Here is a 64,789-nt window from a genome sequence, read left to right on the forward strand (position 1 = left end):
ACTTGCGAGTTCATGTGGCCATCCCGGGTTACTTCGTGTACCACCCCCACCCCCCCCGGGTCATACAGCTCCGGGTTGTTTTAATTATTACACAGTCCCCGGGACGTAATAGATATGAATATATTATACATCATATTTTTTATATGATATATTATTTCAGTCCTGAATGCTCTGGCATATGGACATTATTATCATTATAATCCTATAATAGTGTGCGAATTGTTCTTATATATTATTGCATTTAATTGCATTTACAGGCCACTCAGTGTCTGGTTGCCGGTCTACAGGATCCGTGCAACCATGATGTTTGCTGGAACCATGCCCCGGTGCGCAGTATTGCTTACCGGTTCCGTAGTCTGGCATCACGAAAACTGCTTTGCCTGCTACGACTTGTACAACAGGTTACCTGTTCGGTAAGTTACCGCACTGCTTGTTCTATGCATATTGTGATGGAATTATATTACATTACTTTTGTTAGTGTAAATAAATAAATAAAAATAATAAATAAATAAATAAAATAAATAAATAAATAAATAAATAAATAAATAAATTAAAAACAATTAAAATTACATTAATAATTTTTTTTAAATAAAAAAAAAATCGTCGCTCAGCCAGAAATAAAACATTTTGAAATGTCTCAATATGTCGAAATACACAAATGTTTCAATATATTCCAATGAATATTTCAGATTACAAACTTGCTAACAAAGAACAAGATGGTGCTGCCTCCTCTCTTCATGAAGGGGCGATATCCCCCCTCCCCAAGAGATGGTGCCCACCATCTTACATAAAATCAAGGATGACAAAGCAGGAAAAGGCCTGGACCAAGTAAATGGAAGCAGAAAAATGCCCATTTGGGGAGGGGAATCCTTCCAAAGATGGAAGCCCTGACTTCCTTGAGTTCCCTTCTTCTGTAGAAAGTTCTTCCCCCCACGCTCAACAGGCCAGAAATGACATCTACTGTAAGTTGTAAGGGAGTTTGTCCTAGAGAAAACCAGTTAGCATGAATTCGGGACATATACATGGACGCTCATGGAACTTTTTAGGCTGGTTAGAGGAATCCATGATAAATCCACAAAACACACACAGGCACCCAAAAGCACAGTAGAAGCAGAGAAAGGAATCTTGACTTGGGAGAAGGCGAGCAAAAGCAAACATCTGCTCTCCAGGATGGTTGAAGAAAGACTAAATATGTCACAAGGTTCAAGTGTGGTCTCTGACTCACTTCAATCTCAGCTACATATCAGATGCCAGATGCCACAGATCTCTTGCATATACAAATTTTTATATTTCTAACCGGTTTCCCGATGGCACCGGAAGATTTATCCTAATGTTAAGACTGAAGGTTTTTTCAGTTGTATGAACAATTAAATGTTACAAAATTATGAACTAGCTAAGCTTGTAATGGACATGAATTAATTCATTGACACCAATGAGCCACATTTTCCTTGACATTGTCCACATTCTGATGAGATTACTATACTTGCACAGTTCATCTAGAGAGCGCCCAACTGAATAAGTTTAATACAGATTTAGGGGACACTGGCAGACTCCCTAATTAGCCAAATTCAACATTCTTAAGACTCATTATTAATTTTTTCTAAATAATTATCATTACACATCTGTTACTTTTCATCTTACCTGTGTCAGTCTGAAGGGAACTGTTTCAGGAGTTGGGAGAATCTTTCCAAAGTCAAAAGCTATTCCTAAATCAATGTGGATAAGTTCAGCACTGGATTTATCAAGTAAAAGATATTTTCAACATGTCGATCACCAAGACCTAAAATGTATCCGACCATTGTGAATTTGTTGCAACTGAGCGAAGTATATGCTAGACGGCGGCTTATACCATTCATGAGGTTGAAGGGTAGTTCTCAAAGAAAAAGTTTCTGAAGACTGCATGGAAATTATTCAAAATATCCTGAAAAGAAAACAGAAAAGTTAATCAAATTCAGAAACAATAACATTAAGAGTGCATAGAAATTTATAGCACAGTAGAGCCCGGGACCTCGATATTAATTCATTCCAGAAGAAGCGACGAGGTGCGATTTTGTCGAGATCTGAATTAATTTTTCCCATAAGAAATAACTGAAAATGGATTAATCCGTTCTTGACCACCAGTTATTACCCTAACATGACAAATTTTTAATAAATTTGTATTTTTCATAACTTACAACCCTGAGGTCTTAACATTAGGATAGATACTCAGCACTAGCTCGAAACCGGTAGTTTAAAATAATTGTGTGCGCAAGGGACTAATGGCATCTGTGCTTGGTCACGAGACATGTGGAGCCACCCACATACCCCTCTTTAACTCGTGACCCCGTAGTTATTCTTCCAACCCCAGGTTAGTTCATAGAGGGGTGGTTAGAGGTGGGCCTTTGTATGTTACGACCTCAGGTTATTAAGTTATGAAAAATAAAAGTTTGTTAAAAATATGTCATTTGTTCATATACGAAACAAACCTTCGGTCTTAACATTATTATACACTTACTTTTGGTGGGAGGTAAGTACTATTAACCAACTGGGAGTTTGACAGAATCTAAGACATATATGAATATCATAGAGTCAGACTTCTGGGTTCTACACAATGTCATAGTTCATTGCGTCCGAGGAAGATAAGAAGATCTGTTCTTCTAACAAACCAATTCATCCACTCATGTAGGTTTGTTATCATTCCTCTCCCCCTTGCCAGAGAGAGGAATGTCCTGCTACTGATAGGTATCTTACTGATACTAACCCTAACAGTATGGCTACTTCATTCACCTGTATCTTGTCCGTTCCAGCTTATGATGATACTCTCTTCTTATTGCCCGAAGTAAAGGAGGCAGAAATTTGAAAAGGAAAGAGGCCAGTTATCTCCTGCTTTTCACATTCATACCATCATCTTAGACAAGATACCAACTGACCCCCAAGGGTACTGAATGAGTTACACTATTTGTTGAGCAGCCACCAAAGGACACAAGGAAATTGTGTCCAAGGACCTCTGGGCAACCTTATTTTTATACAGGAAATTGAAAGTGGTTTTTCATAACAATGAACCAAATCTCAAATTTTAATGAACAGACAGACACCTTAACATTTGAGCTTCGATACAGTCACAGACCAACCGTCACGATCATTTTAACAGATATGTTCTTACAGTAATCCCTCGCTACTTCGCGCCTCAAGTTTCGCGCCCTCATTGCATCGCAGATTTTTCAAAAATATTCATCAAAAATTCAAAGTTGAGAAAAAATGGCGCAGGTGCTAGCAGAAGGCAGAGAGAGTACATTAGAACATCAGGTATCAACACCTCTCTGATTCGCTGGACATCTTGGCTCCTGAATCTCACAAGCTGATTGGCCGAGCCGCCGAGACGCGTTACCCAGCATCCCACCCTGCCAAGCGCTCAGCGAAGGAAGACCGCATTCATTGTTCTCTCTCGCTCGTGTCGCTACTTTTGCCGCATGAAAGTTTTAGCTGTTATTTGTGCTTTTTTTTGTGCAAAATAGTGCTTGTGACACCATTGAAAATGGCTCCTAAACGTCCTACACCCTCTACATCCTCGACGTTATATAGCAAACCAACTGTCCTTCTTGAGTTGGTTCTCCTGATAAGCCTAATGCTGACCGCACACCTGCATCATCTCTACCCACGTATTTGGAACGAAAACAAGACGGCGATGCACACATCTCCCCGCAGGGAAAGGAGCACAATTAGTCATAATTACTTCCCAAAGCACATCCTGATACATCCAAGCTTTGGATTTACAGGCAATCCATATGAATATGTGATAATCCAAAGCACAGGCAACAAATTAACTGTACCTTAAAAGTTTCTGCACCCATGACTTACTACACGATGAGTACCTTGACGTCGACATCGTCTAAGAAAATATCAGGGCGTTTATCTGCTTCTTGTGATATCTAGGAAGTCTCGAAGCATGAGAAGGCTTCATGTTCACATGCCCGGGAATTCCAAACAACAAATTGAAAACAACAGGGGGCAAATTAAACCGGCTTTAAAAGGACGGAGGCAAAGCACGTCCTCTCTTAAAGGCGGTAAGAAAATAACTAACGGGGCCACGAGTTAAAGAGGGGTGTGTGGGTGGCTCCACATGTCTCATGACCAAGAACAGATGCCAATACATAGTCCCTTGTATACACAATTATTTTAAACTTTACCAGTTTCCAGCGGGCACTGAGTATTTATCCTAATGTTAAGACCGGAGGTTTGTTTCATACATGAACAACTTGCCTTTTTATACAAAACATTACCCATAAATACACATAAATTACAATTAAATAAGTTCATTGTTAAACAACATACCATTCAACGCACTTTTTTCATTTTTAAATATATACTTAAGTAAAATAACTGCCCCACGTACGCCCAATTCGGCCATAATACGATGGTTGACTGAGCGCCATAGGCTAGGCTAGGTACGTAGTATGTACTGTAAGGGGTAGGCGTAATTATTGTTGCTAACAATTAAACATTGAAAATAAAGTCTGATTCTTACAGGTTAAATTAAATAAAATTATTAAAAAATAAGCCAACCAAAATTGTCTGTTATCATAAACTTCAGAAAAATTCCCTAATAGCTTGTGGCTGTAAGCAGCCATAAACAAACATAAATAAACCATCATACAGTCTACTAGAATACTGTATACAAAATAACTTTCAAAAAAATTTTTCAGTACGTGTTGATATTAAATTTTTTCTCATAAAATATCCTTGTATAATAGGGGCACTTTTCATAGGCTCTTTGTGCTTTATAATGGGACATTATTGGCAGAGTAAAACCCATTAGAAGTCGATCCTCATAAATGTATTCCTTGGAAAGAATCCCAATATTAAGGATAACTGGGGAGCTATCGATATCGCAAAACCCTTTACGTAATTTGATTATAAAATACTACCAAGAAAATATTGCCCCTTAGTAAACATGGGTCAAAGTCCAGCACGACTGGGACCTATGAATTATATGAGCCTCATCTGGGAATTACGAATAATGAGCAGACTGCATAATGTTTTGGCAGGCAAAAGGACTGTCTAAAACTGACAAAAAAATACATGTTGACTTTTTTTTATGCACTAAATTTACAAATAAAGTAGCTGCAATTTTTTAGCCCAGCTTTCTTTTGTAAATTAAGTTCCATTCGGCATTTAAAGACAGTGATAATGTTGGTAAAATGAAATCAGAATGCAAATGGCAGATCACTCTGTTCGTATTATAATTTGATAATATGGTAATACATGCAATATGATTAGATACAGTAAAATATGGGTTTTTATTAAAATGAACATTATTCTCAATACACAAATATTTTTTACTTTTGCTAATGGATATGTGTCAATGTAACAACCTAACCCAGGCAACAGAGTCTCTCTCTCTCTCTCTCTCTCTCTCATTCCTGGTTTTTTAAATTACGGATGAAGCATTGTAAACCTGTAATACAGACATAAGCAACAATATTGAGAAAGGCTGATTGCCGACATCATTTGTTGTCACTATAAAAAGAAGAAGAAAAAAAAAGCGCAGGCAAAATTGATGTTCAAAACTAGCGAAATCACACTTAATGTTTTACAATCAAGTATTGTGCCACTTTTAAACCAAACTTTGTTAATTTACAAGAGAGTATTTAAATTACATATCTTCTACCAGCCAAGTGTAATGGCGATGAAGATATCGATAGCTCAATCAGCCAAAATTTTGAAAATGTAAACAACATCGAATGCAAATGGCATACGATGACAATGCTTATATTCTGTAAAATATGTTTAACTTTTTCAAACTATCATTTTCTCCAGAAAATTTTCATGTTAGTCTTATAGACCTTTTCGATTTTTAGAATTACGGATAGAGATACTACTCTTGTAACAAAGTGAGAATTCACTCATCCTTACGTCTAATTATGGTAATCATCCACAGTAATTGCTGTAATTAGTTGTTTTGTTTACAGTATCAAAAGTTGTATCACTAGTGATTCACTTGAAAAACCTACGGATTTTACCATTATTAGGTTACAAATGTTTTGTTTACAGTGTTGGTAGTTTGTCGATAGTTGCGACTGTAGCTAACGATTGATACAACTATCGACACTTCAATGGTTAGCCTATCTTGAAAATCCCACAGAATTTTAAGGTTGTTACAGAATGCCTCTTACATTATAATTTTTAATAATCTTAAGTTCAATTGTAGTTCTTACCGTTTTCCTCACCAAATGCACATGGGAACAACACCTATTAGCGGAGACGAACCGAACCACTTTTATTTACAAAAATCATAAGATTCCTTGGGTAGGTTTCTGGATTTTTGGTTGATCTCAGATGCAACATTTACTCAAAATTTTCCGTTGAAATCTGATTATTTTGAGTTCTAATACGATCGAGGTCCGGGTCTCTACTGTATTTACAAGATTAAGTAAGTATTTCTTTAATATTGATCTTTAACCCTGCAATTTATAATAAAAAATTGAAAGGTTCAAATGATATTAACTACCATATTTCACACATTTGTATCTTAAAATTTGAAGCCATAATGTTTCTGAAGTGAAAATATATGCCTTTTATTAGCTGGTCGAAGGATGCCTAAACAAAATGAAAGTAATTTCCTTTGACCCACTATTCAAGGAAAACCTTCTGGGACAGTAAGGAATTCTTAAGCTGAGCCTCAATGGCACCTGTGGGCTTGTTCCATATGAATAAGGTTCATCTTCAGAATAATACTAATAAAAGAAATTTGGAGGTCCCCATGATTTAATAGGGGATCTTGGACATTGTTGACAAGAGGTGAATACAGGATTATGAATACAGTAGTACCTCAGCCTTCGAACTTACTCCATTCCAGAAGGCTGTCCGAAATACGATTTGTTGGAAATATGAAACAAATATTCTCACAAGAAATAAAGAGAATCAGGATATGTAATTTGTTCTAGCCAATCAAAAAAGTCCCCTTTTTCAAATTTTTTTCTATTATTAATGTGTTCAAAAGTTAAATTAAGAGTGTAAAGTAGTAAAACAGTACATCATATGAGTATCACATGAAGTAAAATTTTTGAAAAAAATTTTTGTGTACAATTTACAAACTGTTTGGTGAAAATAGCGCATGGCACGCTGGGGGTGGAGGGAGGAGAGACTGGAATTCTTTGAGGAAACCGAAATGGTTGCAGTAGCCAAAGGCTGATACAAAATCAATTTTATACACATTTTACAAGAATAACCCAAGAAATCGACTGGGTGTCCAACTGTGTCAGAGAGAGGATAGAGAGAGAGAGAGAGAAAGAGAGGAGAGAGAGAGAGAAGAGAGAGAGAGAGACGCGAGAGAGAGAGAGGAGAGAGTGAAGAGAGAGAGAGAGAAAGAGAGATGAGAGGAGAGAGAGAGAGAGAATGATTGTTGACGCATTTACACTTGGATCTTAAGGACAAGAAAGAGATTAATTATGCCACAATACATCAGCTTACTGTTGGCAAACAAAAGCATTTAAAATAAATATGAGGATATTGCAAACACAAAAGTAAAGAATGCAAGAAAATTAAAGACAGATTAAATAACTTTTCACAGACATGCACAAGCTGAACGCAGTGCCAGTGTGTTTCTTATGGATCTGAGTTAATTTTACAGTTATAAAAAATCATAAAAACCAATTGAAACTAGATAGGTATTTTTTACCGTAACAAAAAGTGATTTGGGCAAACTGAGTATAAGGGAAAAGAAAGGGAAAAAGGGAATAATCATACCCAATCCAGCTGGTAAGTCAGTCTTCCCCTCTCCTTTCTCTATAGTCTCACTCAGTGCACCGAACACTGGTTCAAGTAAGACTTTTTTTTTTTTTTTTTTTTTTTTTTTTTTTTTTACTGCATTGCATTTTATTGTTTTCATGATTTATCAGTATGTTAAATTTATTGTGAAATAACATTTTATTTTTCATGTGAATGGTTCTGCTTTTACGTACATATTATAGTACACATTTTATTCTCTTCTTCTCTCCTCAACAATATGACGAAGCATGAAAACTTAAAATCATTCAAATCAGTCAATCATTATTCCTTAAAAATATAAACACTTCCTCCTTCTATCTCAAGTTAGCTGTGCATAACCGCAATGACTAATGATTTTGTTAATTGCTTATGCTAAACTTTTTTGTGAAAAGCTTTGTTCTTTCATTTACTATTTTGTTGACTATGGTGAAACTATAACGTCTCACTCAGCGCATCCAACACTGGATCAATTAATTCTTTTATTTATTGTTTCTTTATTGCATCTGATTGTTTTCATACTTTATCATCACGTTAAATTTATTGTGAAATTCCCTTTTTTTATGTAAACTGTTACTGCTTTTACATAGTACATGTAGTAATATTCTAACTCTCTCTCCTTCTCTCTTCAACATATCAAAGCGCCTCGTTCAATCTCAAGTCAGCTGCACATGACGTCACCGCAGTGAACATATGATTTTGTAGCCTTTTATGCTAAATTTTATAGTCGAATATGGTCATCATTAAACTATATATTGTAAATGAAAAAACATGTTAATACAGTTTTTCTTGTAGGTCGCAGTAGGCCGTCGAATGCCAGTATAAACAAGATAATCGGTCAGTTCAGAGAATGAGCACTTGTTTGACAAATGATAACAGATTTTTCTCAAAAATTTCATTCGAAAAATGGAATGTTCGACATAAGAAAATTTTGACGAACGAGGTACCACTGTATTATAATATTCTGAGGATGCTGGTTAATATTACATACAACCAAGAAATCATACTGTAACCCAAAATTACCAGAGGGTCTAAAACATGCTGTGCCAAAATATCAAGAAGATGCAGCTGATATATAAAAAGGGCTTGAAATGGTTAGTACATTATGTTTCAGTCTTTATTCAACAGGGTCCAAACACTGTATGAGTGGTCTACATGATGTCACATCTCTGATGGCAGGAGGGTTTGGGGCTCTCATCGGAGAATTTGACAATTTCACATCTAGAATCCTCTCTGCTTAAATTGAGATTTGGCCATAAATTATGGGTTTGTATCAATAACAGATGCATGCCTCATGACCCACTATGAGCATGCACTGTAAGATCAATCCTACCAAAGTAACATGATTAATGTACGTATTTGTACACATTTATTTTTTTTTTTTTTTACAATGAAATTTTGAAAAAAAGTATGCTTCTAGGTTATAATTCCCAATCCACTCCAATATCTTAGCTCAAGCTAGTCCATTACTTTTGTCTATGATACTCAACAGATGTGCAGTGAAGCATAACAATGTTAATGGTAAACCTTTTCTGGTAAAAAGTAAAAAGGTAAGCTTTCATACTATTTATTACTGAATGGAAGGAGATTTGGGAAAAGCATTTCTGATATCTTGCTAAGTAACATTATAAATTTTCTCAAGATGCTTCAACCTAAAATATCTCTTTTGTCACTATACTTTAAAATGAAAACCCGGAAAAAGCTATCCTAAGCTACACGTACCTGGAACACATTATACCTCACCTTCAAGTGACTCAGTCTTTGGCAGTCTTGCATGTGTCATCAGTTGTCTGCATTTTTGAGCATTGTAATCATCTGGGTAGTATAATTTGTGGGCACCAGATTTCTTATCACAGCCTATAAGATATTCTCCAAATGCCTGTAAAAGATATTCTTCATTATCTATCTTAATAAAAACTGAAACATTCTTCATTATCCACAAAAATTAACAAAATACATAATTGCAGTCTTCACTATATGATAGAAGAATAACATAAACAGCTACATCTGCAATACTGCTATAATTCTAGAGCTATAAAAATGACAGCACTTAATTCTCAAGTTGAAGCTGATGAAAACACTATATGCTATTAAACTTGCTTATGAACATAAGAAAAGTATACAGATTTAGAATAAGAATAGACTAAAAACAGGTCTAAAAACAAATACAGCTAAAAACTGACCCCAAAAATGTGAAATGTGGCAGAAGAAGCTTTGAAAAGAGTGCCCTGCCTTGAAATCAGTAGCTTTGGGTAATAACTGCCTGCACGCCCAAACCCATTGAAAAGCCCACCACCAGGTTCCAACTTCTGACACAGAGCTAATGACCCAGACTTAGAGGGATGTGATAGTCCCGGAACAAAGATGAACGAGATAGTCCCTGATTTTCTAATTCTTCATTTCAGCGCCAACAACAACTACTTGTGTTTTCCTTTAAAAGGGATATAACAGTCCTGGGTTGAAGATGAAGAAGAAATTATTCTTCTCCTCTTGGCATGAGGATAAGCCACAAAGTCCCTTATCCTCCAACATTTGACTGGAGCATGTACCGACGCCAACGAAGCCGGCAATGAGGCCAAACCCGAAGAGATAAAAGAACAAGAAGGCAATAACTTGCGTCTTTTCTTCTTGTATGTCTTATCAATTTCTCTTCTAACGCTTGCAAATTCTCCATAAGCGCACGTGCCACTAAATCAGGAAGTGTAGTGTTATTTGTCAATATCGAAGATGCGTGGGTGGAAGAAGGCTGTAATGAAATGTCAGTCGCCATGTTGGATTGTGACATCACAGAGGGTGAAGGCTGTGACGACATTGCGCTCCATGGAAAAGAGAAGAAAACCCCTCCCAATTAAGAAGAGTCAAAACTCTGCGATGTTCCCTCTTCCTATAAAACACCCTACACTGCGACTTAAGCCAGGCATGACATTCCAGGCAGGGGTTAGTCACTGTACAAAAATTTGCTCTGCATCTCCTGCAAGTCATATGTGGATCCATAGCCGATGATGCCGTGAAGATTCAGAGGAAGCCATAATAACAAATACACACACCAAATACACTGAAAGACAGAACACGGGCACAAACAATCGGCTTGGAAGGAGAGCAAAGTGTAAACGTCTACTCCCCAAGGAGGTTAAGGAAAGACTGAAGCGTCACAAGGACCAATGCACAGTCTCTGACCAGCTTTCACCTCGTACATACAGGCATTGCCAGATCTCACAGATTCCTTGCTTAACATTCTTTGATTGTTTTAACTGGTTACTAGCTGGCACTTGGAAAACACCCTAATGTTAAGATCGAAGGTTTGTTTTGCATATGAACAAATGCTAGGGTGATGCTGTAGCCATGCAGGAACTGCAGACTCAGTGAGACCCAAACTGCTGTGGATTTCATATCATGTGTCGCTACAGATGTCATGGCATTCGACCCCCATAAAATGGAGACCAGGGGGAGAAGGGACAGCCATAGAGGGATTCCAAGTCTCAGCCATGAATTTTGAAACCTACAGACCTCAAACCCCTGGTGCGTTTTACGTCATAATCTAAACCATGGAGCTCTCCAGCTCTTTTGAGGAAGCCAAAGCCAGAAGGAAAACTGTTCTCAAAGTCACTGCCCTGACTGACGAACGACTTAGGGGTTTGAATGGAGCTCAAGTGAGACTACTCAGAACCAGCATTAAGGGCCCACCTAGTAGGTTTGATTCCCTAACAGAACAAGACTGCTCAAAGCTCCTGAACAACAGAGATCTCCAAGGATGAAGTGATGTTCACGTCTTTCAGATGTAGAACTAATCCCAAGGCAGCCATGTAGCCATTGATCAAAGACACAGAAAGACATTTCTCTATTCTTAGAAGGATCAGAAATTTCACTATCTTCTAAACAGAAGTTCTAAGTGGAGAGAAACCCCATCTACAACACCAATCACAGTAGATGGCCCCCTTGCCTTGATACACAGATGACAAAGATCACCTGAGGTAGCCAGACATTTGAGCTGCTGCTCTGAGAGAAAAACCTCGTTTGCGAAAAGATAGGGATCCAACCAAATGGTGGTACCTGTCCACATGAGGTTGGCAGAAAATAATGAGCCTGAAACAAAGGAACAAGATGGCACTGCCTCCTCCATGCCAGAAGGGTCTTCCCCTGAAAGAGAGGGAGCAGCATGAAATAAAATATCACCTTGAGCACTCCTGATGCATAGCTTCCAGATATGAATCAATGGAAGAAAAGGAAAGACACAAGGCACCAATGGATAACAAAGCAGAGGGAATAAGCCTGGAAGAAGGGGAAGGAGGGAATCCTTCATAAGATGGATGTACCAACTTTCTATGATGCTCATTCTTCCTGTAGAAGTTCTTCCACTGATCAAAAGACCAGCAGTAACACTCCAGGCATGGATTGGATATATGTATTACAAAAATAGAATGACACCTGCTGTAAGTTGTGTGGGGGTCAGTCAAGGTGGAAGCTAGGAACAAGAACATGGGAACCCTGGAAGGCTGGGAAACATGTAATGACGCTCACAGGATTTTTTAGCCCCGATGGAGGAATCAATAATGAACCACAAAACACACACACACCCCCAACAACACAAAAAGCAGGAAAGGAATCACTGACAGTGAAATAACCAGCTTGGGAGGAGGAGAGCAAAAGCAAACACCAGCTCTCTAAGGTGGTAAAAGAAAGATTAAATGCGTCATGGGGTTCGAGCACAGTCGCTGACCAACTTCCACCTCATCTACGCTTTAGATGCCAGATGCCAAAGATTCCTTGCATGTACAATTTTTTATTGCTTTTAACCGGTTTCCAGCTGGTACCAGTAGATTTATCCTCAACTTAAGACTGAAGATTTGTTCTGCATATGAACAAATACAAAATTCTTCAGATAGGAATGGCAGTTTCCCATGATTGTGGAAACTATGGGAGTATGATAAATGCAGGGGATTTTCCAACTTAAAGAGGAGGCTGCTTGAGAAGATTTATCAAGTTGCCTCAGTAGGTTTCTGCCCACTTTTGTCTTATAAAAGCTATCTGATCAATGACAGGTTCTAGTCTATAATTAGCCTCATCTGGAAGGCATGGAGTTCTAACTGTCCTAGAATGTAACAGAAAATCTAAACTTTTCAAGCTCATGGGTCTGGAGGAGTAGTAAAATGCTGTGAGCCTAATATTAATCTGCTCATGGATTATGCAAAAGGTACATCATCACCAATATAAGGCTTGGCATATTTGATGAGAGCAACTACTATTCTGGTGGAAGCATTTCTTTTGGCTGAGGCTCTCTGTGACAACAGCATCTTCCTGAAGGAACCTTAGGACCAGTCTTTCCATGTTGGTCTCTGCTCAAAATTGAATTTTTATTCTTCATCTTTTTCTTTGGGTTGGTCTGGGGCTTCAACTATATTTATATTTTTGGATGGCTTGTTTAAAGTCTGTTTTTAGTCTTCACCTTTCTCCTTATCTTAAGCATGGAGAGATAAACTTGCTAAGTGTTTACTAGATAAGTAATAAAACTTAACAGAAATACTTGACATGTAAAAAAATCCACATCAGAATTAAACTTACTGTACTTGAAACATATAACAAACCTGTGTATTGTTACACCACTGGATAAGACCACTCTTTTGTGAAAGCGGTAACACTTTGTAAGTACGCACAGAAAGAGCTCTCTCTCTGGTATCAGGATTTTTGCATAATAATTCATTTACTATACCAAACACCTGAAACAAAGGCAATATACATTTTATTGTAAACTTAAAAACAAATAAAGCATAGATACTCATTAACTTTCAATTATAATATGTTATCAAGTATTTTATGGAATTTCACTTTGTAAAGCATTACTTTTACCAGCAATATTAATGAGAAGTTATATACTAATGGCTGTAAGTATAAGAATTCTAGAAAATAATGAAAACTGTTCAAGTTTTACAAATGACTCAAATTATTCAGCTAAAATACCAGCTGAAGTATACCCTAACTTGCATATTTTTGCAACAAAATCTTACACCATACAAAATTAAATTTAAATTCAATGAATGGCAACTGACCTGTTGCATGACAGCATCTTGTCGTATGTCATCCCTGCCCTTCAAAAGTTCAAACTGGGACAGCCCATCAGAGGTTTTAACAGTCAGACGTTTAGGAGCATTAACTCCTCCTACAAACATGCACTGATTTTCCCAAGAAGATATAACTGGAGGATCGTAATGACCAGATGGTTGAAGCACAAGAGGGCGAGTAAGAGCGCTAGTATACTGTATGTTTTTAATATTCATCAATGGCTGATTACCAGGAATTCTAACCTGTAATTGACAAAATGCAATCGTTTAACAAATAAAGATAAAAATCTCACAGTTTCTTAACACTGCTTTACGCCTTACTTGCTATAAACATGATACTGAATTCTAAGTACTATTTGGTAAAATCACAAAACATTTTTTTTTTATTTTTTTTTTAAAGTTTACAACATTTTCTGATTACTTAATTTCCATGTAAAATAGATCCAACTACTACGTCGACTTGAAGGAAGAACAATTTCATTGTGAATACTGCTATGATGTTGACACTACAGCCACAACAAAATGTGTGTAGAAGCACGCAGTGGCTGGATGGAGCGTGTTCTTTTCAGGATACTAGTGTAACTGATATTAAAGGGTTGTAATGAATACGTATTTGGAATATTATCCTAATAGCTGGGGAATACAGGCAGTTCCCTGGTTACGACGGGTTCGGCTTATGATATTCAGAGGTTAAGGCATTTTTCAATTATATTCATCAGAAATTATTTCCAGGGTTACAACGCATGTTCCAGGGTTACGACACCTACAACGCTCATCTGGCACAAGAAACATGACACCAAAAATGCAAAATAATCTATATTTGAAGGTTTTTAGGTTGAAAAATGCAATAAGAATGCAGTATACATATTTTTTAATGCACCTAAAGCATTAGAAGTAAGGTTTTCTTAGGATTTTTGATGATGTTCCGGCTTAGGACGATTTTTGGCTTACAACACGTCTCAAGAGCGGAACCCCCGTCGTAACCCGGGGACTGCCAATACCAAAGAAGAAAAGTAAACATCAGTCAGACATACCACGAGACAGAAGGATGCTGTTCCAGAATATCAGAATGTGGAAAAAGGTCTTGCAAAAGAAAAGAATGCATGGAAAGTGATGGAACTAAAAAGAATGATAGAAAATGCAGAACTAAAGATTATACAATCAAAAGAAAGTGAAAAATGGGACTCAGAAGAAAAGACCCTAGAAAATATCAAGCAAACCCCAAACTATTGTACTCATATGCAAAAAAGATGGAAAGAAGAGTAGAAATAGTCCCTTTAAGAAATGAAGGGAGATTAACAAATGAAAAAAAGGAAATATGCAAGATATTAGCGAAAAGATAAAAGAGAGAATATACCCCTAAAATTGATAATGAAGATAATGCGCTACAGAAATAAGAGATGAAAATACAGGCAGCCCCCAGCTTACGACGCTTTTCAGTTATATTCATCAGAAATTATTTCCTGTTTACGTCACATGTTCCAGGGTTACAACACTTAAGGCGCCGACCTGACGGAAGAAACATTACTCCAAAAATGCAAAATAATCAATATTTGAAGTTTTTTTTTTATGAAAAATGCAATAAAAATGCAGTTTACATAGTTTCTAATACACCAAGAGTATTATAAGTAAGGCTTTCAAAGGATTTTTTACGATTTTCCGGCTTACAGCGATTTTTGGCTTACGACGCGTCTCAAGAACGGAACCCCCATCATAAGCTGAGGACTGCCTGTAGTCAGAGAGGGTCCATTCAAGAAAAACTCACCTAATCTAGTTCAAAGAATCTGGTGCAGAACAAATCAAACTTTACCATAATTCTTTTGACATTTTTACACTGCATCCAATTTAAACATTCTCAGAAGTGTGATGGTCTTGTTTTAAAAGTAACCTGTGATGAAACTGGGATAACATCAAAAGCCATTTCCTCGTCATAAGCTGGAAATTCAGATTTCTGACTCTACCTTTCATGATCATCTGAACTAAACTAACTAATGACAATACATGTACATTTAAAGTGGGGCCTCGATAATCGCTGGGGTTGGGGGCCACAACCGCCCTCGATAAGCAAATGTCCGTGTTATGACACCCCTCAAAAAATCCTAGGCTATACCCACCCCAACTGCTTACTTCAATAGTTAAAACACCAAAGATGTCCTACATATAAAAACTCTTATAGGCTAACTGCCTATTTTAATACTAATTTAAACTCCTAATGTACGTACCTTAAACTATCATATGGGTACTCACTATTGATTGGTCCAGGCTATCCTATGTAGGTTGAAGATACACATGTACTTACAGCAACTTAAAATTTTAAAACTATCAATGGCTGCTCCAATTAGTAGTAAAAGGGAATTGTCTTTGAAACGGCTCCCTTGCTTACTTTATGCCTCCTTTGTTTGTGTGTGTGTGCATTTAAGTTATATCTCTATAATGTCAAAATCTTTTATAAATTCTTTCCTATCTTCAATTTCCCCTTCATAAGATCTGCAAACAAAAGTATATTAGCTAATAGATCCTCTTCATTTTCATGATTTGGCTGCTGCACAAAACTACATGTAGGTACATATATCTATTTTGTGAATGAACACATTTATGATAAAGAAACATGATTTACTGTAATGATTACAGCACCCAACTGTAATATTAATGTATAAACAGCAAAATACAGTACGTAATAAAAACCTATTTTTGTCTTCTGTTTACATTGATAATCAGCTGATGGATGTTTATTACCAAAAGAATTATTTTGGAAAACAATTTATTTGCTAAAAAAAAAAAAATTATTAATGGAATTATCATTATTTTTAACTTTGTACATAAAAGTTAATGACACAGTAATTCATATTTCATTGTGAGAGAGAGAGAGAGAGAGAAGAGAGAGAGAGAGAGAGAGAGAGAGAGAGAGAGAGAGAGAGAGAGAGAGAGAGAGAGCAGCTTAGGTCGAGAATAATAATATTGTGTTGTTTACATAAGAAATTTGTATTTTAAATATTTTTATGGTGATAAGAAATGAAACATCGATAGTGATAAAATATTCTCTTGTATAATATTATAATGTGTGTGGTAATCATTGAGTCAACTATAAAAGTTGTATTGAAGCACAGTTTAGTAAATCGCAGAAAGAATAAAAAATAACAATTTGTCGAAATTGGATTTTTCCTAAATATACAAACCTGAGGTCCTTTAACAATAAGGAAGGTACTTAGCGGCAGCTGAACCGGTCGTAAGCTTCGAACAAGGGGGTTTGGTAGTTAACTACTTGTCCGGCAGTTGGCGGTCAGCTCGACTGCGAGGAGAGGAGTCACTTTGTTTTAGGCCCAGGAAACGCAGAGTGAAGGGTGGCATGAGGTATAGAACCTCAAGTTTGTATAGTTAGGAAAAATACAATTTCCGACAAATTGTTATTTGTTCAGATACGTATACAAACCCAGGAAGACTCACTTCTTGGTGGGTGGAATCTGAGTCTTATGAACAGACTGGTGTTCGTCCTACCTTGGATCGCTCCCTGGTCATAAGAGCAGAGGGAGGGATCCTAGCCTCTGCCCAGCTGATTGGGGTGAGCACCGCAGGATCAGTGGTCAGACTTCTGGACCAAATTTATAAGAGGGAGGCAAGCGTACCTCTTATAAATAGCAAAAGGCAAGAACTAGTTCTTACTTCAAAAGCCAAAATGAAGTCATGGGTTTGTCTCTTGTTGGCTTCCACTAACCCCCTTTTTGGAGAGTGGCGGATAAACATTTCTATCCCTACTGAAAGGGATAGGATGGAGCTCAGTTGTGTAGCTTACCTGCATCGGCCTCCTGTTCAGCATAGTGATGACCGCGGCCCTCTGCCCACAGGTAGAGGAGAAGAACGAAGGAGGAAGAGAAGCCAGTCACACTCTCTTTCACTTGTCCATTCATGCAGTCACACAAGGATGCGATGCTGTTCTGTTCACTCGGGTGCTGGGTAGACTACACAACTTGTTGAGCAGCCACTTAGGGTCCCAAGGAAAAAGTGTCCAAGGACCTGTGGGTAATATCCCAAAGGGAGAATGAAGTGAAGGTGGTCTGGTTGGCCCAAACCCCTGCCTTCAGAACCTGCGCCACGGAGAAGTTCTTGCGGAATGCAAGGGTTGGACAAATACCTCTGACTTCGTGGGCTCTCGGACGAAGGGTACGGGTGTCATCACTACCATCCGTGTCGTACGCCCTCCTGATCACCTCACGCAGCCAGAAAGAAAGAGTGTTCTTGGAAACTTCTTTCTTGGTAACCCCGGTGCTAACGAAGAGGTGTCGACACTCAGTCCTGAGGTGCCGAGTTTTCTTCAGATAGCGCCATAGCGCCCTCATAGGACAAAGCAGCATCTCATCCGCATCATTATCGGTGAAATCCTTCAGGGAGGGGATCGTGAAAGACTCCAACCGGTCGTCAGGGACCAAAGGATTCTGAGTCTTCGCTATAAAGTTCGGGACGAAATCGAGCATCACGGATCCCCATCCCCTGGAATGCTTGACGTCGAAGGAAAGACCATGAAGTTCCCCTACTCTCTTTGCCGATGCCAGGGCCAGCAGGAAGAGGGTCTTGAGGGTCAGATCCCTGTCTGACGACTCTCGGAGTGGCTCGAAGGGTCTGCGAGTCAAACTCCTAAGGACAAGAGTCACATCCCACCTCGGGGGCCTGAGTTCCCTGGGTGGGCAAGACCTCCCGAAGCTCTTCATCAGGAGGGAGATCTCGAAAGAAGAGGAGATATCCACACCTCGCAGTTTAAGGACTAGGGCCAGGGTGGCTCTGTATCCTTTAACTGCGGAGACGGAGGAAATCCGCTACCTGCTGAAGAGTGGCTCTAAGAGGAGAGAGACCCCGTCCACGACACCAACCACAGAAGATGGACCACTTCCCCTGGTAGACAGCTGCATAGGACTGTCTCAGGTATCCAGCCATCTCTGTTGCGAAGAGGCACTCCTCTTACGAGGTTCCCGTCGTCCAGCCACCAGGCTAGGTCCTGCCTCACCTCCTCCGTGAGGGACACGGGGAAGAAGGGAGGGTCCCTTGCCTGTGACCAATGCTCCTTTAGTCTCCACTGAAGAGACCGCAGGTGAAGACGCCCGTGAGGGACTAGCTTCTTGAGAGACAACAGGTGACCGATCAGGACCTGCCACTGCTGAGCTGGTTGCTCCTGTAGAGACAGGAACTGTCATGCTGCCTCCCTGAACCTGCTGATCCGCGAATCTGCGGGGAAGACTCATCCTGCTACTGTGTTGATCACCATGCACATGTACTTCATCCTCTGGTTGGGTTCGAGGTCTGACTTCTACTAATTCACTACAATCCCCGATCGCGGCAGAATTCGAGGAGTCGATCTCTGTCCTGCAGCAACTGCGAGCAGGAGCTCGCCAGGACTAACTAATCGTCAAGATACCTCAGAAGACGTATCCCTACCAAGTGGGCCCAAGTCGAAACCAGCGAGAACACTCGCATGAACACCTGTGGGGCGGTTGAGAGACCGAAACAAAGTGCCCTGAATTGGTGCACCGTCCCGTTGAGGATGAAGTGGAGGTACTTCCTGGAGGATTGATGGATGGGTATCTGGAAATACGAGTCCTTCAGATCCACTGAAAGCATGAAGTCGTTCTCCCTGACGGAATCGAGCACTGAACGTGCTGTTTCCACCCACCGTGAACCGAGTCTGGTGAACAAATTGGTTCAAGGGAGAGAGTCTATCACCGGGTGCCAGCCCCCTGAGGACTTCTCCACCAGGAAAAGTCGACTGTAGAAGCCCAGCAACTGATCCCATACGATCTCCACAGCACGTTTGCTCAGCATGGCTTCTACTTCCTGCCGAAGCGTCACGTCCTTGGTCAAGCCAGGAACGTAGGTTTGCAGATGGACTGGGTTGGTGGTGAGGGGTGGCTGAGACTCGAAGGGTAGTAAATATTCCTCCCGAAAGACGTTCACTACCCAGGTCTCCGCACCGTAGCGCTGCCATGTTGCCCAATGGCTCGCCAGGCACCCCCCCACTTCCGGCAGCAGGTGAGGGGGAACGCCGTCCCTAGCGTTTCCCTACTCTCTTCGACTTCTTCTTCCCAGATCCTCCTCGAGAGAAGGACTGGGAGGAAGGCTGGTTGTGATCACTCCTTACAGCAAAAGTCTAAAGCAGAGTCTTTCCTCTTGGCTTCGACGAGGAGATCGTCTAGGCCGCAGAGGAAGCCCTACCTAAACTCTTGGGCTTAGCCGCAGTCTTCCGAGGTTGCCCAGCCACCTTCGAGACTGCCTGGTGGACGAGACGGTCACTGTCATCAGTGCGCCGCTGTTCCATCGCAGCGTCCACCATCTCTCTGGGGAAGAGAGAGGAGGAACTCCGCACTGGTCCGTTGCGAAGACCCAGGGCCGCCTCACACCCAGCCGCCCTGGTCACTTGGGTGAGAACAGTGTCTCTACGCCGGAGAACCAGCTTGGGCCACAGGCTAGCCGTCTCGTGGGCCAGGCAGGAGATGGCCCTACTTCCAGACTGGCACACTCACAAAAGCTGGGTCCCCTTCAGGAGTGATGTTCTCCAAGGAGGCCGCGGCTTTCGACACTGTGAGGGACCACAGGTCAATCCAGGAGACTGCTTGGAATGCTGCCATTGCGGTAGATTCCAAGGCAAGTGCCTCTTGCTGTGAGAACCAGAGATTCTCTGACAGGAGCTGCTGCAGAGACACCCCGGAGTTAGCCTAACTAGCTCCGGGTTAACCTGTTTGGGTGGCAGAGGGTCCTCTGAAGGCACGTAGAAGCGCCTCTGTCGTGGTAGAGGTGGAGGAAGGAGCTTGGAAGACCTACCGGACCGAAGCGAACCCTCCTGTCCGGAGATGAGAGTGTCCACTTGGCTCAATACGCTGTCAGCCAAGGCCGATCACGGTAGACCCACCGTCGTCCTGGGTTCCTTCTTAGGTCCCAGAACGACTCCAAGCCCAATGTGGGCTCGGAAGGTGGAAGCGGCAATCCTTCCCCGAGGTCGTTGTGCTGACGAATCAGTACAATAACCTCCGCGAACGACCTCTGGATCTCAAGAGTGACTGCATCCTGAGTCCGGCGAGAATCAGCGCAATAACCTCCGCTAACGACCTCTGGATCTGAGGAGTGACTGCATCCAAACCCGTCCAGCGAGAATGCCTCCCGAGACCCTCCTCCTTCCACAGGAGGAACCACAACAGACCCCTCCTGGTCTCCTCCGGCCACTTGGGCATATTATCTGGTCGGCCCTAGGACCGTGTCAGGTTCATAGGGCGTCTTGGCAGGATCGCAAGGAGCGCACCCCTCACAATCACTCCTAATCGCCTCACTCTTCCCGGTGAAGCCAGAGGAAGTTGAAGGGATCGGAGACGGAAGACCTGACGCTCCCCCCCCTCCCACCGGCAGAACTGGTGTGCTGAGGGGGCTGCAGGCGATCACCAACCCACGGTGGCGAACGAGCTGCAGGCCTGGTCGAGCGGCTCTTCCGGGGAGAGCGGCTGGACCGAGAACAGAGGTGACGGTCCCGAGCATCAGAAGAGCTGCTGCTGGTCCCCCTCTCGCCCGTTAGGGGTAGGGGTACCGGTAGGAGCGGCGGTCAGGGGACCTGCAGAGTCCGCTGTCGCAATGAGAGCAAGGCCTGTCTTCACGGCACATCACGCTGCTTGGACCAGTCGAGGCTGGTTCAGGCGACCAAGGGGACCGCTTCCTCGCCTCAGCCCGCGAGCGGTCTGGGACCATAACGTCAATCCTGGGTACCAGCGTATCGCCGCGAAAGCGATCACTGGTCTGGTGGGAATCGCCTGAGCGACCCCGCCAGTCTTCCGCTCCCTACCTGAATCCTGGCACCGAGCAGACTCTGTTGCCCGGACCCCGTTCCCGAAGGAACAGGAGGACCAGCGGAAGTCCCCAACCGTCCCACCGGAGTGGGACGGACCCTTATAAGTCTCAGAACGAGCCTTCTTGGGGAGGAGGAGGCAACCTTCATCTTCTTCGGCTGTGGGGCCTTAGAAGTTGAAGGGGAAGTGGCGGCAGACGACGACGACGACACCTTCCTCTTCTTCTTCTTCTTCGTCAGCTTCCTCAGCACCACCATCAGGTCTTCCATCCAGGACAGAGCCGGGGCAGTTGCCGAAGCAACAGGGCCCGACTGGTACCGGAACTGGAGCGGCAGCATACTAAGGAACAGGAGGCAGGGAAGGAACCAGCAGCATCCTCTGCACAGGAGGCAGGTCCAGGGGAGAGCTCTTGAGACACCGGGAGTCCGGGGCTGCAGCAGGAGCGGCAAAACCAAGTGGCAGCGTCACAGCGGGCATCATAAGCTCCGACAGCGGCGCCTGCACAGCAGCTGTCGGGGTCACTGTGGCTACGTGCTGGGTGTACACCAGGTGCGGCGGAGCAGCGTAGCCAGGCATGGACACCGTCGTGGTAGTCGTGGTGGTCGGCCCGTGCGTTACCGGCATGGCCCCTCTTGCCAGGTGACTCAGCAGCCCCTGGACCGTCGGTGCCCCTCGCAGCCCAAGCGAGTACCAGGCCCGTCCGAGATTGTCCCCCGTGGCAAGCAGATCTGAGGAAGGAAAAGTCGGGTGAGTTAGTGGGGGGGTCTCCCCTTGCCCAGGGGGGGACAGTTCCCACCCCGAGCGAACGGAGGACCCCGAGTACAACTGGATGTCGGGGTATCTCGGCCCCCCTCCACGCTCGACTGATCGAGAGAGGAGAAGGAGCGAGAAACCTCCCCCGAAGGGGAAGGAGCCATACGAGGGAGCTGAGATGGAGGAAGAAAAGAAGAAGACGTGTCCGTAAACAAGGGCGCAGCCGGAGAACCCTCTGACGACTCCTTGGCTGGCTTACGCGGCTTCTTCCTTCCCCCATAGCGCTCCCACTGCTCCTCCAACCAAAACACACAAACATCACATCTCGGTGCGAGAGCATTCCCGCCCTCTACACCGAGTACAAAACTCATGAGGATCAACCTCAACAGATGATCGGAAGGCCCCACAATTACGGCCCTCCACACCAGGGCACAATCTGCGGCTGATGGGGGGCGAGGGGTTCTCTCCGGCTCTTGGGATTCCATTTCGAATCACAATCACAATGCTCACTGTATAAAATACAAAAACACACACGTACTTACATATATCCTTGAACAAATACACACAGTAAAAGAGAAAGAATAAAGCCTTCACGCAGTGAAGCAAACAAAGCATATGACAAGAAGCGGGCAGAGAGGCGAGCAACACGTCCATCCACCTACGCGGCCAAAAGCAAAGTGACTCCTCTCCTCGGAGTCGAGCTGACCGCCAACTGCCGGACAAGTAGTTAACTACCGAACCCCCTTATTTGAAGCTTACGACCAGTTCAGCTGCAGCTAAGTACCTTCCTATTATTAAAGGACCGAGGGTTTGTATACGTATCGGAACAAACACGCACGTACTTACGTATATCCTTGCACACACACACAGTAAGAAAGAAAAAAGCCTTCACGCAGTGAAGCAAAGAAAGCATACAACAAGAAGCGGGCAGAGAGGCGAGCAACACGTCATCCACCTACACGGCAGAAAACAAAGTGACTCCTCTCCTCGCAGTCGAGCTGACTGCCAACTGCCGGACAAGTAGTTAACTACCGAACCCCCTTGTTCGAAGCTTACGACCGGTTTAACTGCCGCTAAGTACTTTCCTATTGTTAAAGGACCGAGGGTTTGTATACGTATCTGAACAATATAGCAATATGTATGTACCTACAAATGTTGGGAACTATTTGTTCTTTTATTACGATAATAATAGATCAGTATCATAGTTTATTCTGTAGGTGAAATAAGATTTTTTCGAAAAGTTGCTTTTTTATTTCATTAAGAGATAAGTATACTGAGAGAGAGAGAGAGAGAGAGAGAGAGAGAGAGAGAGAGAGAGAGAGAGAGAGAGAGAGAGAGAGAGAGAGAGAGAGAGAGGTTGTGATTTTCTTGGATTTTAATTTAGCATTTTATCGATATTTTGCTATTTACATTCATATTAGTATTTAAAAATTAGTAAATCATCTTTATCATAAAATGTATTTAGTCATGAAAAGATGAAAATACAGTACAGCAATAAGTGAATCTTGCTCTATGAAAAAAAAAATCGCGATTTAGTCAATTTTCTGGGTTCCACAGAGTAAGTAAAGTATTTTAGGATAGAGTTTACAGCACATACAGGCAGTCCACGGGTTACGACAGGGGTTCCGTTATTGAGACGCGTTGTAACCCGAAAATCGTCATAAGCCGGAACATCACCAAAAAAGCTAAGAAAACCTTACTTTTAATGCTTTGGGTGCATTGAAAACTATGTAAACTGCATTCTTACTGCCTTTTGCATATAAAAAAAACTTCAAATATTGATTATTTTACATTTTTGATGTCATATTTCTTCTGCCAAATGAGCGTTGTAGGCGTCATAACCCTGGAAATAATTTCTGATGAATATAATTGAAAAGCGCTTTAACCTCGGAACGTCGTAAGCCGAACCCGTCATAACTCGGGGACTGCCTGTATATGTAAAAATACATCGGTAGTTTATAGAACACTGTCACCACTATCGCATTGTGTAAAATTAGTATGTACGTACGAACGAGACTGTAGGTTCGGTGACGTCACGGTGATCATACGTATTTATGTGTGAATGAATATACATTTATGATAAAAAAATTAGTTCTATACTGATTACAGTACCATACTGTAATATTAATGTAATCAAATCAAAATAAAGTAATCAATGCAAACTGTAAACTTGTAAAGTGTATATGTACATATTTATCTTTTGAAAAATACTTTCCCCAAGAAATTATTCCTTGAAGAGACTTTTTATATAAACATATTCCAACATTAAATAAGATATAGCATTTTATTATGAAGATATGCCAATAATATAGAAGGTAAAAGTGGTTTCTATTACGTTTACGCTTCGTTGCCGGTCGCAAACAAAAATACGATCATCTATGACAATTATCGCCGTATGACTGCAGTGTTCGGAGCATACGGCGGTGTTCGGAGAAGTTAATTACGTACTACCAAAACAATAATGAAGTTCAAACTTTGAATTAAAAATTAATCTTTTCCTAAATTTTATTACTACCGTACTTATACTATAATTACACTACTACTATTAACATTCTAAAAAGTTACGAATGATAAAGGTCGCTGTGAACGCAATGTAACTCACGTTTACATTTTGTTGCTGGCCACTGAAGTATAAGTTGATGCCAATGATGTGGAATTATTCCATGACTAGGCTATTTATTATGAAGATATGCCAATAATACATAAGGTAATGCAAATCTGTTCATGTATGTTGGTGGCTATCGGACCGCGCCCGAGGCTTAGCCTACCGATAAACATCATGTAGTAACCCGGACAAGTCAGCAATGCTGCGATTCATACCAGCGATATAGACTGAGAAGTGGTCCAAGGAAAACCCCCTGGTTAACTGATCCCGTGACTGCTGATCCACGACTAAGGGAAGCCCCATTGTACTGTCATTTTAAATCAATATCCTACTTGTTCTGTCACGCATCATAAGCATAACTGTGTAAAAGTAACATATAAACATTAGTCACCACTCAGTACTGATGATAACTAGAATACATTAATTCAGCAAAAGCATCATTACCTTGTTGGGGGTTTCATGCCTACTAGACCAAGACCACTATTTTTGTTATAGAGGTGTTGCCATGTGGATATAACCAACATACAGTGACATTCACTTACACAAAATATCAAATTCAAGTCATAACATATATAATGACGACACAATAATATTAAAAAAAAATTACCTTGTCTCCTGCATTATGTTTATCTGCACCATCAGACCAGTTTGCTAAGACAAGATATGCTAATGAAATTTTCTCAAGCTCTGCAACATGACTACCCAGTTCTGTCTTCTTTAATTTATTTATCAGGAGCTTTGCAGCCTGAACTCGACCCTGAAAAGAGAATGAAACATTAAAACCATGGAATTATATAGCTCCCAAAAGGCAGGTACAGCTAGGGTTTGAGGAGACCCTGCAAACATCCTTTAGTAACACCTCCAGTACACCATGATAAGTGCAATTACAGTGCCACCACCTAAAGGGCTAGTGATATGATGCCATGTATAGAAAAATGACAGAGAAACAAATTCTGACAGCATGACAAAATACAAAATGGAGTATTAGTAATGGTCAAAGATGAAATGGCAAATGTGATACAAGTGGGATGAAAATGCAGAAAAATAGTTAGATCTTAGAAAAGATGTACTACATGTTCTCAATTAACTTGACCACAATAAGGTAAGACCCAAAAAAGATGAGCAAGAATATTATGATATCACAAGCATAGACAAAAACTGTCAAAGTAAGGGTAGATAAGCATGAGGAGACCTAAATGCTACATAGGTACTAAGAGAACTGGTTTTAGAGATGTGATGGGAAAATATGTAATTAATATTAAATTGACAAATTTTCAATCGATTTGTATTTTTCATAGCCAACAAACCTAAGGTCGTAACAATAGGACAATCTTCGTATACGAGGTGGAAGCTGGTCAACAACCTGGCATGGAACCTCGTGACCCTTCAGACTTTCTTCCAACCCAGGATATGAGAGGGGTGGCTAGGGGTGGAGCAGTTAACATTAATACCTCAGGTTTGTTAGCTATGAAAATTACAAATTGATTAAAAATATTTCATTTGTTCATAGGCAGAACAAACCTTCAGTCTTAACAATAGGATAGACATACTTGGAGGGAGGCACAAGTACCCTAAAACGGGCTGAGGCTTCAGCCCAACTGACCACCCTTTCTAGAAGATCGAGTTCTAAAGAAGGGGGGTCTGAGTGCGTGAGAAAATAGAGAAGTGAGTATCTAAAAACTAGGCATGCTGGGATTAAACCCAATGAGACATATCCTGATTCATTACATTGGTGGAAGGTAAAGAGAACTCTGTCAATTTAAGCAACAAATCATGTACGTAGGCCACAGGGGTTTGTTACCACTCCTCCCTCCCTTTATCAGAAAGAGGAGTAAGTGGTACTGAGAAGCAGATTTGTTTATTGCATATGAAAAAACCAAATAATTGCCACCAGTATGGCTATCACACTCACCTGTATCAAACCAGTTCCAGCTTATGACGCCTTATTCTTCAACCTGCCCATAGGAAGAAGGTTAGAAAAAAAGAGAAAGGAGGAGACCAGCCATCTCACTCATTCCTCTTCCACATAATCATCTTAGGTAAGATACAAACTGTCCCCTAGGGGTACCAGATGAGCTACACAACTGTTGGGTAGCCACCACCAGACCCAAGGAAAAAGTGTCCAAGGAAATGTGGGCTATGTCCTTCAGGAAAAGGAAGCGAATGTGGTCTGCCAAAGCCAGGACCAAATTTTAAAATCCCATGAACAGACAAGTTCATTCATCTGATGTCTCTGCTCTAGCCTGCACAGACTAACAGAACCATAAGATGAGGAGTATGCCTGCTTAATCACCTCACCTAACTAGAATGAAATGGTGTTCTAGGAAACTTCCATTTTGGACCGGCTGGTGCTAATAAAGTGTACGACATTTAGGTCTCAGTTAACAAGTAATTTTTAGATAGCAGCATAGAGCTCTGACAGGACAAAGCAAAAACTCCTGTGGATCGCTTCCACAAACTCATTCAGGGAGGGACTTGAAAATGATGCAAATCTGCCATCATGAACCAAGGAATTTTAAGTCTTAGCTACAAATTCTGGGACAAATCGAAGGCCACAGACCCCCAACCCACGGTGTGTTTCACGTCATAACTCAGACCACTAAGCTCTCCAACTCTCCTCGAGGAAAACTGTCTTCAGAGTCAAATTCCTGTCTGACGATCAACATAGTTGTTCGAATAGAGCTCGAGTGAGACTACTCAGGACCAGAGTAAGATCCCACATCAGACGTTTGAGTTCTCTTGGTGAACAGGATTGTTTGAAACTCCTAAACAACGAGATTTCCCAGGATGAAGAGATGTCTACTCCCTTCAGGCACAGAACCATCCCCCTAGGCAGCCCGGTAGTCTCTGACAGCTGAGACAGAGACCTTTCTCAGCCCTGAAAAAGATCAGGAAACCTGCTATCCGCTGACTGAAGTTCTGAGTGGAGAGAAACCCCGTCAACAATCCTATCCACAGTAAATGGCACACTTGCCCTGGTAAACCACTGACGAAGACCTCCTGAGATAGCTGAACATCTGGCCTGCTGCTTGGCAAGAAAAGCCTCTCACTCTCAGGAGATACTTGATGGAGTCTCCAGCCGTGAAGCAATAGAGATCCTACCGACTGATGGAACCTTTACACATGAGGCTGGCAAAGAAGGTTGTGTCATTGGGGAATTTGTCTCAGAACTGCTAAGAGAAGATACAGAAGGCCTGGGAACCAATCTTATCCGTGGCCACAGAGGTGACACTAGGTTTATCATGAGAATCCTGGAACTCATATCTCTGTTCAGGACCTGACAGATCAGGCAGAACAGAGGGAAAGCGTACACCTCGAGATTGTACCAAGGATGCTGTAGAACGTCCTCTGCCAAAAGAAGAGGATCCGGGACCACCGAGAAGTAGACCTCTAGCTTCCTGTTGAAGCAACAAGCAGAGGTCTAACATTGGTCTTCTCAAAAGGTGAAACAGGCTGTCTGCTATATCCTGATGCAGAGACCACTTCATACCTAGGACTTGACTCTTGACGACTTAGCTTGTTGGCAACCACAGTCCTCCTGTCTGGAATGTATTTGGCCATGAGCTCCACAGAGTTGTCGATCACCCACTGGTGCATCTCGACTGTCAATGAGTGGAGTTGGTGGCAGAAAGGTGTCACCTTCTCCAACAAACAATTCTGGGACCATGAATAAATGACCCCTAGCTTTTGTCGCAGAGAAGAGGTCTAACATAGGTCTTTCCAAGCAGCCAGAAGTGATAATAGGATACCCCAAGGGGGATGTCCTAAGATAAAATACTCAGCACAGATAAGTTCTAAAAATCCTACTGTCAACTTGTGCATTGTCAAAGTAATTGCACTGTAGACTGGGGAGAAGTCCTTGAGCTTCCTTGGTGAGTGGGTCAGTGGTAAGTGAACTGGAGAGATGTGATTGGGAAGTGAAAAAGCGGTGTACAAGTGTGAGAATACATGAGTTGGGACAAGGAAGTGTTTTAGTGTGAGAACAGGTGCAGTTAAAGGTTAGGTTGGGAGATTTGGAAGTAGTGCATAACTTTGTAATCATGGAAGAAAGTGATATGCCAGCTTGCTTTTTGATAGGGATAGATTTTTTGAGGATGCATGAAGTAAGCGTAGTTAAGAGGAAATGGGATTCTTAGCAACGGGGGTAGCACAATAATTAGGATTCAAGGTGGTAGTGTATTTGTAGTGACCTTTGTAGGGGGGATTTTGCCCACTTGTTTTATGAGCTTGTGATCCTGCCACAAGAAGAGACGTCATATGATGATAGGACAACCCCCCTTGACTAAGGAACCACCATGGTGGCATTCCCGAGCAACATATCACAGAACCAAAATGGATCTTAACTACTTCGGAGATAAGAACACCAGGATATGAGTTACATTACAGATCAGGTTACTCGGATGAAAAGGTCGGTTAAGCTACGAATCAAACCCAACCCAATCCCAAACTCTTGAAGAATGCAAAAATATTCTTGCTGAATCAAGTAGCAAAAGAACATCTGGGAATTTGAAGAATATGCCCCCCCCAAAAACACATAAGCTCAAACCAGCTGGGAGAGGCTAAGAACTACAGCACTTACGCTACAATTAGATGGACAGACATGTTTGAACAATCTAGGCTAGGCCTAGGATCCAACCACATAGGCTAGGTATAGTCAGTAGGGAAAGGTTCGAACTAGCTCACCCACTGTAGGCTAGGCTAGGCTAGATTATCCACTTAAGGCTTGCTACACAAGAATTCAATAACTTGGGCTAAGCTAAGTTGGAAAGCAAGGTTCAAACAACTAGACTATGCTAAGAACCCAACCACTTGCAAGGTTAAGAACTCAACTACTTAGGCTAGGAAGATGGTTAAGGCAGATTTGAACTAGCTAGGCTAGGCTAAGAACTCAACCACTTGCTAGGCTAACGACTCAACTACTAAATTATTCCAAGACTGTGGAAATCACATGGGAATAGGGTACAGACTGATGAAGACCTAGACCAGAACCAAATTCAAGTTACCTTACTTAGTTTAAGGTACTGCATTATGTGACATTTTGCATTATTGTGATAAAATGAGTTCAAATAAATTAAATTTTTAGCTGTATCAAGTATAAAATAAAGATACTCTGAAAACTTATTAGGAGTATACAGATAAAAAACCAACTAAGTATCACTCATTTTGATATAGCCTGCAAAACAGGTCTTTCCAATTTTGGGGTTTTTGGGGATAAATAGAAAATTATACATGATAATTTTACTTTTAGTATACCACTGAAGAAATAAGCCTATAAAAATGAAAGAAAACTAAATGAATTCCCACTTTCTTAAATACATAGCATTACTACCCTTTAAAGGAAGGGATGTCTTTCCTTTGGATATTTTCCTTGCTACAGATCTGAAACATAAGGTCACTATGTCCTGGCTTACTTCTTTGTTTACTGGTTTTATCAACTGAAGGAGTGTGTCTATACAATAACCAATAGGTGTCTAATGCATAAAGATGATGGAAATATAAATGTCAGACAGGGATATTTTGCTTACTTGAGTACAGTATAAGATGTATATCAGTTAAAAATTTATTTACAAGGCTAAATTTATAACAGCAAACTATATTGTTCATGCTTTTATTATTTCTATAGGAGTTTGCACATGGTAAACTTGATAAGCAAGGTTAGTATAATGAACATGGTGCATGCATTTTGCTCCCTTTGTCACCCTTTGGCTCTGCTTGTGCACGGAAGAGAGTATTGTATTCTTAACACCTTATATATTTACCTCTCAGTGGTACTTTAGAACATTACTTCCTGGAGTGCGAGCTAATCATGCATAGATATGCTTTTGCATTTCTTTTTTTTTACATTAGGATTAATTGAAGCAGCAGCAAAATTCACTTGTTTGGGGAGCAGTTGCAAACTTGCTTCACAGGACCAATTATTATAATACAAAAATTCACCAAAACTACTGAAATTTCATATTAAATAATTTAATAATTAACCAAACATCAAAATGTGGAATATTCTGTAAGAACCTGACCTTCATCTACAGAAAAGAAATGTAGAGTGAAAATACTTCACTGAACAAAACAACTTTTCAAAACAATCTAATAACAGGTCTGTATAAAAATAAATCACAATCTAACAGGAAGTTAGGAATAGAGAATAACTACCTCTTCAACCCCCTGGGCTTGCTGTAATTTCTTCCGGCTACTGCTGCTACGGGAGTCTTTCAAAATATCATCATCAGCATGGGCATTTGCCAATGCCATAACAACTGGGAGGCTATGATGTGGGTGTTCCAGACATATACGCTCTATAAATAGAAAACAGGCAGTGTGTTTCCAATGAAAACATTCAAAGATAATCTTTATATTGGTAAATTCATATTGTTTAAAACAGTCACAAAAATAAATATAAATGTTCTTAGAAAAAGAGGTAAAAACATATCAATTACAGAAATAGTTTTTTTTTATAGATAATGTTATTCTTCTAAGACTAGACCAAAGTTTGTCTTCTCTTAACTTTACCTTCATTTCCCCTAATGCTTCTATTATAACATAATTTTCTTTCAAATTTATGGTCACACCCATCTTGCTCACGGTTTTCTCACCTATTAGCCACAGTATATCACCCTGCAGAATTTCTGTCTCAAATAAAACTTCTTGTTTTTCAATATCACTGGTACTGTCATTACTCCTTTGGGCCTATATGATGACTAATCAAAATTAAATACTTTTTTATTAGATTGTCCTGGTATCCTTCATTCTCCTCAAATCTTCCTGACTCAAACCCATGACAATGCGTGCTAGTAACACTTCCCTGCAAACTGTCGATTTACATCCTGTGTCTAAAATTTCATCAACTCTTCCTCTATTTTATTACTTCTACATAAACTTCTTGTGGCCCAGCTTCTGTTTTGTGCTTATTTTCTTCTTGTTCCTTTGTTTTTGTTTTCTTCCTAGTTTGAAAATTTTGAGGACAATCCCTATCTCAATGCCATTCAAATTCGATATTGCATATTATGTTGCTTTACCTTCTCTGTTTATATGATTTTTTCCAAGGTTCCACGCTGGCTGAGTGTATTTCGCGATCGGCTACCAATCCGGTGGTCCGAAGTTCGATTCTCAGCTCAGCCAATGCAGAACCAGAGGAATTTATTTCTGGTGATAGAAATTCAATTCTCGATACAATGTGGTTCGGATCCCACAATAAGCTGTAGGTCCCGTTGCCAGGTAACCAATTGGTTCCTATTCACGTAAAAATATCTAATCCTTCGGGCCAGCCCTAGGAGAGCTGTTAATCAGCTCAGTGGTCTGGTAAAACTAAGATATACTTTTCCACCCCTACCCTGGTTCCATTTTCCCCAATATTTTTGGTTTTCTCTCTCTCCTAGAATTCACATTGCCTTCTGACCCCCACCATTCTTGTTCCTCTTTATTCCCTAATCCTTCAAATATTCTTTTCATTATTTGTGACAGTTTTATATTTTAACTTTCCTTGCACACAAGCTGCTAATACTATTTGTTTTTTTTTATTTTCTGTGAGATTTGCTTGTTCCAATACATGAAAACCCTTAGTTTCTCCTTCAAGCATGTTTTTCCCATTGTTCTGTTACACTCTGATTCTGCCTTTTTAACCTAACTAAAAAAAATCTCATATTTTCACTAGATTCTTCCTATTTTAAAATAGTTTTTCATTTTACTCTAATTCTCCATTAGCATGTCTTTTAGATTAACTTCATCTAGTTTGGATAGGATTATTTTTTAACCTTCTGTACCCTCAAGTTCAACTCTATCTATTCCTTCCGCTACTTCTATGGCTTTCCCTTTTAAGCTCATTCTTATCCCTATCCACGGATATTTTACTTCTTCTCCACACACCACTAGCCAATCATTGACTTGGCTCTCCATCCTTTGTATTCGTCTTGTATCATGCTAAATCTCAGACAATCCCTTCTCCATCTTATCTCCCTTTGTTCCCTACCTGATCCGACCATCTTTAGTCAACCATGCCACTGCTACCAGTTTGAATATTTTCCTAGCCTAATTTTTCCTTTGTAACACAAATAGGCAATCTACCAACCTGTTCACTACCTCAGTCCCAGTATACTCCTGCTTAAGACTTTGAACACCACAACATGACTTACAACCCACAAACTCATGTAAGACAGGGAGCTATCTCCTAGCCTACCAAACACCAGTTTAGCATGTCCTCTAAAGCACACATTGTTATTGTTTACCTTTCCAACCCACAGCACCACCATCTTGTCTTCTGTGATATCACAACACGACTTAAATACATCAAGACATTTTCTAAAATCAAACACATTTCCCACATACTGATCATAGCCCACATTTCACCAATACAGAAAATAAAAATAACACATTCTGACTAAACTGATATATAATCACAACTGAGAAGCAGATTTGTCTATAGTACAGGAACAAGTCAAACAACTGCAACCAGTATGACTGCCGCACTCACCTGTATCAGACCAGTTCCAGCATATGACGTGTCTATTCTTCAACCCAGCAAGGATACCAGCCAACTCACTTACTCTCTTCCACACAATCATTTTACGAAAGATAAAAACTATCCCGCCAGAGGCACTGGATGAGCTATGTTGGGTAGCCACCACTAAACACAAGGAAAAAGTGTCCAAGGTCCTGTGGGCAATGCCCTTCAGGTAAAAAGAAGAGAACATGGTTTGCTGAAGCCAGGAACCAGCATTCCAAATCCTATGAACAGACAAGTTCTTCTTAAATGCCAGAGAGGAACCGATTTCTCTGATGATGTGCTCTAGCCTTTGCATCTGACTGAGAAACTGAACTAGCAGGTGAGGAATATGCCTGATTAATCACCTACACAGCCAGAATGAAATTGTATTCTTGGCCACCTACCTTCTGGACTGACACATGCTAACAAAAGTTTATGACACCTAGGCCTTAGGTGATAAGTCCTTTTTAGATAGCAGTGCAGAGCTCGACAGGACACAGAAATAACTCCTGTGGATCACTGTCTACAAACTCATTCAGTGAGAGAATAGAAAATGAGGGAAATCTTGGCCGCAAATTCTGGGACAAATTAGAAGGACACAGACCCCCAATCCCTGGTGTTTTTCACCCCATAACTCAGACCATTAAGCTCTCCAACTCTTTTCAAGGAAAACTGTCTTCAGAGTCAAATTCCCGTCAGACGATCAAAGTAGTGGCTCGAATAGAGTTTGAGTGAGACTACACAGGACCAGAGTAAGATCCCACATAGGAGGTTTTGAGTTCTCTAGATGAACAGGATTATTCAAAACTCTGAATGAGATTTCCTAGAATGAAAAGACATCCATGCCCTTCAGGCACAGAACAAACCCCAAGGCAGCCTGTATCCTCTGACAGCTGAGACAGAAAGACCTTTCTCATCCTTGAGAAGGATCAGGAAATCCGCTATCTGCTGAACAGAAGTTCCGAGTGGAGAGAAAGCCCATTGACGAGACCAATCCCACTTGCCCTGGTAAACTGCTGACAAAGATCTCCTGAGACAGTTGGACATCTGGCCCGCAGCTTTGCAAGAAAAGCCTCTCACTCACAGGATACACTAGATAAGTCTCCAGCTGTGAAGAAATAGGGACTATCGACTGGTGGAACCTTTCCACGAGGGTGGCAAAGGAGGTTGTGCCATGGGGGGATTTCTCTCGGAATCTGACAGAAGGGACAGGTCTGGGAACCACTCCATTACTCTGTTCAAGACCTGACGGATCAAGCAGAATGAAGGGAAGGCGTACACTTCGAGATAATCCCAAGGATGCTGTAGAGCGTCCTCTGCCAGAGCAAGAGGATCTGGGACCACCGAGAAGTAGACCGCCAGCTTTTTGTTGAAGCAAGAGTTGAGGAGGTCTAACATGGATTTCCCAAAGGTGAAATAGCCTGTCTGCTACATCCAAATGCAGAGACCACTCCGTACCTAGGATTTGACTCCGGCGACTTAGCTTGTCGCCCACTACATTCCTCCTGCCTGGAATGTACCTGGCCGTGAGCTCCACCGAGTTTTGGACTGCCTACGAGAAGAAGAGCAGTAAGGTAATCACAATAGCCATGAGAGCAATGCACTGATAGTCAGTTAAAAGATAACTCACAACATGAAAATGAAATGTAAATGTAGTGTAAACAAAACCCTTTCATACATAAAACACAGCAGAAATGCTACTAAGTCCTGGAGAGAATGGCAACACATTTAACCACTACTGAGGGACACAGACGAGTGAATATTAGCAAAATATCTACAAAAGTCCTTGAGTTGGCTAAGCAAGTGCACTAGAACCATTTCCTTTTAAATGCTTTGCTTCATGCAGGGTATGTGTTCCACACAGTTGAAGACTATTTCCTGATTAACGAGTCTGTAATAACAAATTACTTTTGTGACCTTCACAAAACATCAGTCAAGAACAAAAGAAAAAGAACAAGATTTCAAAAACAGCAACTGGCATTTAACATCACTCACCTAAAATATTAAGAAGAGTTTTCAAAAACAGTTGCTTCTTTTCATCTGCTACACAAGTTAGCCTGGCAACAAGTTGATATAACAGTGGTACAAACTTGTGGCTTTTTATCTTTATTCCATATGTGTTCATCTGTAGTGAATATAAGAAAGAATGAATGATTCCCTTATGTTATCTAACAAGTTTTACAAAATCATTAAATGCAAAGCTGAAATATTACAGAACAAAATTACCCCAAAAAATATATATAAAATTTTTATAAATATGAAACTAACTCAGTATATAGGAGTACTGACTTACAGCTATAAAATTAACTTAACAAAGATAAAAGTATACATAATTTTCTTTGTTGGTTTTCAAAAGAAAATACTTACCAATTTATTAATGTTAGCATTTTCAAGGTTCTCAGTCCAAAGGGCAACAGTACGATACAGGTGTAAGTCATAATCATGAGACACTAGAAGGCACTTCAAATAATTCTGAAGAGCTAGGAAGAGGAACTCTTCTTGCTCCTTTTTTAAGTCAGCCAAGACATTTTTGTCAATATCAACATTTTTCTGGAGAATACTTAGCTTTCTGGAAAGAAAAAATAATAAAATTTTACTTTAACTTTGCATACACTGTATACATTTTTTTTTTTTTAAATGTAAATATTTTATGATTTTACATAGAGCTAAAACTCCCAACAATTGAGCTGGAATGTTCAGGAAAAGTTTGGCTATGACAATCAGATTTTTTTGCCCTGCAACTACTGATGTAGTTAAATGGGCATTCTTGACCCGGCCTGTGCTAACAAATAGTTTGTGGCACCCTGGTCTGAGAAGTCTATTCCTTTTTAGATAAGCAAGCAGTGTCCTGATAGGACATAACATTTCTCCAGGGTCACTGTTAACAAAGTCTCCCAAAGAAGGTATAGAAAAGGAAACAAATCTGTCATCATAAATTGAAGGATTTTGAGTCTTCACAACAAACTGCCGAATCAATTTGATAGCTAAAGATTCCAACCTCTGTGTGTTTTACATCATAAGCAGATCATGCAGCTCGTCTGCCCTTTTTAATGATGCTAATAGCAAGAACACAGCCTTGAGGGTGAAGTTTCTAGCTGTAAGCTGTTGCAACGGTACATAGGATGCTTTAGTAAGACCAGTCGAAACTAAGGTCATATATCAACTAGGTGGTTTGAGCTCTCTAGGGGAACAGGACTGTTCACAACTCTTGATCAACATAGATATTTCCAATGATGTAGATATATCTATGTCTTTCATCTGTAGAAATAGGGCTAGAGCATCTCTATAGCCCCCCTTATGGCAGCGACAGAAAAAAGGGATTTTGACAAAGGAAAATTCTATTTCTGGGGGAAGACCTGTGTCGCCCGGTGAAAAGTTCCTGTAGCTCTCTTTTCTAAGTATAAATAGATCCTAAATATGCCAGAGAAAAACTAGCATGGAATGCTGAAGTTACTACCTTCAGCTCGATCACCGCCAAGGGCGTCAGTATAGTATTAAGCACTAAGATGAGTGGAAGCCACTTCTCACAGGACTTCTGCCAATTAGAGGTTCCTCTCAAAGTCCCCCTCACGGTGAGAGCCGTTACAACGGCTACCCCCTCAACCTAAAGCCAGACTCATTAAGAATAAGGTCTTCCTGAGAAGGGTTATACATGAGCATGATTCATTATCAGTGTCTGAGGCTAATTTAAGTACATCATTTAAAAACCAGGAGACCGTATGAGGGCGGTCTACTGGTCTCACACAGGCACATGCTCTTGGGATTGACGAGAAGTACGAATCTGACAAGTCAATATTAAAGCCCAGATGAAAAATCTTCCTTAAGGCAGATTTGATTGTAGTAATGGTACTAGCAGCTAGGCTTTTTCAAATAGAATTCTAAAGAACGAAATTGCCAGATTTGTAGTCATGTTTTGAGCATCCGATTCTTTTAGAAAAATGACAATTTGTCCAAAATTGCATTTTTCCGAACTATGCAAACCTGAGGTCCTTTTACAAAAGGAAGGTTACTAGTGGCAGCTGGATAGGTCGTAAGCTTTCGAACAAGGGGTTCGGTAGTTAACTGCTTGTCCGACAGTGAGCGCGCCGCGCGACTGGGAGGTGATGAATCACTTTTGCTTTAGGCCCAAGCAAAAACTGCAGAGTGAGGGGTGGCATGAGGTGGGACTATGTGTAAAAGGACCTCAGGTTTGTATAGTTAGGAAAAATGCAATTTTCGACAAATTGTCATTTGTTCCGACACGGGATACAAACCTTTCAGACCTTTTACAATAGAAGACTCACTTCTTGGTGGGAGGAATCTGAGTCTTTTGTGAACAGACTGGTGTTCGCCCAACCTTGGAATGCCTCCCTGGTCGTAAGAGCGATGGAGGGATCCAAGCATCTGTCCGATTGATAGGGGGTGTGCACCGCAGGATCAATGGTCAGACCTCTGGACCAAGTACTAAGAGAGAGGCAAGCGTATCTCTTCGTACCAGCAAGCAAGAATAAGTTCCTGTTTGCAAGAGACAATATAAAGTTATCGGTTTGTCTCTTGTTGGCATCCACTCCCCCCCCCCCCTCCATTGTTGGGGGAAGTGGTGGATATTTACTCCTATCCCTAGTGAAAGGGATAGGATGGGGCTCTGTCACATAGCTCACCTGCACCTCGTCCTTATCCAGCATGATGACGACCGTGTCCCTCTGCCCACAGGTAGAGGGGGAGAAAAAGATGGGAAGAGGAGCCAGTCACACTCTCATTCACTCATCCATTCTCACAGTCACACCAGGACTCGATGCTGTTCAGCCTGCGAGGGTCTGGGTTAGCTACACAACGTGTTGAGCAGCCACCACGGGTCCCAAGGAAAAAATATCCAAGGACTTGTGAGCAATATCCCGAAGGTAGAAGGAGGTGAAAGTAGTCTGGTTGGCCCAGACCCTTGCCTTCAGGACCTGCGCCACGGAGAAGTTCTTGCGGAATGCAAGGGAAGGACCAATGCTCCTGACTTTGTGGGCTCTCGGACGGAGCGTACGGATGTCATCACTACCATCAGCCTCATACGCTCTCCTGATCACCTCACGCAGCCAGAAAGAAAGCGTGTTCTTGGATACTTCTTTCTTGGTCACCCCGGTGCTAACGAAGAGGCATCAGCATTCAGGCCTGAGGTGTCGAGTTCTCTTCAGATAGCGCCATAGCACCCTCACAGGACAAAGCAGCATCTCATCCGCACTATTATTGGTGAAGTCCATTAGCGAGGAGATTGTGAAAGACTTGAACCTGTCGTCAGGGATCGACAGTTTCTGAGTCTTCGCAACGAAGTTCGGGACGAAATCGAGCAACACAGATCCCCATCCCCTGGAATGTTTCACATCGAAGGAAAGACCATGAAGTTCCCCTACTCTCTTCGCCGATGCCAGGTCCAGCAAGAAGAGGGTCTTGAGGGTCAGATCCCTGTCTGACAACTCTCAGAGTGGCTCGAAGGGTCTTCGAGTCAAACTCCTAAGGACGAGAGTCACGTCCCACTCAGGGGGCCTGAGTTCCCTGGGTGGGCAAGACCTTTCGAAGCTCCTCGTGAGCAAGGATATCTTGAACAAGTTCGAGATGTCCAATCCCCTGTTTCAGGACTAGTGCCAGGGCGGCTCTATATCCTTTCACTGTGGGGACTGAGAGGAGCTTCTCTCGGCGAAGAAACACGAGGAAATCCGTTACCTCCTGAAGAGTGGCTCTGAGAGGAGATAGACCCCGTCTACGACACCAACCACAGAAGACGGCCCACTTCCTCGGTACACAACTGCAGAGGACTGTCTGACGTTTCCAGCCATCTCTGTTGCTGCGCTACGAGAAAAGCCTCTCGTTCGCAAGAGATGGTGGATAACAGCCAGCAGTGAAGTTGTATTGACTGGACTGCTCGGTGGTACCGTTCTACGTGTGGCTGGGCGAGAAGGTTGTGCCAATGGGGAATCTCTCTTGGTGCTTCTGCAAGCAGAGCCAACAGGTCCGAATACTTGGGAGCCACCAGGATCATCCTGAGATTTGGGGTGGCCAGCACTCAGCTGATCACCTTGCAAATCAGGCTGAACGGGGGAAAGGGGAAAGGCGTAGACGAAGAGGTTGTCCCACGGGTGTTGAAGAGCGTCCTCTGCAGCTGCCCATGGGTCCGGCACGGCTGAAAAGAAAACCTGGAGTTTTCTGTTGTGCCGGGTGGCGAACAGATCCACGACTGGACATCCCCACAGGTTGAAGAGCCTTTCCGCCACATCCTGGTGTAGGGACCATTCAGTTCCTATCACCTGATCCCGACGGCTGAGCTTGTCTGCTACTACATTCCTCTTCCCTGGAATGTAGTCGGCTGAAAGCTCTATTGAGTGAGCCACGGCCCACTCGTGCACCTGCCGTGTCAACTGATACAACGGGAGAGAGACAAGGCCCCCCTGTTTGTTGACGTAAGCCACTACTGTGGAGTTGTCGCACATCAACACCACTGAGTGTCCCCAAGCGGTCCTGGAACTCTTGGAGAGCGAGAAACGCTGCCTTGAGCTCCAGGACATTGAAGGTGCTTGTCGCAATCGTCCCACACTCCTGAAGTCAGCAACTCCTCCAGGTGTGCGCCCCATCCCTCGTTTAATGCGTCTGAGAACAGCAGCATCTCCAGGGGGGGAGTGCCTAGAGGCACTCCTCTTACGAGGTTCCTGTCGTCGAGCCACCAGGCTAGGTCCTGCCTTACCTCCAGCGTCAGGGACATGGGGAAGTATGGTGGGTCCGTCGCCTGTGACCAACTCTCCTTGTAGTCTCCACCGAAGAGACCGCAGGTGAAGACGCCCATGAGGGACTAACTTTTCAAGTGACGACAGGTGGCCGATCACGACTTGCCATTGCTGAGCTGCCTGTTCCTGCCGAGACAGGAACTGGTCGGCTACCTCCCTGAATCTGCTGATCCGCGAGTCTGCAGGGAAGACTCGCCCTGCTACCGTGTCGATCAGCATACCCAGGTACTTCATCCTCGGCTTGGGTTCGAGATCGGACTTCTCAAAGTTCACCATGATCCCCAGATCGCGGCAGAACTCCAGTAGTCGAACCCTGTCCTCCAGCAACTGCGAGCCAGGACTAGCCAATCGTCGAGATACCTCAAAGATGTATCCCGTGCGAATGGGCCCAAGCAGACACCAGAGTGAACACTTGCGTGAACACCTTTAGGGCGGTTGAGAGACCGAAGCAAAGTGCCCTGAATTGGTACACTTTCCCGTCGAGGATGAAGCGGAGGTACTTCCTGGAGGATTGATGGACGGGTATTTGAAAATACGTACGCGTCCTATAGATCCACTGAAAGCATGAAATCATTCTCCCTGATGGAGTCGAGCACGGAACGTGCCGTCTCCATCGTGAACAGAGTCTGGCGAACAAATCGGTTCAGGGGAGAGAGATCTATCACCGGGCGCCAGCCCCCTGTAGACTTTTCCACAGGAAAAGACGACTGTAGAAGCCCGGTGACTGATCCGTGACGATCTCTATAGCTCGTTTGCTCAGCATGGTCTCAATCTCCTGTCGTAGTGCCACGTCCTTCGATGATCCTGGAACGTAAGTCTGCAGATGGACCGGGTTGGAGGTGAGGGGTGGCCGAGATTCGAAGGGTAATAGATATCCCTCCCGAAGGACATCTACTATCCAGGTCTCCGCACCGTAGCGCTGCCAAGTTGCCCAATGGCTCGCCAGGCACCCCCCCACTTCCAGCAGCAGGTGAGGGGGAACGCCGTCCCTAGAATTTCCCCCCTTTCCTCGACTTCTTCCCTGCCCCCCTTTGTGAGAAGGACGGCTGGGAGGAGGGTTGGTTACGGCCCCCTTTGGCAGAAGTCGAAGAAGACAGAGTCTTTCCTCGGGGCTTCGACGAGGCAATCGTCTTAGCAGCCAAGGAAGTGCTGGCCGAGCTCTTGGGCTTGGCCGCAGTTCGAGGCTGCGTGAACAAGATGGTCACTGTTGTCAGTGCGCCGTCTGTCCACCGCAGCATCCACCATCTCTCCAGGGAAGAGAGAGGAGGAACTCCATACTGGTCCGTTGCGTAGGCCCAACGCCGCCTCACGCCCAGCAGCCCTGGATACTCGGGTAAGGACTGCGTCCCTACGGCGAAGTACCAGGTTGGCCCACAGGTTTGCCATCTGGTGGGCGAGGAAGGAGATGGCTCTTCCTCCAGACTGACAAAGTCTCCTGAAAGCCGAGTCTTCTTCGGGGGAGATTCCCCCGGAGTTGGCTGCGACCTTAGACACTGTGAGGGACCACAGGTCTAACCAGGAGACGGCCTGGAAAGCTGCCATAGTGGTAGATTCCAGGCCTAGTGCCTCTTGCTGTGAGAACAAGAGGTTCTCCGACAGGAGCTGCTGCAGAGACACACCCGGAGTTAGCCTAGCTAACCATGGGTTCACCTGTTTGGGCGGCATTGGATCCTCTGAAGGCACGTAAAAAACGCCGCCGTTGCAGTAGAGAAGGTGGAAGTAGCTTGTTCGATCTGCCCAACCTGAGAGAGCCTTCCTGTCTGGAGACGAGAGACTCTACCTGGTACAGAACAGAATCGGCAAGCTCAGACTGCGGCAGCCCCACCGTCAGTTTGGGTTCCCTCTTCGGGCCCCAAAACGACTCGAGCCGGGACGTGGGCTCGGATGGTGGGAGCGGCGATCCTTCCCCGAGGTCGTTGTGCTGACGAATCAGCACAATAACCTCGGCAAAGTTCCTCTGGATCTCGGGAATCACTGCATCTTGTGGAGTAGGACTGTCAAGTCCCTCGAACAAGAGCACATCCTGAGATCCTCCCCCTTCAGGAGGGGGAACGGCGACAGACCCCTCTCGGTCTCCTCCTGTCTCTTGGAAGTTGAAGGGGGAGAGGCGGCAGACGACGACGACGAAGAAGACGATGAAGACGACGACGACACCTTCCTCCTCTTCCTCTTCTTCTTCGTCAGCTTCCTCAGGACAGATGTTAAGTCTGCCATCCAGGGTGGAGCCGGGGCTGCTGTTGCCGAAGCAACAGGGCCCGGACGCACCTGTCCGGACAGACCAACGTCTAGGGCAGCAACACCACGAGCAGGGACGACGTCAGCAGGTGTGGACCTCTCAGGAACAGCAGGAATGGCAGGAACTACAGGAACGGTCAACACAGTCTGGGCAGGTACGGCAGGTGGCACAGGCATCACAGGAGGCGGAGCCACAGCCAGTGACATCCTGGGTACTGGCGGCAGGTCCAGGGGCGAGCTCTTAGGACAGCAAAAGTCTGGTCGCGGCACCACGGCAAACCCGGGCGACAGCGGCACGCCCCCCTCGGTACGGCAATCAGACCCTGTACAGCGGCTGTAGGCGATACTGATACCACATGAGGAGAATACACAAAGTGAGGGGGGCCGGCGTACCCTGGAGTCGAAGGCCTGCAAAGGAGTCGCGGGAGAGCTTTCCGACGACTCCTTTGCAGGCCTTCGCTTCTTCCTACCCTCATACAAGCCCCACTGCACCTCCGACCAATTCTCACAAATTACACACGGCTCGGTGCGAGAGCACTCACGCCCCCGACACCGAGCACACAATACATGCGGATTAATTTCTGGGAAACAGCGGAATTTCCCGCATTTACGCCCTTCAGTTCTGGGGCACAGTCGCCGGATAATCGGAGGGTGCGGTGAATCCATGATCCGTTATTCACTTCACTAATAATAATGATAATGAAAACAAGAATAATTGTACTTACAATTTCAGTTTCACAATTGCAAACAGAAAGAGAAAACACAACCATACGAAAGACCAAACGACGATGAAGCGGGCAGAGAGCGTTGATAAACATGTACACATGTCAGCAGGCTGAAAGCAAAAGTAGTTCTTCACCTCCCAGTCAAGCGGCGCGCGCACTGTCGGACAAGCAGTTAACTATCGAACCCCTTGTTCGAAAGCTTACGCCCTATCCAGCTGCCGCTAGTAACCTTCCTATTGTAAAAGGACCGAAAGGTTTGTATCCCGTGTCGGAACAAATGGCTAATTTCTTTACTGTTGAATCATACTGCCTGAGCGTTGACTCTCTTTTATCTGATTCTATGAATAAGATGTTTAGTGGATCAATACTAGCTTCCTTTTGGGCCACAAACTTCATGAAGTCCATAAAGTTAGGGCACTCAGAATTCTTGAGGAAACTGACATAGTCCGAGTTTGTACTACTTGTGTTAGTTATGGACGGAGGATCCGTTTGGGCGGGAGATTCAGTTCTAGTAGAAGCGGAAACCAGTTGCTCTTTGGCCAGGTGGGTGCCACCAATGCTACCTGTCCTGTGAAAGATCTTAGTTTGTGCAGGACTTTCCTCAGAATATTCACTGGTGGAAACAGGTAAATCTTCTGCCAATTGTTCCAATCTACGGCCATTGCATCTGTGGCGTAGGCTAGAGGGTCCAGGTTGGGGGCCACGTAACATGGTAGTTTGTGATTGGATTCCGTGGCGAATAGATCTACTTGAAGGTCCAAGATCTGATTGCAAATCCAAAGGAACGACTTCATGTTCAGGGACCACTCCGACTCTAGCGGAGTTGTCCTGGAAAGTGAGTCTGCGATGACATTCCTCACTCCTGCCAGGTGAGTTGCTGACAGGTGCCAATGATTTTTCGTTGCTAACAAAAAAATCGCAATCATCACGTGATTTATTCTGCTTGACCTGGAGCCTCCTCTGTTTATGCAGTGGATACTACTGAGCTGTCCGAGACTAGCCTTATATGAACGTTTCTGGCTGGAGCCAGACGTTTTAGTCAGGAAAATGGCCATCGCTTCTAAAATATTGATGTGGAACTGGCGGAACATCTCCGACCAGGTTCCTTGGACTTTCTTGTGTTGTGAGTAGCCTCCCCAGCTGCTCAGAGATGCATCCGTGTGGATAGTTAAGAGACGGAGGAGGGAATTGTAGTGGTACTGATTTGCCCAGGTTCCGGCGTTCCGTCCATGGACGGAGCCTTTTTGTTAAAATGGGTGGAATTAGAGAGATCTTGTCCCTGAGTTTTACGTTGGCGCTCTTCCTCCAAACTCGATTGATATCCTTCAGTCTGGCTTTCAATAGGACGTCGGTTACCGACGCAAACTGTAGCGAACCTAGGATTCTCTCCTGGGTATGCCGAGAAGCCTTTTTGTTCTTGAGGAACTGACTTGTAGCCTTCGCTATCTCCCTGACCTTCTTGGATGGGAGAGATAGTTTGTGTTTGTTTAGGTCCCATTGGATTCCCAGCCATTGAAAGCAGGGAGCCGGAACGAGCCGAGATTTTTCCTTGTTTATCTGGAAACCCAGAAATTCTAAGAATTTTATCACCTTGGCTGTTGCTTTGAGACACTCGTCCTCGCTGGCTGCCCAAATGAGCCAGTCGTCTAGATAGGCTACTAATATTACCCCTTGAGTTCTTAGCTCTTGAACTATCGTCTCTCCTAATTTGGTGAATACCCTGGGCGCAATGTTGAGCCCGAACTGCATGACTCTGAATGAGTAAGCTTGCTTTCCTGGTTTGAAGCCTAGGTAATGAGAGAAGTTTCTTGCTATTGGGACATGATAGTAAGTGTCTGTAAGATCTATAGATTTGGTGGTGGGACGGGCCACCCCCACGGGGAAGTAAGGTACCGCAACCTGCGAGACGGTCAGCATACGGAATCTGTCGCATTGAATGTATGAGTTGAGACGGGACAAGTCCAGAATCACTCTTCTTTTGTCCGAGTCCTTTTTGGGGACACTGAACAGACGTTCTTGAAACTTTAGGCGTTTTACTTTCTTTATAGCTTTCTTCCGCAGGAGATCTTTGGCATAGTCTAGAATGTCCGTTGTCAGAGTCTGGTGAAAACTGATTAGTGGGGAGGCCCTTTCTCCCATTTCCACCCTAGACCTTTCGAAACTGTGGGCCCATGGACTGAAGGTCCAATGGTCCCGGAAGAGATATAATCTCCCTCCCACTGGTTGGCTACAGGTCTGCCACCTCTGCCTCCTCTGAAGCCTCTACCTCTTGCTCCGCCCAGCAGCCGGGCGCCACCTCTGGCTCTGCTACTCCCGGCATGCCTATTGTAGCCACAAAATGCACCTCGTGACTCGTAGGAGGGGTTGAAGGCTGGGGAGGTTACTATGGCTGTTGAGGTTGAAGGCTGCTGAGCCGGCGGAGTTTGCACCAGAACAAACTGCTGCTACAGTTGAGCCTTTGATGTCGAAGGCTTACCGACCTGAGAGACCGGAACTGCTTGAACTACCGCCTGAGGATGAGAGGTCTGGTAAGGTTGGAACTTCCTTGGCCTCTTCCTAGGTCTGGATTGGTGTCCGGGGCCATCAAACTTCCTTTTGAAAGGCAGTCCCCAACGGACCCGAAGACTCTGGTTGGCTCTGGCTGCCTCATGAAAGACATTATTAACTTCGTCTTTCGGGAACAGATTTTCGCCCCATATTGAAGACTTTATGAGTCTGTTAGGTTCGTGTCTTGTAGAGGCACCAGCCAGGACGTACTTCCTACAGGCTCATCTCGCCATAATGAATTCATACAGGTCCGCTTGGAATATCTGTAACAGAGCTTTCGTGAGGACCCGGAACAAATGTTCATCAGTGAAGGTTGAGGCGATAAGATTACTAGCACCACGAGCTATAAGACAGCGTCAGGCAGAGCCAAGCTGGGGAGTTGGGGGGGGGGAGTGGTCAGTCGTGATCGTTTGGCCACAAACCCGATCAGAGATAGGCACCTACTGGAGGCTGTGTAGCCTACTACTACGGGGGTAGTAGATCGACTGGGCCCATGGCCCGTTGTGATTGGTACAGCAACCGATCGGTGATCTCTCTCAAACGTGATGTCATAGCCTACTACTAAAGGAGGGGGCAGGAGGCGGTAAGCCAGCTGTTATCCTAAAGGAGGCTAGGCCAAGGCAATATACAAACCATACCACCCAATTTAACAATATAATAATATAATACAAAACTACAATACAATAATGAGGCATCATGGAAGAGTTGCAAGAGGGACATAAGGTGTAAGGAGAATACCCAGTATGGATCTAGCCTAGCCCTCCGAGATCACTTATGGATCCGGTCAGGAAGGCCAGATAAACCTCCAAAAAAGTCATGGCGTGGACGGTGGCCACTCAACCAAACCCTCCAAAATCGAAATTTCGATCTGGTCAGGTAGGGAGGATAGGTCCAACAAAATGACAAGAGAGAGACTCTCTATCCTTGATATACTCCAACCCCGCTAGACACCGTAGCGCGGACGGGGGGGAGAGGCCTAAGGGTATAGGGGAAGGGGCACCTGGCATACCCTCCAAAACCTAGTCTAGGCCTGGTCAGGTAAGCCAGGGGAGGGAGCAACTCTTCCAACCTCTCAGTGATATGAAAATCATAAACGTGCATAAAATCAAGTACCTATCTGGTTCGCATTAAAACAATAACGCATGCATGCCTCGCATCAGCAGAAAGAGAGAGAGAACTCACTCCTCTACAATGATATATACAATAGGCTAGCTAGTAGCCCAACAAAAGGCACATATACAATACATGATAAAGAATACATACAGAGGGGCACGAACACGCTCTTGAGGGGCTGGGGAGAAGCCAGAGGCTAAACTATGTAATAATTAACATTTTAAGAACCCCAGAGGATGTCATGAGCGTGTTAGGCCTACCTTAAAATTATGAACCAAATCCAAACTCAGTCGGCTGATGAATAAGCACGTGATACGAAAACGGTAACGATAACCGTAATTAAACATAAGAATAAAATTAAAATAAAATAAAACAAGTAAAAGAAATAACCCGTAACAACAACGCACACGTCTGATGATGCATCCAAAATGGCGGCTGAGCTAGTGGCGCCCCAGTTTGTTTTTTAAGGGGCCGAAGGCTAAAAATGGAATGCATCGTAACCATACGAATTACGAAAACACAAAATGGAATACTCAACTTGGATGACGAAGCAGGAAGATCTACAGAAGACATGGCTTCGACAAAATAAGGCACTAAGGGAGCTGCTGAGACACGTGTGGATACACAGAGGCTAATAACAGGAATGAAGATGGCGGCGTGGTATTAGTAGTAGTAGCGAGTGGAGGTTGAGGGGGTAGCCGTTGTAACGGCTCTCACCGTGAGGGGGACTTTGAGAGGAATCCTCTAATTGGCAGAAGTCCTGTGAGAAGTGGCTTCCACTCGTCCTAGTGCTTATACTGACGCCCTTGGGGGGTGATCGAGCTGAAGGTAGTAACTTCAGCATTCCATGCTAGTTTTTTCTCTGGTATATTTAGGATCTATTCATACTTAGAAAAGAGAGCTACAGGAACTTTTCACCGGCAGACACAGGTCGACCCCAGAAATATTTATCTGTTTTGAGATAGACTAGAAAGTCAACTATTTGTTGAACAGAAGTTCCAAGTGGAGAAGAACCTCGTCTACGACACCAATCACAAAAGACAGACCACTTTTCACAGTACACGGACATTGAAGATTTCCAGATATAACCCAACATCTGAGATGCTGTTCTTCAAGAAAAGCGTCTCGCTCACAGGAGATACTTGACAGTCTCCATCTTTGAAGAGATAGGGACTGTAACAACTGGTGATACCTATCCAAGTGAGGTTGACATAGTAGACTGTGCCCAAGAGGAACTTGGAACTTCCTTGGAACTTCTCATGGCAGAGATAGTAGATCCAGAAACCATTCTGTCTGTGGACATTGAGGAGCTAACGGCATCATCTTGAGATTCTGGGACCTCACCACTCTGTTCAAGACCTGACGGATCAGACAAAATGGAGGGAAGGCATATACGTCCCAGTTGTATAAACCACAAATACTGCACGGCGTCTTCTGCCACTGCAGCCGTGTCTGGGACTACTGAGCAATAGACTTCCAGTTTTCTGTTATATATTGTTGATAAAAGATCTATCATTGGTTTTCCACAAAAGAGAAACAACCTAACTACCACATCCTGATGCAGAGACCATTTTGTTTCCATATTCTGTTCCAGATGGCTTAATTTGTTTGCTACTACTACATTACTTTTTCCTGGGATGTATCTGGCCCTTATCTCTACTGTCATAAGATGTAGCTGTGAAGACACTAGCCCCATTTGTTTACATACACCACTACCATAGTATTGTCTGTCATCAAGACTATGGAGTGACCCCATTACCATCTCGTGAAACTCCTGTAGTGCTAGGAATGCTGCCTTCAACTTCACCACATTTATGTGGAGCTGTTTTTTCCTGAAGACTCCAGCCTCCCAAACTACCAGGTCCTCTAAGATGAGGTTTCCAACCTTTGGTCAATGCACCCGAGAATAAAGATGATCTGGAGAAGGCACATAGAGGCAATCCTACCGTCAACTTGTTGACGTCTAACCACCATAACAGGTTGTTCCTCACCTCTATAGACAGGGGGACTTGCATGTGAGGGTGATCTGTTGCTGGAGACCAAAACTTCTTCAGTCTCCACTATAACAACTACAGATGTAGGCATCTGTGAGGAACCAACTTTTCTAGAGAAGTTAGTAGGCCCAGAATTACTTGCCATTACTTTCCTGGTTGTTCTTGATCAGACAGAAAGGAATTTTGCCTGAACTGTGGCTATAACCATACCCAGATAAAAAAAATCCTTTGACTGCGGGGTAGAATAGACTTTTCCAAATTTATCACAATACCTTGGCTGTGAAAAAGTTGAAGCAGTCGATCTCTGTCCTGAAGAAACTTCCCTCGGGATTTTGCCAGGACTGGCCGGTCGTCTAGGTATCTAATCAATCTGATCCACAGAGCACGCGCCCATTTTGACACCAGTGTAAACACTTTTGTGAACACTTTAAGGAGACATTGTCAGACCAAAACAGAGCACCTTGAACAGAAGCACCTGTTCTGCAAGACTGAATCATAGAAACTTCTGGGATGAATGACGGATTGGTATCTGGATGGAAATATGCATCTTTCAAGCCTAAATCTATAACCAACACAAAGACTCCTTCTCTCACTGCTACCAAGACTGTCCTCAGACTCAATTTTGGACCTCATCTTCCTGACGAAGAGGTTCAGTGCTGACAGATCTACTACCATTCTCCAATTGCCATAGGCATTTGGTACCAGAGAGAGAGAGAGAGAGAGAGAGAGAGAGAGAGAGAGAGAGAGAGAGAGAGAGAGAGAGAGAGAGAAATTCACACACTGATACGCAGAAAGAAAATGCAGACAAATCGAAATAGCTTTAGTGAGGAGAGAGAAAACAAAATATCCTCACTCAAGGGCGGTAAAAGAGTAATTAGCGAGGTCATGAGTTGCGGCTAGGTACGTATGTGGGTGGTTCCACTTATCTTATGACTAAGAACAGATGCCACTAGTCCTTCCATAAACAATTTAATGGGTTTTTTAAACCAAAGGTTTGTTTTGTATATGAACAAATTGATTTTTAATGTGCATTTTTGTTTACAATACATCAAAATTGATATTAAGTGAAATACAACTCATAAATATTAACTTTATCACACTGAATGGCCTAATGAAACTCTTGATACAGTCTGTACAATATAATTAATGTTACTGCATAAGGTACCAACTGGAACCATGGGGCATAAGCTTACCTATTATCAAGTGGGTCATAATGGTTTTTTCCACATAAAAATTCAGCACAATGGTACTATAGGTAGCATCTTGGTAACATCTTGGTAAAGTAACCACAAGGATATCCTTAATACTAAAAACTGCATTCAGGTCCCACTGGGAAGCCACAATAGAAAACATTCAACATGAGGAGCTCTAAGAACATTGGTTTTAAATGTGAGAAGAGGTACCATTGCTAATATCAGAATAATTTTCCCCAAATCAGTTGGGCTGGTTTACTACTTAGCATATTCACATCTACTATGGTCCTTTTATGACATATTAACAAACTGATATATATGGAGAAAGAGCATGTGATTGGTTTAAACACAAAATAATGACATTTACCTTATTTGTCTGAATACAACAAAATGACATTTACCTTATTAAGTCTTTCTTTTCAGTTAAATCCTGTGCTTTCACACTTAAATTTTCTAGTTTCTCTATTTCTTTTCTTGATCTAGCAATATTCTCCCTTTTTGACTGAATGATGTCAGATTCTAGATATTGACGGACATCTCTGTACAGTTTATCAGCATATACAGAAAGCTTGTGGTAACTATTTTCTAAAACGTTTTGACATCCAGATTCTGTAAAAAAATTAGGGAATAAGATCAATCACAATCATTTATGATCAAGCAAATACTGACCATCTGCCACAATATGTAATAAACTTACATTTACCTTAAGCTATGCATAGTTAGGCTGAGAAATATTAAGTAAGCAAAGATAAATCATTACTTGAAAATTACATTGACTATGCAATTGAAAACACCACTGAGGGAGTGATAGAAAACAATAGACAGATGTGACATTATTTGACAAAATCAAGAAGAAAGTATCACTCATTGATGTCGCAATACCATGGGACACCAGATTAGATGAGAAAGAAAGAGGAAAAAATTGATAAGTATCAAGACCTGAAAATAGAAACAAGAAGGATATGGGATATGCCAGTGGAAATTGTACCCATAATCTTAGGGACACTAAGCATGATCCCTAGATCCCTGAAAAAGAACTTGGAAAAACTAGAAACTAAAGTAGCTCCAGGACTCACTCAGAAGAGTGTGCTCCTAGAAACAGCACACAAAGTAAGAAAAAGTGATGGACACCTAAGGAGACAGGATGCAACCTGGATCACCACACTATAAAAACCACCCAACTGAATTGGATGGCTGTTAGAAACCCCCCAAAAATATATATGTATAATAATGACAATTGATCTCTGGTTGTTGTTATTATTCTTATGAATATGTTGACCAGACCACTGAGTCAATACACTGGTGGTTAAAAGTAGGATATGTCAAGTAGTATTCCAAAATAAAGTCAAAGAGTATATTTTGCATTTTTTAAGACTTGTTCAGTTCTCCAAACTATTTTCCTAAGCACTTGACAACATTTAGCATAATGATTTTTCAAACATTCTTAAAATCTTCACAATGTTCTTAAAAGATGTCAAGATACTACCATTATTGGAATGACCATATTTTTTAAAGTTAACCTGACAAAAAAAATGCAAAATAAATATAAACCTGAGAAATATTAAAATAAACAAAATATGTAATTTCAACAAATAACGCACATACCATACACTTACCTTGCCTTGCTTCTAAAATGTCAACAGCTCTGTTAAAATATTCTGTAATTACAACTCGAGGCGGTTTTGCAAGTGAGTCCATCAGCACACATCCATATGAATGGATAACTTGGCAAAGCAAAACTTCCTGCTCATCATTCAAGTCAACCTATCATTGGGAGATTTAGCAGACATCTAATTCAGAATACACAAACAAAATACAATGTAACTACAATGTCAATATAGTATTTAGAAGTAAATGATTACTGATATCTCATCTTTACCACACATCATTCCAATCAAATTATATGTTCCTGAAGGGAAAACAATGATACCATTAGTTGCCTTACAATTTACAGTTAAATGAATAAAAAATTATTTTAATTAGTCATACTGCATAAACACACTTTACAACTTGGAAAGTTCTTCCTAAGATTAAACCCTTATTAATATATAACAGCTTTAATCTAAATACAAAAACCAACCTTCTGCATGTCTTCTAGTAAAACATCAAGAACTTGCATTGCATGATGATTATCTCCTTGACTCTTTGCTACTTCTGCTTCTTCTAACCGGGTTTTCCATTTCAAACACAGGGGGACATCCAGTTTTACAGCTGAAACTAGAGCTACTTCACAACCACTGCCATTCCCTAACATTTGGGAATTTCTAGTAAGAATGGATTTCTTTAACTGAAAGAGAAGTTACCAACATACTGAAATGTTAGAAATGCATCACAGAAAAACCACATTATAGAAAAGAGACTGTGCTCAGTTCTGAAATTACAGACATTTACATTACTTTTAGCATAGATTTTCTATACACCAACAATGAAGTGCAATGTAATAGCCACAAAAGAGACACTAAAGATAATAAATACACTAATAAAAAATCACCAACCCTCAAATAGAGAAAATAATACCATCCTATCTTCACTAATCAAAATGAAAAAAAAAATCAACAAATTTAAAGGTCTCAGCCAGCACCCCAGACCAGAGAAAAACAAGACACCTAAAAAATGACAACTTTTTAATAAAGTTATATTTTTCATAACTAACAAACCTTCGGTCTTAACATTAGGATAAATAACTTAGCGCCAGCTGGAAACAGGTAAAATTAAAAAAAATTGTGTACTCAAGGGGACTATTGGCAGAAGGATGAATGGTTAATATCTAATGGAAATAACAATTTAAAAAACCAATTGTTACGAAAAAAAAAAAAAAAAAAAAACAGTTCTTCCAGTAAACTACAGGCAGATACAGGTCCTTGCAATATATTTAGATTGGGAAAAAAAAAAAAAAAAAAAAAAAGGGAGTATATTCTAAAAACACAAAAAGGGAGTATATTCTAAGTGAAAATTAGGGTAATTACCATAACCAATTACAAATAAAAAGAGTAAAAATACAAAAAGGCTTACAAGTTTGAATGATTCCATGATTCATATAATTTTCTGGGGAATGAGAATTTACGCCTTAAACGCCTATTGGACGTATTATACGTCAACTAAAATTGCCTGTCGGGTGCTAATCGGACGTACGGTACGTCGACTACAATAAGCTTTTTAAATATTCGCGGAAAAATAGTTATAGGGCTAGATTGCGAAAAATTTTAAATCACACGCCTTGAGGGATGCTGGGAGTTCACGGATCATGCTGTTGTTTGTTTACTTTACACACGTTACCCAGCTGTGCATGCACGAATTTCTTTTTTCTCGCACTAAAAAGCATCAGCATCACATCTCAGAAATTCTTTCGTCACTTTGTCGTAATTTTTGCACCATTTCATATTAGCCGTTACATAGTTTAATATATGAAAATGTGCGCAATTTTATGAAGAATAAAAAAAAACAAGCCATGGTTGTAGCTTTTATCAGTTTTGAAATATTTTCATGTAAAGCACAAAAAGTGCCAAACTTTCAACCTTCGGTCAACTTTAACTCGACCGAAATGGACGAAAAATGCCATTGTAAGCTAAAACTCTTACATTCTAGTAATATTCAATCATTTACCTTCATTTTGCAACAAATTGGAAGTCTCTAGCACAATATTTTGATTTATGGTGAATTTTTGAAAAACACTTTTTCCTTACGTTCGCATGCAGTAACTGCCGAAAATCTCAGAAATTTTTTCGTCACTTTGTCGTAATGTTTGCACCGTTTTATATTAGGCGTTACATAAAGTTTTACATATGAAAATGTGTGCAATTTCATGAAGATTACAACAAAAAATAACTCATGGTTGTACCATTTATCAGTTTTGAAATATTTTCATAAAAATCACAATGTCCCAAAATTTCAACCTTCGGTCAACTTTGACTCGACAGAAATGGTCGGAAAATGCAATTGTAAGATAAAACTCGTACATTCTAGTAATATTCAATCATTTACCTTCATTTTTCAACAAATTGGAAGTCTCTAGAACAATATTTGGATTTATGGTGAATTTTTGAAAAACATTTTTTCCTTACATCCACACGCGGTAACTCGGCCGAAAATCTCAGATTCTTCCGTCACTTTGTCATAATGTTTGCACCATTTTATATTAGCCGTTACATAAAGTTTTATATATGACAATGTGTGCAATTTCATGTATAGTACAACAAAAAATAACTCATGGTTGTAGCTTTTATCAGTTTTGAAATATTTTCATATAGTAAATCATAAGTGCCAAAAGTTCAACCTTCGTTCGAATTTAACTCAACTGAAATGGTCAAAAACTGCAATTGTTAGCTAAAACACTTACAGTCTAGTAATATTCAATCAATTACCTTCATTTTGCAACAAAAGGGAGTCTCTAGCACAATATTTTGATATATGGTGAATTTTTGAAAAAAACTTTTTGTTTACGTCCTTGCGTTACGAATTCATGCATCATTTTGTGATAATATTTTCTCTGTGTTTCACAATTTGTTATATACCAAAATCATCGCAATTTAGTGTACAATACAAAGAAAAAAATTAATTCATTAGCTTTAACCTTTTTGCTTACAGCACGATTTGTATACAATATATATGAAATTTTTTTCCGCGGTCATATATCCAATATTTATATATGATAATGATTTTTTTTTTCATTTCTGATGGTTGCATACTAAACTTCAGGCAATGGCAAAAAAAGGAGCCAAAAATGAACTCTTTTAATCTTAAAAACTAAGCATGCTGTGATTTAAAAAAAAAAAAAAAAACTTTTTCCACTTCGGGGCTAACTCCCGAAGGCCGCCAGCATACGACAGACACTTTGGTAAATAGCGGCTTGGCGTTTAAGGGTTAAGTGTTGTTCATCTAACAAACACACAGAATGACCAGTTTTCACCACTAGATGTACTTAAGGACCTAGATGCATACTTAGATATATAAAAGGGTGGACTAAACATTTTCTGGGGTATGTCTGGAGGTTCCTTCTACCACATATAAGGCTAACATAAAATAATGGGATTGTGCTGAAATAAACATCATCCTTATCATTCAGTAATTTATACTATGTAGTATTTCCATATATCCGTTTAAATTCCATACCTGTAGTTGCAACTACATGGAATTTCTTTACTTGTCACAACACCAATGTTATTCTGAATTTTCCAAAGATACCCTAATTATTTTCTAACAAAAGCAGAAGAAAATATACAAACTTGTCAAATACAATTTTCAGTTATTCCATGACCAAGTTAAGCTATTCTCTTATTATTGAGGACTATGTAAACAGCAGGTACAAAAGCATACACACCAATGTTGAGTGAAGTACTTCACAAACACCTTTATGTGAAGACATAAGAGCTCTGACAATAGATGATCTTGCTGTGATTATAGGCTCCATGTACGTATGGCATACACTGCTCACCTGATCTCTTGAAGTCCAGGTTCTCTCCAGCTCACTTACTAACCCCACAAACTGAAATACAATAATTGTCATTATCATGTTCCTTTTTTAATTAATACATCATATATTCAGGACATTTGCATTTTTCTTTGATATACAAATCTGAAGTCTTTTAGAACACATACCTATAGCAAAGGCTGGTCCGGTCACTGAAGTTTGGTAGTAAGGAAGTTAACTAGAAGCAAGTGAGTAGGGCAATGGTGAACCAACTACCCAGTTACTTGAATGTTTGCCTCACTTTTTCATTAAGCAATAGTGACAAATGCAGGGCTGGTTAGGGGTGTGATAATAAAATACTTCAGGTTTGTATATTTAGGACCAGTACAAATGCAAATCATACTAATTTACACTGTGTATTCAATATGATACAAACTTTTGTCTTTTATATGGAGACTCACTCCTAGGTAGGAAGTACTGTCAGAAGACCATGACTGGTATTGTTCTTCCCACCTGGAAATACCAATTTTCTGGTACTGTAAGGTACACGGAAGTTGAGGTTGACAAGGTCCTGGGTTGGAGTCTGGCTATCTCAAACCCCAGCCTCAAAAATTTGAACAAATTCATGATAATGCTCAGCTGTCTGCATGACCCACATTTAAAGGGAGACATAGGGATTCACATGTGCCAAACTCCAAATAAAAATCAAGAGGTAGAATGCTCTACTGTTTAACTTGCCTACATTAGGAGGAAAAGAGGAACCAGTCACTAAATTTTAACTATTAACAGTTTTCAACTGTTTTGTCTCAATAAATATATCCTTCAGTGCCAATGCTTAAAAACATTTTTTTTTAGATTGATTTATTGACAATTTTGTTCACTGCTTGTATGACATGTGAACCACAAATGGTAAAAAGAATTATACAAAAAAAAGTGTATGAATAACTCAGGACTGGCCCTAGTAAGTTATGAACTGTTTTTGACAGTTTTATTCGTACATAAACTTATATCTGGAAATGTTACTGCTATAAAAGAATGTTCAGATTCGTTCATGGACAACGATATCGTTTTTATGGAACTATGAACAACAAATCGTAAAAAGTACTGTAAAAGTCTGTATGAATAATTTAGGATAGGTCCAAGTGAGGTATGGACTGTTTTTAACAGTTTTATGCACAAATAAACATATCTAGAGATATTATTGTTATAAAAGAATGTTTAGAGTGGTTCACGGACAACTTTGTTCATCGTTTTTATGACATTGTGAACGACAAATTGTAAAAAAGCATGGAAAATGCATTTAAAAATAAAATTTATTCAAAAATAATTGGTAAGAGAAAATGGCTTACAGGGATAAATGAACCTTCACAATCTAAATATTTCTTATTTTCTTGTTTGAGTCCAGAATTATTGTTCTTTTGCTATTTCCTAAGAAGTTTATTTAATTTTTTTTCAAACTAAATGCTTTGATCTCAAGGAAGACTGAAATAAAACTTGTGTTTATTCAGTATCATTTGTAGAATCAGTGGTAAAAATTAGACGGAAATAACCTTGTCATAAAGTCCTTTACTTCATAGAATCAGGCCTCATGACATCGGTGCTCTCCATAAATGCAAACTTTAAGTCATTTATGAATCAAGAGAGAGCAGAGCTCTATTCTGCCTTCTAACTATACTATACTTTCATAGTTATTAGTACAAAATAAGCACAAAGTTTTTCTTTTGACAGTTTCTCAAAACTTATTTTTTTTTTTTAAATAAATTCATATACTAAATCCAATAAGACTGAACCAAATTCGATGAAACTTTTACAGCGTGTATTATAACTAAATATCTTTATTTGCAAAGAACAAAACTGATTTTTGAGTGACTTTTTTTTTTTGAAGAAGTGACATCATGACTTTTTTTAATTTGCAAAAAATAAATAAATAAATAAATAAAAATCACTTAGAAGTCAACATTCCAACTTTTTCTCTGAAAAATTCCATTATTAGTTGAAGAATATCAGTAAAATTTTGAAGCCAATCCCTTCAATCATAAGGTGGTTATAAGCACTTACTTTATAATGGGGCCTTATGGTGTCGGCACTTCCTTTAAGCTAACCATGGACCATCTGTTGACTGGAGGTAAAAATTCTAGTTGTTGAACACACACAACAGGTCCTTGGAAGTAGGTGTTAAAGGAACCTACAGCTTTCCACTGGACACTGGGTTGGTCTACCGCTATATTCCAATGGACATGGATGTATTTCCACTGAAGCATCAGAGGCAAGGGAATGAGCTTGGAAAAGTGACTGGAGGCAAGGAAGTCATCCTATCTGGACTAAGGCAGCTGGAATAATGGAGAAGCCTCATGGGAAATACCCAAAGTGAATGCAATGAAACACTGGGTGCCAAGGTAGAGCCATTGCTACTCCCCTAAGGCCATGAGTTTAAGGTTGAGCCTTGCAATCACTGGGAAGTGCCCTCCAATGTGAACTGTAGTAGTTATATGGGTAAAGGACCCTCTGGTCCTACACGATCCACAAATGACAAAGGACCCTTGACTGAGATGGGGTAAAAGATTAGTCTGCCTAACACTGTGCCTTCTCAGTGAAGATAACACAGAGTGCCAGAGACAATTCCTCTACAGCAAATAATGATGTGAAGATGTCAAAGAGACCAGGCATAAACACATTCTATCCTCAGGCCTAGAATTGGGAAGAAGACCAAATAGAATGACCCCTAATTGAGCAACCAAAGCTGAGGCTCGCATTGCCAATCCTGTGCTGGCCAGAATACTCAACTGTGGACAGTGCAGCACACTAGAAAACCCAGGGACTATTCACAAGCAAGTTCCAAGAGGTAGCAAGCTGGCTTCATAGAACCTGGACTGTCAACAGTCTGGAGAAGTCTGGTCTCCTTTCATACCTCAGGAGAGGTACAAGCATGGCCAGAGTCAGAGTCACTCCTTTCCATAGATGACCAAGTAGGTGACTAGAGATCGGAATTTGGATGTGAGAAAGCTCATGACTCAATCCACACACTCCAACCCAGGTCATACATGTGAAAGGTTGCATAAATTATCAGGCCTTAGTTCTGCTCCATTAGGATAAGGGAAGGTGAGGAGGAGCAAGATCAGAAGGACAACAAGGAAGACAAGGAAGGCAAAGCTTGCCAACATTTTGACCTCTTTCTCTTGGACACCTAAATCTTCACCTCGGCAGGTGTTCACTATTGTCCTCCAAAAGGTACCAAGACACTGTTATGCCTTGAACACCTTTACTGATCAAACTCACTGAAGAAGGACCAGGCATTATCATCTGTACAACTATCATATGCATTACCAAATGACAAGCCAAGTACTCAAGAAATAATGCATGTCAACAACAGCAACCATGTTAAGATGCACCTGTAACAAAGATGTCTGAATGGCAGTGCACACCAAAAATGAAGTAATGTAACAGTCCAGAGAGTGGGTTGGTCCCCTACCCTCTTACTCCCTTGCAACAAGTTAACTAACTTGCTATCAAGCACAAACAACCATAACTTTCATAAAACATATTTCCATACAAAAGACAACAAGAAAAAGGAAGATCTCACGAGAGTAATATCATCTTAATCTATGGCTATTACTTTGACCATTACTTCCCAGAGTTATTGACTGTTAGCAATCACTGAACACCATCAGATTTTCAGTATAACATCAAGCCTTACACCCCAAAGATGTATGTGGAAAGGTTTAAACTAAACAACTGGCTGATTTCATCAGTCATTCATTTTCAACATGAAATCTGACCTATTTATGGTTCTGAATGGTTTGATATAACCTTTCTTCAAGACACTTTTACCATTACTCTATAAAAGGAGGTCCATTGACACATTTGTTCCATGTAATGACCAAGCTTGATTTACACAATCAGTTGTCTAAATCACTTTCCCAAAAGCTTGACTTTAATAGTCACCAATCTTGAATCTCTTGCCAACATGATGAATCAACTATAACACTAGAGAGTAACTGGTTAAAGGATATCAATATTCATTAATAATACAACATATTTAAACAAATACAAATATGATGAACCTACAATGTTATTCTAAAAAATTATTACAAATTAAACCCACCTCATTCTCTGAGTTTCTACTGTTGAGGCAACTGGCAGCTGCTTCCACTTCAGAAAGAATTTGTAACTGTGTAAGCATGGGATAAATTGCACTGCTGCTTTCAACCTGGCTCTGCAAACAGATCTTAATCAATATATATATAACATATATTTATACACACACACACACATATACAATGGTACCTTGACCTACAAGTTTAATTAGTTCTGTGGCCGAGCTCGTAGCACAATCTGCTTGCACGTCAAATCAATTTTCCCAATTTTAAATACTTAAAATCCCCTTAATCCATTCCAACCCTCAAAATGCCACCCCATATTTTTATGTTTCATGGCATTGAATAAGGAAAGTACATTTCTAAATAACAAATATTGTATACAAACATGACAGAAAGAGTATTTAAAGATATAACAAGGTTTTATACAGTGTACAAGTAGTGTTCAAGTTACAATAATTCGACTTATAATCCAATTTTACGAGACCAAATTTCAATAGCCTAACTCTATCCCATCTTCTAGATAAGTAAGTTGAAAAAAAGCAAAAGAGAATGATGAAACTATTGTTTTAACATTATATTCGATGCATAAATGTGTACAGCCATGAAAAACTGAACAAGAAACAACTTTTTTTGCAAAGTACAACCGAATTGGATAACAACAACATCCGTTTTGTCTTGGTATTTTCAAACCCATTGTATACGTTAGTAAAACACGTGTTATGTAGAATATGGGACTCGGGACATTTTTATGTAATAACTTTATTTGCTATAGATCAAAGACCAACAAGGAAATATACCGTTAAATTTAAACCAAGTTGTTGCTGAAGCTGAGAAAACTATTCAAGCTGTTAACGACTATTATCACGTATTGGCAACAAGGATAAAACTCCCGTAAATTTATGCCATAAAACACAACCCTAGATAAAACTGAAATAAAGTATTTTAATCAAAACTACTGGGCTTACTGTTGTTTTCATGCCAATAAAAGATAACTATAATGTAAACCTCGTATTACGATGCAATAAAGCGAAAATAGCAAACAGAATCACGTAATTCTTTTACTCAATAAACATGCCACCAACGTAATCTGTTAACGAAAAAAATAATTTAGTTCACACTCATGAGACGTAATAAAGTCATATTTCTACTTAAAAACATGTCGTATAATGAAAAATTACCTTGTCTCACATAAGTCAAGCATCTAGATGTTCCCTTATGCTAACTCGAAGCAAGAAAATTCACTCAGAATCGAGTTGAATATGATGAAACAAACTCTTATTCTCCATCAGCTGATTTCCAAACCAAAACATTCACCACTATGTTAGTAGTATTTTGTATAATACAATAATATGCGAATGTATACAATATTATTAGATACAGTGAAGTAAGGTATAATTTTTTAAAAGATTCATGGAAAAGATAAATACGTATATACTTTTTCTTCTTTGCTTATATTAATTTTTGTCACTAGGCCATCTACGTAGCAGCAACATCACGAGCTCGTGTACCTCAGAAAACAAGTACATTAATTCACTCATAGGTCATGGTACCACTGTATACGTGTGTTTGTTTTTTATATATATATATATAGATATATATATATATATATATATATATATATATATATATATATTATATATATATATATATATATATATAATATATATATATATATATATACACACACATATATCATATATATAAATATGTATGTATATATACACCATACATATATATATATATATATATATATATATATATATATATATATATATTATATATATATATATATATAATATATATACATATACATTGTATATTATATATAAATATGTATGTATATATATATACATATAGTTATATATAAATATGTATGTATAGATATATATAATATATATATATATATATATATATATATAGATAGATATATATATATATATATATATATATATATATATATATATATATATATATATATATAGATATATATACATACACACATATATTATATATACATATATATATAGTTATATTATATATATATATATATATATATAGTATTATATATATATATATATATATATATATATATATATATATATATATATATATATATATATATATATATATCTATATATATATATATATATATCACAGGAAAACAGCAGTCGTTAGAGATATATTCTCAAGGAAGCAAGGGAGATGTCTTCTGGTAATTTAAAAGGCTTTATTAAGCAACGTTTTCGGGGTCCAGTGCCCATCATCAAAGCTGTAAAAAGGATTAATACACATAAATATAATAAAAAGACTCATCCTAACATCTAACATACATTTAAAATACATATAAAACCTACTAGAAAGCTAAGAAAATTGCCATCTTCCATTCCACTTGAGATGGTAATTTTCTTAGCATTGGTAGTAGGTTTTATATGAATTTCAAATGTATGTTAGTTATTAGGATGAGCCTTTTTATTATATTAATGTGTATTAATCCTTTTTACAGCCGTGATGATGGGACTGGACCCCAAATGTCGCTTAATAAAGCCTTTTAAATTACCAGAAGATGTCTCCCTTGCTTCCTTGAATAATTATATCATATATATATATATATATATATATATATATATATATATATATATACAGTGGAACCATGACCTATGAGTGAATTAATGTACTTGTTTTTTCTGAGGTACAAGTCGTCACTCGGTTGAATTTTTGCTTTGTTACATGAGCAAAATATTGAGTACACGAGCTCGTGATGCTGCTGCTATGTAGATGGCCTAGTGACAAAAATTAACCCTCATACGCCAATTGGACGTATTAAACATCGAGTCAAAATGTCTCCCGTATGCCGATTGGACGTATTATACGTAGACTCAAAAAAGTTTTTTTAAAAATTCGCGGATAAATACTTATAGGCCTACCAGCCGAAAGCTTTTGAATCACGCGCCTTGGGGGATGCTGTGAGTTCACGGATCAAGGTGTTGTTTTGTTTACAATCGTTACGCGGGCGCGCAAGCACGAATTTCTTTCTTATTGCACTAAAACGTATCAGTGACACATCTCAAAAATTATTTTGTCACATTGACATAATTTGTGCACCATTTTAAATTATCCGTTACATGGAGTATTATATATGAATATGTGTGCAATTTCATGTAAAATACAACAAAAAAATACTCATGATTGTAGCTTTTATCAGTTTTGAAATATTTTTATATAAATAACGATAAGTGCCAAAATTTCAACCTTCGGTCAACTTTGACTCTACCAAAATGGTCGAAAAACACAATTGTAAGCTAAAACTCTTATATTCTAGTAATATTCAATCATTTGCCTTCATTTTTTTTTTTTTTTTTGCAACAAAATTTGGGTGTCTCTAGCACAATATTCGATTTATGGTGAATTTATGAAAAAACTTTTTCCTTACGGTCGCTCGGTAACTCTTCCGATAAATTTTTTCATGCGATTGTCCTAATGTTTGCACCACTTTAAATTTGCCGTTACATAAAGTTTTATATATGGAAATGTGTGCAATTTCATGCACAATACATCTAAAAACAATCCATGGTTGTAGCTTTTATCAGTTTTGAAATATTTTCATATGAATAACGATAAGTGCCAAAATTTCAACCTTCGGTCAACTTTGACTCTACCGAAATGGTCGAAAAACGCAAGTGTAAGCTAAAAACTCTTATATTCTAGTAATATTTAATCATTACCTTCATTTTGCAAGGAATTGGAAGTCTCTAGCACAATATTTCGATTTATGGTGAATTTATGAAAAAACAAAAAAAAAAATTTTTCCTTACTTGTCCGCGCCGGTAACTCTTCCGAAAAAAATCAGAAATTTTTCGTGCGATTGTCGAAATGTTTGCACCATTTAAAATTTAGCCGTTACATAAAGTTTTTTAAAAAATAGGATATGAAAATGTAGCAAAAAAAATTTCATGTAGAATAGAACAAAAAATGATTGAAGGTTGTAGCTTTTCTCTTTTTTGAAATATATGCATATAAATCACGATAAATAGAAAAAAAAAACACTGTTCGGTCAACTTTGACTCTACCGAAATAGTCGAAAAAAAAAAAAAAAACACAATTGTAAGCTAAAACTCTTACAATCTAGTAATATACAGCATTTATCTTCATTTTGAAACAAATTCGGAGTGTCTAGCACAATATTTAGATTTATGGTGAATTTAAAAAAACAACTTTCTCTCCTCCGCACGCCGATTCGCGGCTGCAAATCTCCGAAATGCGTACGTCGCATTCTACTAATATTTGCTCCTTTTCATATTAGGCATTTTATAGAGTTTCATATATGAAAATGTGCAAAAATTCACGAAGAATACAAACAAAAATATTTGAAGGTTGTACCTTTTCTCATTTTTGCAATATTTGCATATAAAAAATATATATTTAAAAATTTCGACATTTGGTCACCTTTAACTCGTCCGAAATGATCGAAAACTGCAATTCTAAGCTAAAACTATTACAGTATTGTATATTCATCATTTGTCTTCATTATGAAACAAATTGGAAGTCTCTAGAACAATATTTAGATTTATGGTGAATTTTTGAAAAAAAATTTTTCATTTTTTTACGTCAGCGCGTTACGAACGTTCATGCATCATTTGTGATAATATTTTTTCTGTGTTGCTTTATCGTTTTATAATGTGTTATATATCAAAATTATTGCAATTTAGTGTACAATACAACGAAAAAAAGGTAACTCGTTAGCTTTAACCGTTTTTCGCACAGCTTGATTTGAATACAATAATGTATGAATTTTTTTTTTGCCGCTACCATATATCAGATTATTTATATATGATAATGATATATTTTTCATTTCTGATGGTTGCATACTAAACTTCAGGCAATGACAAAAAAAAAAGGAGCCAAAAATGAACTCTTAATCTTGAAAACTCGAAGCGCGATGTGATTTTTGAAAAAAATATTTTTCCGCTTCCGCGCTCACTCCAAATCAGCCTCGGCATATGGGAGACGTTTTGGTTTTTAGGGCTTAGCGTAAGAGGGTTAATATAAGCAAAGAAGAAAAAGTAAATATGTATCTTTTCCGTGAATCTTTTTAAAAGTTATACATTACTTCACTGTATCCAATAATATTGTATGTATTCTCATATTACTGTATTACATATACAAAATACTACTAAACATAGTGGTCAATGTTTTGGTTTGGAAATCAGCTGATGGAGAATATGAGTTTGTTTCCCCATATTTACACGATTCTGAGTGATTTCTTGCTTCGAGTTAGCAGACTTGGTTAA

At 40.7% G+C, this 64,789-nt stretch overlaps 1 protein-coding gene across 1 annotated transcript; it reads right to left on the reverse strand.

Moving 5' to 3' along the window:
• Positions 1 to 1,852: 1,852 nt before the first annotated feature.
• Positions 1,853 to 59,613, reverse strand: LOC135224909 (serine-protein kinase ATM-like). Its single transcript, XM_064264234.1, has 13 exons — positions 59,507 to 59,613; positions 55,315 to 55,479; positions 52,078 to 52,284; positions 51,614 to 51,761; positions 50,399 to 50,606; positions 35,815 to 36,016; positions 35,443 to 35,572; positions 31,122 to 31,264; positions 25,579 to 25,728; positions 13,788 to 14,042; positions 13,326 to 13,457; positions 9,482 to 9,622; positions 1,853 to 1,921 (listed from the first exon to the last, which is right to left on the reverse strand). The coding sequence occupies exons 1-13, from the start codon at positions 59,582 to 59,584 to the stop codon at positions 1,853 to 1,855; spliced, it is 2,028 nt and encodes a 675-aa protein (XP_064120304.1). The 5' UTR covers positions 59,585 to 59,613.
• Between the last annotated feature and the right edge of the window lie 5,176 nt (positions 59,614 to 64,789).

Source organism: Macrobrachium nipponense, chromosome 12, assembly GCF_015104395.2.
Source record: "Macrobrachium nipponense isolate FS-2020 chromosome 12, ASM1510439v2, whole genome shotgun sequence".
Lineage (NCBI taxonomy): Eukaryota > Metazoa > Arthropoda > Malacostraca > Decapoda > Palaemonidae > Macrobrachium > Macrobrachium nipponense.

Bases quoted from the DNA above. Each gene is read 5' to 3' on its own strand.
- LOC135224909 (XM_064264234.1), bottom strand. From the start codon at position 59,584: ATGCTTACACAGTTACAAATTCTTTCTGAAGTGGAAGCAGCTGCCAGT. The intron at 51,762-52,077 runs GTTGGTTTTTGT...TCCCAATGATAG, and splicing joins TACTAGAAGACATGCAGAAG to GTTGACTTGAATGATGAGCA. The intron at 1,922-9,481 runs GTATAATGTGTT...TTTTCTTTTCAG, and splicing joins CTGAGTCACTTGAAGGTGAG to GATATTTTGAATAATTTCCA.